The sequence below is a fragment of the Bufo gargarizans genome, chromosome 11 (genome assembly GCF_014858855.1).
Source record: "Bufo gargarizans isolate SCDJY-AF-19 chromosome 11, ASM1485885v1, whole genome shotgun sequence".
Lineage (NCBI taxonomy): Eukaryota > Metazoa > Chordata > Amphibia > Anura > Bufonidae > Bufo > Bufo gargarizans.
In genome coordinates, this window is record NC_058090.1 from 52057796 (window position 1) to 52129884 (window position 72089).

Consider the following 72089-nt stretch of genomic DNA (forward strand, 5'->3'; position numbering starts at 1 on the left):
GACAGAAAAAAGGGCTTTCCGGAAGAGAGGTCTAAGAAGACTCAGTCCTTTCGGAGGGATTCAGGTCAGGGTCAGTCACAGAATTTTCCAGGTAGAGGGAAAGGCAAATCGGGCAGGTGGAGCTACCCCAAAGGTGGGAAGGGGAGGGGGTTCCTTCTCAAACCCAACACTTCCTCTTACCAGAGTAAATGACGCCAGACCTGTGGGGGGGAGACTTCGGTTCTTCAGTCATCAGTGGCCTTTAGTAACTCAGAACCCCTGGGTACTGCAGACGGTTCGAGAGGGGTACAAGATAGAGTTCCGTCGTCCTCCCCCTCAAAGATTCTGTGTTACCACTCCCCAGTCTCCGTCTCTAAAGAACCAGATGGTTCAGGACTTGGAGAAACTTTGCGCAATGGAAGCAATAGTTCCCGTTCCAGGACCCCAACAGGGCAGAGGCCACTACTCCAAACTGTTCTGGGTAAAAAAACCAGACGGTACACTAAGAACTATCATAAACCTGAAGTTCCTGAACAATTGGATCCAATATTTCAGATTCAAGATGGAGTCAATACGTTCAACGGTTCCACTGATTCCAGCAGGGGCATTGATGTGCACCATCGATCTCAAAGATGCCTACTATCATGTCCCCATTCATCCAAGCCATCATCAGTTCCTCAGGTTCGCGGTGACGTTAGATGGCATAGTGCATCACTTCCAGTTCCAATGTCTTCCATTTGGGATTTCAAGTGCCCCACGCATCTTTACGAAACTAATAGTAGAGATAATGGCGTTCCTGAGACAACAGGGAATAACAATAGTCCCATACTTAGACGACTTCCTCCTGACAGCATCCTCAGAGGTCCTTCTGCGGAACCATCTGCAGACGACGTTACGGGTTCTACAGGACTTAGGCTGGATTATCAACCTAGAGAAATCAGATCTTTGCATGAGCGAAAGGAAGATCTTTCTTGGCACCCTTCTGGACTCCCAGAGACAGATGTCCTTCCTTCCAGGTTCAAAACGCGACGCTTTCATAGAAGAAATATCCTCCTTCCAAAGGAAAAACCTCTGCTCCATCAGGAAGGCTATGCGGATACTAGGCCTGATGACATCCTGTATACAGATGGTCCAGTGGGCCCAGATCCACTCAAGGCCACTTCAGGGTCTAGTCCTCACCAAGTGGGACAAAGACCAGAGGTCTCTAGACAAGAAGATCAGGATCCCAATGTCCATAAAGGAGTCCTTGAACTGGTGGATAACTCCCGACAACCTACAGAGAGGGGTTCACTGGTTGAGAAGACCTTGTTTGACGATGGTGACCGATGCCAGCATGACCGGCTGGGGTTCACACATAGATCATCTCTTTCAGGGTTCATGGTCCCTGGCAGAGAGTCAGCGCTCCTCAAACATAAGAGAATTAATGGCGGTACTAAGGTCTCTCCAAGCAGCAGAACTTCTCTTAAAGGGGAACCACGTTCAAGTTCTGTCAGACAATATAACTACAGTCTGCTATATAAGGCATCAAGGGGGAACTCAGAACCCAGGCCTTCAGGGGGTCGCAGAAAAAATCTTCCTTTGGGCACAGGAAAATATCCTATCTATCTCAGCCCTCCATATCAGAGGGAAGGACAATGTTACAGCAGACTACCTGAGCAGAAGAAGATTCCATCCGGGAGAATGGATGCTGAACAGGCAAGTCTTTCACCAGATCTGCAGGAAATGGGGGTACCCCCAGGTGGATCTCCTAGCTTCCAAGGAAAACGCCCAGGCGTCTCAGTTCTTTTCCCTAGATCCCAGCGGGGATCCTCTGGGGATAGATGCCATGTCAAAATCATGGGACATGGATCTAGCTTACGCCTTCCCGCCAATCCCGCTTATCCCGGCCACTTTGAGGAAGATCAGCGAGAGCTCGGGGAAGTTCATTTTCATAGGCCCAGCCTGGCCGAAGAGGAGCTGGTATCCCCTGTTAGACAGGCTAAAGGTAGAAGAACCAATATCCCTCCCTCTGCAGCCGGACCTTCTCACTCAGGGGTCCCTTCTCCACCCGGATCTGGAAAAGTGGAATCTGAAAGCCTGGATCCTGAAAGGAGAATGCTGAGCAGGCAGGGCTTGTCACATGCTGTAATCTCCACACTACAAAAAAGTAGGAAACCAGTTACAAACGCTATATATAGGAAAATCTGGAACAGATTTAATTCCTGGTTGGCTGATATACATCCATCCAGATCAACTCCTTCCATCGCGCAGATTCTTGACTTCCTACAGAGAGGCTTTGACCTAGGGCTACGCCCTAGCACGATCAAGGTGCAGATATCTGCCTTATCATCCTTCCTGGACTACCCACTAGCAGAACATCGTTGGATAAAGAGGTTCGTAAAGGCTATATCCAGACTAAAACCCACTCTGAGACAGACTGTTCCTCCTTGGGACTTATCTATAGTTCTAGATGCCCTCTGTAAGATGCCCTTTGAACCCTTGGACACCATTCCATTAAAATTGCTCTCCTGGAAGACGGCCTTCTTGGTAGCCATCACTTCAGCACGCAGAATTGGTGAACTTCAGGCCTTATCCATGAAGGAACCTTTCTTAAGAGTCTGCTCGGATCGAATAATTCTTCAGTTAGACCCAGCGTTCCTCCCTAAAGTCGTCTCTACTTTCCATAGGGAGCAAGAAATATTCTTACCTTCCTTTTACGCCTCTCCTAGAGATCCGGAAGAGGAGAAGTTCCATTGCCTGGACGTCCGTCGGGCAGTCCTTGAATACCTTCGCCGAACGGATCCTGATAGGAAGGACTCAAACCTCTTTGTACAATTTGGTAGAGCAGGAAGAGGGAAGAAAGTGACTAGAAGGACTCTGACACAGTGGATCAAGTCAACAATTGTGGAAGCATATCGTCTTCTGGATAGTCCCTGTCCTATCTCTATCAGAGCACATTCTACTAGGGCAGTCGCAGCTTCCTGGGCGGAGAAGGCGAACGCCTCTATAGATCAGATTTGTCAGGCAGCCACCTGGACAAGTTATAACACCTTTTGTAAACATTACAGGTTGAACCTACCGTCCAATCGCCAGCTTTCCTTTGGGCGTAAGGTTCTACAGGCTGTGGTCCCTCCCTGATGGCTAAGTTGGTAACTCTCCCATGTGCTGTCATGGGGGACGTCCTGGAAATCGGTAGTTAGTCTTACCGGTAACGTTCTTTCCAGGAGTCCAACATGACAGCACTACTAATTCCCTCCCTATTATGTGATTCAGCGTGATGTTAACATTGCTTATCATATTAGTAATAAAATTGTGTTGCATCCATCCGGTGTAGTAATTTAGAAGACACTGGAGATTGGAGGGATGGGGGGGGCTTTTAATCTGTTTCACTTCCTGTCCCAACAGTGATTGGATTGGACATCCTCCCATGTGCTGTCATGTTGGACTCCTGGAAAGAACGTTACCGGTAAGACTAACTACCGATTTTCCAGGCTGGAGGTCTGACTTTTCTATGTTTATTAGCCACCCCAGGTCTGTTAGGCTCTGCTTCACTATTTCTATCTGTTCTAATAGGAGACTTTCTGACGCAGCGGCTATACGGAAGTCGTCTAAGTACGGCACAACTAATATGCCCCTTAGATGAAGATCCGCTATCACCTCTGCCATCACTTTGGAGAAGACTCTTGGTGCTGACGTAATGCCGAAAGGGAGGACCTGGAATTGATAATGGAGAACCCCCGAACCCTGTTGTACTGAAAATCTTAGGAATTTCTGATGCTCTCTGCAGATTGGAATGTGGTAGTACGCGTCGGTAAGGTCTAGGGTTGCCATAAAGGTGTTTCTCTGTAACAGACTTATAGTGGATTTTATGCTCTCCATCTTGAACCGTTTGTAGAGTAGATGTTGGTTCAGTTCCTTTAAGTTTATAATGACTCTGTATGAGCCGTTCGTTTTTTTTTTAACTAAAAATAGGGGGGAATAATAACCTGTTCCCTGTTCTGCCAGGGGAACTGCCGCTATAGCTTCTTTTTGTAAAAGGATTTTTACCTGATCTAGTATTAGAGCTTGGACTGGACCGGCTTTTTTGGTGATGTGGAACACCTCCTGGGGAAGAGTGGAAAACTCCAACTTTAGGCCTGATGAGACTACGTCCAAAACCCATGGGGAATTGGAGATATTCTCCCAGGCTGGAAGGAAGTACTTCAGCCTTTCTCCTACCCTGCACCTGGCGTCATTGCTTTGATGACTTTTGGGAGGAGTCAGAGGGGTTGAATAAAAACCCTCGACCTCTTCCCGAACGCCACCGGGGGGGAAAAATCCTTTCTCTTTTGGTCCTGCCTGCCCCTAGATGTGGGAAAAACCCGTCTCTGACGAAAATTCTTTTGTTCCGTAGGAAACCCCTTCTTTCTGTCTGTGGCTTTCTCAAGGATGTCGTCCAGTACTGATCCAAACACCCTATCACCTTCGCAGGGGATGTCGCAGAGCTTGTTTGTGGATGCCGCATCACCTGACCAGGACCTAAGCCACACCGCCCTTCTGGTAGAGTTTGAGAGGGCCGCAGACCTGGCTGCTAACTTAATAGAGTCGACCGAAGCATCGGCCAAAAAATTTGCCGCCTGTTTAAGAACTGGAAGGGAAGCTAAAATATCCTCTCTAGGGGTTCCTGATACTAGGTGCTCCTCCAGCTGGTTTAACCAGATAGACATGGACCTGGCTGTATATGTTGCGGCTACGCTAGGTCTAAGGATGGACATGGAAGCCTCCCAAGATTTTTTTAGTAGGGCCTCGCTTCTTTTATCCATAGGGTCTTTTAAGAGACCTAAATCCTCAAAGGGTAAGGCTGACTTTTTCGTAATCTTTGCTAGGGGGCATCCACCTTAGGACATTTGTCCCAAGAGGACGTATCTTCCTCAGCAAAGGGATATTTTCTTTTTAGGACCCTAGATACGCTTGGCCTCTTTTCCACATCGGTCCACTCTTTATTAATTAACTTTATAATATTAGAGTGGAGAGGGAACACCCTCTTCCTTTTTTCTCCTAAGCCCTTAAACATTAAATCTTGTATAGTCTTGGACTGTTTAGACTCCTCTAGGTTTAGAGTTGCCCTAATGGTCTTTAATAATACTTCGGTCTCCTCAATGGAACAAAGAGGCTTCCCGGACTCATCTTCAGAGGAAAGAGGTTCAGACTCTGAGAGTTCCCCTTCATCAAAGTCCACCTCCTGATATTCCGCCTCTAAAGTCGCGGGCATCTCAGACATAGAAGTAGAAGGCTTCTGGGACGTAGCAGCTAGTCTTTGATCCACAGCGCTGCTTACTTCGTCCTTAATAATATTCCTAATATTATCCAATAAGGAAGGAGACTCTTCCACAATCTTCTCCAAACACTTGGTACAAAGTGCTTTTTTATATCCTGAAGGTAGGGCCTTTTTACAAATGGAACACTTCTTGACACGCTGGGCCTCTGATTTCTGAACTTCCCTGACCTATATCAGAGATAAGTCAGAAACTTTGTTTAATAAAAAAAGGGGGGCTGCCTAGTTTGTAGAAAGGGAGAGGAACGGTCCCTTATCCAGTGTAGAAGGTCAGAAAACCTAAGCCCCACAGTGAATCACAGGCAATATACATTTCTCATTTCCCTCCAGAGGAGGGTAGCTTACCGGGCTGCCGGTCTTGGAAAGATCCAAGGGTCTGCGCATTGCGTCCTCTCCTGATGCAGACATGCTGCAGGCTGTTCTCAGGACGCCGCCGATTCCCGCCGCTTTTTTGAAGTTGGTGCAGGGAAGTGACGTCCAACTCCGGAGCCTGTGAGCTCACGCTCACGTGATCTTGTGGCCTCCTTCTCGCGATATCAGCGAGGAAGCACTGCCCGGGGCTGCCTCCACCGGAGGACTTGTGCCTGGGAGACAGGGAGAACCGCACCGCAGTCCCGCGATCCTGCTCCCCCAACGACCTGCCGGCGATCCTGCTGATGGGCGAAAGAAGTCCCACCAGCGACAGAACTCCACGTCTTGCTCCCAGAGGGACAGGAAACAACTGGAGCAGGTAAGGGGAGGGGAGTATTTAAAGATCTCCACGTTGTTTCCTGTCCCTGGGGAGGCGGGGTATCCTCCCGTCGTGCCACTGTGGGGGTGTTTGGAAAAAAGGGATGATAATATGACGCACACCAAATGCTTTCGGAAATTATAAGAACTGAAGAACAGTGAAGACAGACAAATGAGACTTCTAGTCAGTATTCCTATGCAAGAACAGTTTATCAGCTGATAACGGAGAATTAGACCTTTTATTTCATTTAGGGCCAATGCACACGAGTGTATGACCGGTGCCTGTATTGCAGACTGCAATATACGGGCACTCCGTATCACAGATGCGCGCCTATTGACTTGAATGGGTCTGCAATCCTCAAGATTCAGAGTGGTGGGCATGGATCGGAAGCAGTACGGAGCGCTTCCATGGGATTTTGGCTCGTGCCTCCACACTGCAAAGAAAAGAAAAAAAACTGGGCATGCTCAAGGTCTTGGTCTCCAAGCCACACTTAGAAAAACTCTCACGTAAAAGTGCACTTATTTTGATATGATTTTTGATGAATGACATTTATATGCCCTAGCATTGGGTCCAACCACTGGAAGCTTTGCACCTATATTATAGTGCTACAACACAGTGCTATAGAATTTCCACCATGTCTGGTTCCTGATGGCACAGGAGTAAGGCCTCATTCTGAACTCTATAATGATTTATAATGCTGTGTGTCCCTGCCAGACCTCGGATCTATAAATTGTACAGACATAACGCCATCACAACAATTTCAGTAGATCCTAGGTCTGGCAGGGACACACAGCATTATAAATCATTCTATATTTCCTGGCAGTACTCTTCTGTGACCTTACCAGGTATTGCACCTCACCCTCCTTTTTGGCTGCTTGCAATGGGGGTCAGGAATAATAATGTGGTGAGGGTTGTTCTTGTGTCGATAAGATATTCTACAATATTGTGTTGTAGAACAGGGCAAGTACTCGTCTTTCCTCTGTGTTGAACACACTACGTTGTGCAGAAACGCAATGTCATTGATGACGTTCCATCCACGGGTACTGATCAGCCACCTACAGGACATGTGACAATGCCAAAATTGCTGTCAGATCACAACAGTGCTTTAAGTGGCAAGCAACCAGCGATGAAAGCACAGAAGTGGGCAGTTTTCACTTTTATGTAAGGGTCTGCCTAGATGGGTCAATATGACTTAATCAGACAATGAAAGTTTAATCACAAAAAACATTTGTATCAAGCTGTAATGAGGTGGAAAATGCGGCACCGCACCAATCATTATCATCACAAATGACACTCAACGATCAAACTACAACCATTAAGAAATTTATTTTACAGTGGACAATTTTCCAGGAAACTGCCAGTGATGAAGTATACAAAGAGGTTAACATTGGTTGTAAATATTGTCTTTTTAAACATCTTCTATTTCTTCAAAAACTTAAATTAATTTGCGATATAATTTAAAATCGGATTTCCTTGTCATTATTTTAAGTGGAAGTAAGAATCCAACAAAATGACAAGGATGACACCGAACAAGGATCGCATCTTAGCGTCCAGCTCCATTTTATTTCATGGCCTTCCAGAAGTGAAAAACGCTACCTTTCTAGCAGAGGTTTCAACGTCTCTGTGAGAAAGATGCTATTTGAGGGATCCTCTGATCAGAAAGGCAAAAGGTTTAGGCTACATGTTGTTAAATCCCATCATTCCTTTCATGTTCCCAGCTGCTCCCTGTTGAAACTGTCTCATCATAGACTGCAGACCAGCCATTCCACCTGAAAATCAAAATCAGAAATAGGTTAATAAATCAGTTTCATCACTCAGATGGCGGGTTCACATGTAGCAGCTGAAAACCTGCAGAGACATTAGACTTTTAAAACATTTTCTTCATTGTCTTTAACAATCAATATGAAAATCACAGCAACCTGCACTAAAACCACATTTTTCACCGCATAACAATCACTATGATTGGCCTTACGGAATACTAAATAGTTGTATAAAATACCTGTCGCCCTCGAAATAGCACAAATCAGCCTAATGGGGGATCCACCATCATGCAATGCAGCACAGAGCACTGCATTGTGGAAATGAATTATTCCTAACAAAACACATTCAAATTGGAAAAACCCTCCCAAAACTGGCAGTGAACCCAGCTGTAAGTGAAAGTAAAAGCAGGTTTCACTGCTTTCACTCCTCACTCAATTTCTAACAGCTATATCTCCTGATGTAGTGGAGATAATGCTGTGATTTGGACAAACGGTTAGGTGGTTAAACTGCTAGAGGTCTACAAATTTCATTAGTATCTATGTGGGCTATAAACAAATTTTTCATACTTCTTAATGCAGTTTAGCAAAAGAGCTAATCCAATAACAAATCCATGGCAGAAGTATGAGACATCCCATCGTAGGGGCTGTTCACATCACGTTTTTGTCCTATGTTCAACATATACGTTGGTGGGAAGGGGGAGATGCCAAAGCATAATACACTACACCTTTCCATCCTGCAGAGTCCAGCAAGAAAACTTTTTTTCTTTTAACAATTGAATTGTATGTTGACAGATGCCACTGTATGGCATCTATTTAACATATAGGTGATGTGCATACCTTAAGTGTGGGACAAAAATGTGATGTGAACACAGCCTTAGATTTGCGATACTATTTTGTTGTTGGATTTATTTTTTTATGTGTAAATCTATTGTCTGAACGTGCCCTAATACAGGGTGTAACTAGATCAGAAGAATCAACTTGTAAACTATTCTTCAAGGTGGGTCTACACTATCAAACACATTTCTGCCAGGAGATGAAAAAATGAATACAAGTCCTAAAAAATTTACACACATACAGCACCGATCCCAGAAGACAGTAGCAAATACTTTTCTTATTGGTTAGGGTTGTCCCATTTTGGCAACCCTTTCATAGAATAACCAACTGATCCCCCCCAAACTTGGTTTTTCTAACGCCCAGAGATCAGCAAATAAATATATATATATATATATATATATATATATATATATATAGTGTAAGTTAAGGGAGTCAAATACATATAGATGTGAATGGTAGAACTTACCCATGTGTTGTAAAACTCTGGGATCCATCATTTTTGCCATTTGCTGATTTAGTTTGGCCATTTGTGAAGAATTTACATTTTTCGACATGTCACCACCTAGAAAGTTAAACAGTAGAAGTTACAGGTAATGCTTACTGACTATGCAATACAGTTCAGAACACTGCACAATACTGAAGGGTTAAATCAGTGGACACAAGTACGTTGTGTGCTGTACACTTACCTTTGAAGAGTCCTTTGATGCCACCCATTTTCTTGACCATTTGTGCAAACTTTGTGTATTGTGCTAAGAGTTCCTGTACATCTCTCGCAGACACTCCCGATCCTCGGGCCACTCTCTGAATTCTCCCGGGTTGCTTACTGAAGAGTTTGGCACCATCCGTGTTATCGAGTTCTAGAGGAAACATGAATACAACCTTTATGGCTACTGCTGTGAAGTTCCCCAAAGAAGATGCTTCCTTTGGTCAATTACGAAAATAATTTAACCCCCAGAGTTGATTAATATAATATCACATCTAGAATTAGCAAGATTGTAGCACATACGACCTGGAGGAAATGTAACTTTAGGCCCTATATAATTCTATTATAATGTATTTAAAAGCTTATACAGTTAGGCCTCATGCACACGGCTGTTGTTTGGGTCAGCATCCGAGCCGCCGTTTTTTTGCGGCTCGGATGCGGACCCATTCACTTCAATGGGGCCGCAAAATATGCGGACAGCAATGCGTGTGCTGTCCACATCCGTTGCTCCGTTTTGTGGCCCGCTAAAAAAAATATAACATGTCCTATTCTTGTCCGCGCTTTGCGGACAAGAATAGGCATTTATATTGAAGGCTGTCTGTGCCGTTCCGCAAATTGCGGAACACGCACGGACGACATCCGTGATTTGCGGACCGCAAAACACACCTCGTGTGCATGAGGCCTTACACTGTGAAAAAAAAAAAAAAAAGAAGGATGCAGCCAGTGCATAAGACCTAAAATAGCAGCGTTTTTTCTAGAGAGTGCAATTCACTTTACTGGTACTGTGCAATGCTGCATGTATGTACATACCCATACACTTTATTGTCAGTGTGTTTTTTAAGAACTGAAATTAATTGAATAGGTTTATAAAAGCCAACCCCCGAATAAATGCCCTATAAAGTCATCGATATCAGTTGGGGGTCCGCCAACTATCAGTCAGAATGGTAACCACCCTGGCGGACTCTTGCAAAATGTCCTTCCAGCTAATAGATGAACTGGCACCATTGTACGGTACAGAAGTTCTGAATTATCACCCACATGCTGTGTAAAAAATAAAATAAAAAATGCAGCAGAAAAGCTGCGGTATTGCAGTTTTGAAATCCGCAGCATGTTTTTCCGCTAAATTCTCCATCACATGTGTCCCTGGCCTTAAAAAGGTCGTCTTGATGAGACAATCCCTTTAACAGAAGTCTAGCCTAGGCTCATGTGCATAGTTGTGCTCAACTCAAGGTACCCACTTTGCTAGAACATACTCTTACCCTGATCGTTCATGCTATCCATTATCGTCATGAGTTTCTTAAGTCGTGCCATAGATTCTTGCTCATTGCCCTTGCTCATAAAATCTTGTCCAAATCCCGGAATCATGCCCTTTAAACACATACAAATAATTAATTAGAAAAGTTACAAAACTCAAAGCAGCTATAAGTGTTTGGCTCTTTAGGAATGCAGTTCACAATTTACTTGTTTTTACTTTTCTTTAGCTTTGTTGGCCAAAAGCTAGGACAAGTATAAGTCAAAGACTTCTGTATTCATGCCTGGAGTAGGGTTGTTTCGGTTATTGAAAATTCGATACCCAAATCGATACTTTTACACCAGTTCATTTCTTCGATACTAGACTGCGCAGCCTAGTATCTCCTCTTATAATAGAACATGGCGTGTGCCGCGCAAGTTCTCTCCGGCCAGACAGTGGAGAAGGACGCATCCGCCGCTGAGCCCGATGAATGGACGGGTATTTGATGCAGGAGGAGGGACGTGGGCTTTTACTATGCAGTGGGCTGCCTGCCCCGTGTTCTACAGTCTGTAATACATATCGCAGGCTGCTGACCCTGCTGCGCTCTCATTATCATAACAAGAGCACAGCAGGGCTGTCGTTACCATACACAGTGTATGATAATGACAGCGCAGCACTTCAGGGCCGATAGCTTAACTGTGCAAAGCAGGTTACTAGAAGTTCCTGTGCTGCACTGAAAGAGTTAACAGGGACAGCTCTGATCTGCAATGGGGTTACCCAGGCGCTGCCACTCGCTGTATTTCTGTGATTCAGGGCAGCAGGCATGAAGGACAAGCAGCTCAGCCAATAAAAAGGAGAAGGCAAGTCAGGTCAGCCAATCAGATGATAGACCCTCCTTTATACCGGAGAGTAGAGACACGTGGGCTCTTAGGTTTCCTGGGAAGAGGAAGGTGGGGGACACTGCATTGCGTGTATGGGGGGGATAGGGGGTGACTACATAGTGTGTTTGTGACAGTGGGGGTGTGGGGCAGCGACTGCATAGTGTGTATATGTGAGCAGTGCAAGAGTATTAGGCTAGGGCTACACTGCGACTTTTTGTAGCGCGACTGATTTTTATTTTTTTTGTAATTTAAGTTTATTAGAAGATGTCAGTAAACCGCATCATAGATAACATTCATATGTTATTTTTACATAATATAATCCACACAGGGATATAGGTCATGAAAGTTCAGATTAAATCAACAATAACATCCGAGGACAATAGTGCGACTGATTGATTTTAACTATTGAATGACCGCTGCAGTCCATAAGATTGCAATCAACTAAACGCAATTATTTGGATTGCTGCGGTCATTCAATAGTTAAAATCAATCAGTCGCACTACAAAAAGTCGCAGTGTAGCCCTAGCCTAAGCCTGCCTCAAAATAAAGGCAGGAAAAAAAAAAAACATGTATCAGGCAGCCAGCAAGATTTGGGGTTAATGTGACTCATTAACCCCAATCCTGCCACTACCATGTTTTAAACATGATGGGGGTCACTTATTTTTAATGTCAGGCTAGGCACACGCTTTTGGACTGGACACCATGTGCCTCGCATAAATAGTAAGTGAGGTTTTTCTGTTTAATTCAATAAATGTTTTACGTTTAAATAATCAAAAGGTTTTTTTGTATTTTAATTTTTCGGCGTGGTATCGAATGGTACCGAGTATCGCAATACTTTTTTATGGTATTGAAACCGAATCAAAATTTTGGTATCGAAACAACCTGGAGTTCGGGGGACGGCACGGTGTCAACACAAGTCTTTGGCTTTTGATGATCGCAAATGTTCTACTGCTAGATTCACATATGCGATAAACTAATCCGGTAGTCTGTGTCCGTCATAGTCTGATAATGCCACACCACCAGATCCTTACTGACTATTATAGGATCCGACGGTTTTCCGGCATAAATGATGGCTTTAATCCAGATTAATTTACCGCATACGTGGCTGCAATTTTCATACTCGATAATAGTACTTACCAAAATCTGGCTAAATGGACCCATTTTCATGATATTTTGAAACTGTTCATACATGTCTCTAAGTGTGAACTGACCTTAGAACATAAAGACAAAGAAGGGATCATTAAAAATTTATTTCAGAGTTCAAAGGTAGAAATTATAGAGCGTGTTGTCTGACTAGGCTACAAAAAGGGTGAATAGCTTACCTTTCCACAAAACATGTTTTTAGACCACAGGTAAAAATGTTTTTACCTTAAAACATAGTTTTTGGTTATTTTGTATTCTCAAATACAGGACAATACACTGCTCACCGATATAGACACTCAAGCTTCATTTCCATTCTGCTTACCATGTTTTAATTTCTCTATCAGAGCTTCGTTGTCATCCAGTTTCAACTCATTCACCTTATCAATCAAACCTTCAATATCTCCCATTCCTACAGGAAACAAAAAAGTTAGAAAAGATTGTTAAAATAATTTTTTTTTTAAAAGCAACTAAAATACCTTTAAGTGGGAAAACGGTCCTTTAAAACATTGGCTGTTATTGGCAAGGATGTTGTGGCTAGCCATACATTTTCCATGCAGTGTACATGTCCTATTACATGAAAGTCCTAATAGGCAATACGGACAGGAGTTTAATGGTTTATTTACTGTGAACTGGAAGGGGCGTAGTATGTCCAGGGGGGACGACAATGCAACAACAAGACAAGGCTTTATGGGATTAGAATACAACCGTGTGTCACTGGGGGTGCATTCATATTTATTGGTTTAGTGACAGTGTTGCCCCCACAAAATCTCATGAAGCGATAAATTAACTTACCTAGGAGTTTGCTGATAAAAGGCTGTGTTTTAAATGGCTCAAAGTCATCAATATGTTCTCCAGTTCCAATGAAAATAATTGGGCTCTTTGTAGCAGCAACACTAAAAAATAAAAATAATAAATTTTTTATTTAAAACATGTGCATGTTTTATCGTTACAAAAATAAAGAATATTAAAAGTGTTGTCCAATTTCAAGCTACAGATGACACATCCGTAGGATAGATCATCAGTATCCAACGGTTGGGGTACAAGGCCCCACGGCGCTTGGCTGGTCGAGCATGCACAGTTCTGTTCCATTCGTTCTCTATAGGATTTCTGGAAATAGCCAAGCGACATACTTTGCGGTCTCGAGAGGTTATTTTGGATAAATAATAAAATAATATCAATCTGCTGCTGCAAGCAACTTAGGAAAGGAAAAAAGAAAAAAGAAAAAAAAAAAAAAGAAGGAGGAAAAAACTATACTTACGCACTAAGAGCTCCTCCGCCTTTCGCGTGACCATCCAGTTTGGTCACAATAACTGATGCTACATCTACTTTATCTTTGAAAGCTTTGGCCTGAGATTCACAAGCCTGTCCGATTGAGGCGTCCATAACATACACAATGTTATCTGGTTGCTATGCATTTGGAAAAAATAAATTAAGAAACAATGAAACATTTGTTAGAATGGATTAGGGTTCCTTATAGACTTTCACTTTCCAATATTGTATTCATACTAAGTTTCAAATATTTTCACTGTGCATCCAATTACTTTTATTACTATAATTTAATACTCATTAATACTCCTGCAGTATATATAGAGTACATACAGATGTGTCCTTCCTTACCATCCTGGTATGAGTGACGAGTTAACCAGCTTTTCAAAGGAACATTATTTTGTGATATTCTGTCCTGAGAGGTCTACATGTGGCCATCCAGCATATCAAGGCTTTTGCTTGCATGTCGCAATATTGTATTGAATTTGTTTCCTTAACCAAATTTTTACAAAGGTAAAGGGTGGACACATCTGTACATGAAAGGGCATATGGGCATATTTTCATCACCTCATTACGATTCTTTTCCACCCCCATTCACCTGCTGCTTGCCATCTTGTGTAATGAGGCATCACTGAGTGGGAATGAAGAAGTCACTTATAGTGTGATAGATACGTTTCTAATATTTTCCAGCACTAGATTACAATCTCACTTATACGATTCCTCACAAAGGCAGGTTGCCTTACTCGATTTGTACTGCATTTCCCTGCTTAACTTTCTGATATATACATGTTGTAGACACAATAGGTTACATCTAGAGCATTCTTAGCAAAGCATTCATACAGCTTATGCCCTTGGTTAAATGGGTTTTCAAGGACCTTCATGCTGATGATCTGTCCTCAGGATAGATCATCAATATCGGATTGGCACGGGTACGACTTAGGCCACTTTCACACTGGCGTTTCTGGGTCCGCTTGTGAGATCCGTTTCAGGGCTCTCACAAGCGGCCCAAAACATTCTGAATGCAGGCGCGTACATACAGGGGTCGCAGCGGTCGCAGTTGCGACCGGGCCCGGCACTCCAGGGGGCCCGGCCGCCTGTGGACCCCTGGCCCCTGCAGTAGTGCTGTACCCAAGGCAGCTGGGGCCGCAGATTTTAAAAGTTTTAATAGTATATGGCCGGTCGGGCCCCGGCCTCTGTGCCTGGCCGGTGGTGCAGCACTGCGCACTCGCAGTAAGTAACTTACGCGGCGGCCCCTCCTCCATCCAGGGCTGCTGCCAGTGCCTTGCTCCAGACCCGTGACCCTCGCACCAGGTCTCGCGGGATCACGCTGCTTGACGGGATGACGCGGCCGACGCACGACAGAAGACGGGATTATGAACAAGACGGCGGGAGCAGAGCAGGTTCAGAGTAGGTAAGTTTTTTTTTTTTTTTATAACACAGGGAGCATCTGGCAGAGTGGGAATCGCAGCAAATCCTTCATAGGGCCCCGACCCCGGGGGGCAAATGTAATTAAATATTTGGCAAAATGCAAAAAATTACAAAAAAATTAAATATATACAGAGGGGGTAAAAAATGGAATACATACACAGGGGACAAATGGAATATATACAGAGGGGGCAAAATGTGTATATATATATATATATATATATATATATATATATATATATATATATATATATATATATATATATATATACACATATACATATACATACACACACATACAGGGCCCCTGTATATATATCCATGTTGCCCCCTTTGTATATATTACATCCTGTGTATATATTCAATTTTTTGCCTCCGCTGTATATATATTCCATTTTGCCCCCTGTAACTGTGAGAGGGACACATATCTGGCCATAACTACAGTGAGGGGGACACATATCTGGCCATAACTACAGTGAGGGGGACACATATCTGGCCATAACTACAGTGAGGGGGACACATATCTGGCCATAACTACTGTAAGGGGGACACATATCTGGCCATAACTACTACTGTAAGGGGGACACATATCTGGCCATAACTACTACTGTAAGGGGGACACATATCTGGCCATAACTACTACTGTGAGGGGGACACATATCTGGCCATAACTACTACTGTGAGGGGGACACATATCTGGCCATAACTACTACTGTGAGGGGGACACATATCTGGCCATAACTACTACTGTGAGGGGGACACATATCTGGCCATAACTACTACTGTGAGGGGGACACATATCTGGCCATAACTACTACTGTGAGGGGGACACATATCTGGCCATAACTACTACTGTGAGGGGGACACATATCTGGCCATAACTACTACTGTGAGGGGGACACATATCTGGCCATAACTACTACTGTGAGGGGGACACATATCTGGCCATAACTACTACTGTGAGGGGGACACATATCTGGCCATAACTACTACTGTGAGGGGGACACATATCTGGCCATAACTACTACTGTGAGGGGGCACATATCTGGCCATAACACTACTGTGAGGGGGCACATATCTGGCCATAACACTACTGTGAGGGGGCACATATCTGGCCATAACTACTACTGTGAGGGGGCACATATCTGGACATAACTACTACTGTGAGGGGGCACATATCTGGACATAACTACTACTGTGAGGGGGACACATATCTGGGCATAACTACTGTGAGGGGGACACATATCTGGGCATAACTACTGTGAGGGGGACACATATCTGGGCATTACTACTGTGAAGGGGATACATCTGGCCATAACTACTATAAGGGGGGCATATATCTAGCCATAACTACTGTGAGGGGCCACAAGGAGGACATAACTATTTTGAAGGGACCACAAGGTGGGCCTAATTACTGTGAGGGGCCACAAGGTGGGCATTAGTACTGTGTAGTAGCACTTAGGGGAAATGTATGCTATACATTGGCATGGCTCAGTGTCACAGGCCAGCACAGCGCCCCCTGCTGGTGATTTGACAAGGGCAGTCACCATCCCTTCCTTATGCGATTACTCTTTTTTCTCTATCACCACAGGGACCTTGTTCTGGATCCAGTGGACATCACGCCGACGCCAGCGACACCCTGGATGAGGTAGGACCAGATTTTATTAGTTAGGACTGGGTGAGTGTAGCCATGCATTGGGCTTAGGGCTCTTTCACATGAGCGGATGCCGTGCAGGTAATCTGCTGCTTGGAAGAGAGCCAAGCCCCGCTCCGGACAGCAGAGACACGGAGCAGTAACATGATTAATAACGCTCCGTGCCTCTCTGTGATCTATTTCCCACAAAATCACAGTGACAACTTTAGCTCACTGTGATTTTGTAGTAAAAATGTCACAGAGAGGCACGGAGCATTATTAATCCCAATCCAGGGGGCCCAAGTAAATTCTTGCGGCAGGTTGGGGGGGGCGACAGGGAGGGGGCCCCATGGATCAGTTTTGCACCGGGGCCCCATGGAATTTGTGTACGCCACTGTCTGAATGGATAAGGATCCGTTCAGAATGCATCAGTTTGCCTCCGTTCAGCCTCCATTCCGCTCTGGAGGCGGACACCAAAACGCTGCTTGTAGCGTTTTGATGTCCACCTGACGATGCGGAGCCAAACGGATCCGTCCTGACTTACAATGTAAGTCAATGGGGACGGATCAGTTTTCACTGACAATATGGTGCAGTTGAAAACAGATCCGCCTCCCATTGACTTTCAGTGTAAGTCAAAACGGATCCGTTTGCATTATCATGAACAAAAAAAAAAAACGGCAACTGCAAACGGATCCGTTCTGAACGGATACAAGCGTTTGCATTATAGGTGCAGATCAGTCTGTGCAGATACCAGACGGATCCGCACCTAACGCAGGTGTGAAAGTAGCCTTACAGTACTCCTGCCGATCAGCTGTTTTAAGGGGCAGCAGAGGAAACGCTCAGCCCCTTCCAGCAGCTGATTGGAGGAGTCGAACCCCTGCTGATCAGATATTTATGACCTACCCTAAGGATCTTAAATATTTAAAGTCCCAGAAACCCCTCTTAACACACAATAAGTGCATAGCTACTAGAGAAATTGCCTTACTATGGCATTAGAAACTTGAAGCATTTCTTCAAAGAGAGAATCTTCTTGCTTGTGTCGACCACTTGTGTCCACAATAATAATTTCAAAGTTTTCATTTTTGAACTTCTCCACACCTTCGTAAGCAATGTTTACTGGGTCCATCTCTGTATAACTGCAAGATGGGAATAAAATAAAAATAAATAAATCAGATAGACGCATCATGAACAAGCACTGCTGTCCGTCTGCTTCGTTTCATAAAGATTATTCCATGAAAAAACAAATGCACATACCTGCCATAGAAAGGGATTCTGGCTTTTGTAGCGTTCTGTTTCAGCTGATCAAAGGCGCCTGTAAATAAAGATAATCAGATTTGTAGCATTTAGTAGTCCAGTATAATAGACAATGTAATGGCCAGTATACTGTTGGGATGGGTTTAAGTCAATTTCAGCTCTTAACCTATAGCAGACCACAAGTCCCAGGTAAAACTAGGTTGACAGTATATTTGAACATTACATGAAATAAGCAGAGACAAGAGTGTCCTCCTGACTTAGCATGGACAGGATACACCGGTGAACCTTCGATTCAACTGAGCTGAAAAGCATACCCGTCTATGGGAGGCAATGAGACTCAGTGGCAGACAGTTATATTTATTTAGGAAATACGGTTGGTTGTACTGTTCAAATGCATACTCCGAACAGAATTCCCAATTGTGTCGTGAACCCAATCTTAGAAACCCCGTGAGAGGTTTCAGAAAGTACAGTGCAGGGGCGGATTGGGGAAACTAAAGTGGCTCTGGATAAAACTACCTAAAAGTAGCCCCATATTATAGGAGGGTCTAAATTGACAGAAGGCGGGGCAGCAATACCACATGTCACAGTAAATATATTGCCCCAAAAGATGTCCCTCTGAGTTGGCCACCAATAGAGGCCATTTTCTCTCCTCCTATTCCAGTTCCTCTCTGATTAAGCTATGGAGCAGAGGGCTTAGGAGGTAAGATGTGAGACATAGTTGAATTGAGGAGGACAAGTCACTGGGCGGGTACACAAGTATCTGATTCTCACAGATTTAATTACCACTGATAGCTTCTTATGGACCCAACCAGCGGCAGAGATGGGAGCCTGGGCGGCCCCCTGGGCATCGGCATACCGGGAAATTTTCCTGTAAGGCCTATGGCCAATCCATCCCTGGTACAGTGGGACACCCTGATCTACTCTCATGCTTAACTAAATTGGGAGCAGCAGCACTCACCTGCTCTGAATGTATCTGCACATATCAAGCAAGTCTTCCACCCTTTTCTCTGATAGTAATATGCCAGCTAGAAAGTAATACAGTAATGATGTTACTACAGTAAACCAGATAATGGACCATTTACTGGGCAGAAGCCTAGAACGGAATTTCTTACCTTTGAACAAGTTGTCGTCTTTCCACTTCCTTGCAATCCTACAAACATGATAACATTTGGTTTTCCTTTGGTGGGTGTCCATGCTTTTACTCCAGGATCTACCAGCTGTGGAGCAAGAGCGACAAGCAAAAATGTTGTGTTATCATGTAGGTTCTAAGGCCATAGAATCACGTTACACTCATGCACGTTTTCTTTTTTGTGTGTGTAAGAAGGTACAAGGAATCATTGTGGATGATAGGTACGTGTCACCGAGGTTCCTGGCCTTGGTGGATTAAGAGCCGGTTTTTATGTGTCAGCAGCAGTTTGACACCTTGGTACTTAGCGTGTCTGTAATAGCTAATCTGGGACGGCTCTTACTGGGAGTAGTCAAAGTGCTGGGTGGGTGACTACTCCCCAAATTCCAGGCCGGGTTTTGCCAGGCATAAAACCAGCCAGCACTGCCAGGTGGAGAGGATTACATCCGTCGAACAGTAGAGCTCAGAAGGTCTGTGTGCTGGGATCTGGGGCCTGTGCTGGGCTGGAGAGCAGAGACCCGTGTGTCAGGGGAACAGGCCGCCTAAAGCCTGTATTTGAACTTTCTGAGGCAGAACTGCCACCAAGGTGACTTTTGTTTTATTAACTTGCCATTGGGTGTGAGGTAACACCAACACTGCAAAAGTCATATTTTGTTTTTGGCATCATTTGTGAATAAACACTGAAGTTTGAATTACGAACTTGTATTTTGCTTCTGTACTGCGCCCGCTTATCCTAACTAGCAGAGCTAATCCCCACACGTGAAAAAGCACAAAAATCATAAGATTGGGATTCATTCCCCATTTGCATGCAAAAAATAATGCTTGGGAGGACATACATCTATAACAGAGGTATAAAGGGTCCTGTGTAGGTTCTCACAGCCCCTGTACTGCCAAAAAATGAAGGGGATGTGGCAATCATTGAAGCTCTACAGCTACTTCAAATATATGATAGCTGGAGTGCCAAAGGTTGCCAATCCTTGCCTTAGATGTTAAGAATAATGGGCTAAGTCCTTCAATTAATGCTTTTTAGTTAAAAACAATAGAAAAATCCACAGAAGCCAATACCTTGACCAGTTCCTTAAAAACAGCGTGCTGTATCATCTTCCTCTTATTGAGGCCAGATGCCATTTCTTCCAAATCGATGGCAGACCTAGAGAGATGACAGTAATAAATTACCTACATATCCAGCAGACAATCCCCTATAGTGAATTAAAAAATTAGCAATATCATATTTTAATAAAACATCAGACCCCTAGAGTGAAATAATGGAGCCCTACTTGACATTTTCTCTTAGCTGCTTTACAAGCTTGATGTTGACATCTGCTTCCAGTAAGGCCGTGCATACTTCTTTCAGCATAGCACCTAGCACCTAAAACACAAAGACAACATATGTGTGAGAGGCGTCAAAATATTTTACCGTTTTGTACCAATTTTGATTTACATTTCTAGTCCTACAAAGTGAAATCCCTTTGAATTGGCATCTGACGGTAGGGGCACGAATGGGGATTTTCTGCTGTGGATTTCACCCTCTGCATTGCTGATGGCGAAAACTGCAGCATGAATTGACATACTGTGGATTTAAAACCTGCTTTTTCTGCGTGTATGAAATATGCTACGATCTCATCCACTTCACTGGTACTGTAAAACATGGCAGATCCTATGTGGATGTATCCTAATAGTACAGAAAAACTGAAACTAGCAGAATACTACAGTATAACAGAGTTTCTACAAAACTAGAAGGCAACCACTGCGCATGCATAAGGAACTAGGAAATAAATAAAAATTGAATATCAGCACTTGTTACTGGATTAAAAAGAGTTCTCCAAGTGGGGGAAAAAAATAAAGTGGCAGAATAAAAATACTCCCCTTTTAAAATATATTGCCGATTTCGTACTGCTTCTCCGATACCCGATAGGATTGTATTGGTCACGTGTCATTCATAGTTCATGTGACCTCTGCAGCCAGTCACCGGCACCAGTGATCATGAATGGTATATGACCGCTGAGGCCAGTGATTGGTTAAAGGTGTCACGTGAATGGTGATTGACGTGACCAATGCAAGCCTATCGGGTAGAGAGAGATGTGTTGTGGGATTGGTGGGACATTTAAAAAGCAAGTGATGTTTTTTCTTTATTTTAATATTATTTTTTTAATTTTTTATATTGCCCACTACCAAACATTTAAAAAAATCTTCATGAATAGGGTGAATTTTGTCCATGGATGAGAAGCTGAAAAAGGTTGTTTCCGCACAGATTTCCAGATTGCACCGAGAAGGGACATGTTCCTTCTTGGTGTGAACACCGTGGCATGTGGCTGCTTACAAAGCCACAGGCAGAACTGCCACATGACTGTGGTAGAAACTTGAGGGTCACCTGCCTGTGTGTTTCTACCTATGCTGAAAGTATCCCGGATTTCTGATTCATGTTTCATACTATACAAAGCAATGACATAATTTAACTGTGCCCCTGGTTAATGCGCCAAGCAGCGGTAGAACCAGAACTATTAGAATATCAAGCCTACAGCGGGAGGGTGCACACTACACAATCTCACAGGGTGGACACAACATCAATGGCTTTTCCTCCTCAGCTAAGCATACATGTGGATGGGCGAGTCAGAGATAGCCGTCAGCCGAATGAGTGTTCAGCCGACAGCTATCTAGTGCGTATGTAACCCTAGCTCTAGAATTGACATCTGAGCTTCCGCAATGCATTACTCATGTGATGGAAATTTAGTTTTAAAGGTGCCCATAGATTCCACCAGAATTAAACACTCCACCCAGCAGGCCTCACCTCTTCATTAATGATTGTGGCATTGCTCAAAGAGCGCAGAGCCGAGGTGATCTTCCGTCCGAGGTCTGCCAAAACCATTTTGGCGGTTGTCAGTTACACACCCTCACCTGCAAGAGAATTCGAGAGGTTACATTATTTCATTACCAAAAAGATTATAAAAAAGTATTAAAAGACCAACTAAACTTTTATTCAACTTTGTCCCAAATGCCCTAAAAATAGTTTTTCTAATATACTTTGTTAATTGATTTTGACTTTTTACTAAAGAAATTTGCACCTAAAGTCCTGATTTCAACCACGCTATTCACTATTCTCGCACATCGCTGACCTGTCAGCGGTGTACGGAGTACGAATGCCTTGCACTGTATCAATAGGGCCCGCAGAGAATTGTGTATGGGCAGGAGCAAACCTTGCTGCTCCTGCCTATGCCCACTGAGGTTAGCTAAATGCTGGCATAGCACATCAGTACCCTGTAACAGTGTGTCATGCCAGGATTAGCGGAGCAGAGCGGCTCCTGCCTGTGCCCACTTTGCTAAGCTAAAGGCTTACGTGCAGGACTTTTAGCCTAGAAAAGCGGTCACAGGCAGGAGCCGCTCTGCTCCGCTAATCCTGGCATAGCACATTGGTAGCCCACTCTCGAGGGCTAGAGACTCCAAGACTCTTTTCTTACTGGAATAAGTTAAAGGGAGTCTTTTACCTAAAATGACCATTATACACCACAAACATGATGATATCCATTACATTCCCCATATTATAATCTTACCTTTCATATTGCTGTCCGTCGCCTATTCGCTCTTAAAAACACTTTTATTCCATATGCTAATCAGGTTCTGAAGGTGCCCAGGGGCGGCGTTTATGCGGCCGGTGCCCAGGCTCCACGGCGCTGTTCAAATCAAACCCCTCCCCTTTCACCCCTCTGGCCCGCCCTCGGTTCTTCAGATACCATCCTCCAGTCAATGACAAATCCGGCACCTGCGCACTCCATTACTCACTAGGGCAGAGGATGGTATCTGAAGAACCGAGGGCGGGCCAGAGGGGTGAAAGGGGAGGGGTTTGATTTGAACAGCGCCGTGGAGCCTGGGCACCGGCCGCATAAACGCCGCCCCTGGGCACCTTCAGAACCTGATTAGCATATGGAATAAAAGTGTTTTTAAGAGAGAATAGGCGACGGAGAGCAATATGAAAGGTAAGATTATAATATGGGGAATGTAATGGATATCATGATGTTTGTGGTGTATAATGGTCATTTTAGGTGAAAGACTCCCTTTAAAGCCATTGAGGCAAGCTTTCTGCATACATCTACACTGACAATACACCGTGCAACAGAATCTCTGCGGATTTCTTATATTATGGAATAGCAGTCAAAATGTAAAGGGTAAAATCTCCATGCTCGTCGTGCAGTTTTTGCTGCAGATTTCGAAACCATTTCCTACTGCATGACTTTTGTGCAGCATGTGTGGTTTCTAATTATTATTATACAAAGTGTAACAGGGGTCTGTCAGCAGTTCTGACAACTTGTATTTTACACCAAAAAAGCTTTTTTTCAGAATCTGCGTATTTGAACGCACATTAGACATTAAGCCCAAATCGGTTAGTGGCACCAATACTGCATCATTCCCAAGGTAAATTGTCAACAGAAGTGTCTTCAATGCGTTTGTAGAAAGGGAAGGATATTTAATTGCACCTCTTTGTCTTTTATGTTCGAGAAAAGAGACTTGCAAACCCTTCTGGTTGTCACCATGTTGCACTCCATGGGCAGGTACAGTACATGTCTTTCACGGCCCAATGGGTCAATTCTTTTTGCGCCATTGGAGAGGCACCCCTGCAACAAGGCCAAATCCCTTTCATTCCTCCACAATTGTCACACTGGCTCCTACACCAGGCACTTATCCGCTTCCCCCATGGACATCCTCCCCATCTCCAATAGCAGCAGGGCACATAATCGATCCCACTACCCCTTTTTCCTATCACACGTGTCAAGTGTTGCCACGCGGTGTTGGAGCTGATCGGCTAGGAGAGAGTAGCTACACAGGCGAGCAGTTGCTAATGTGCATCAAGAGGCAAATATGCAGCTGGCCTTCACCCCACCAACTCCAACCGGGCAAGATGGTCAGTGACAAGGGCCGCGCCGAACCAGAAGGGAAAGAACACATGCTCCCTGAACACACCATTAACCTGATCGTGCAACGCTTTAAAAAAAAAGAAAAGAAAAAAAAAAGCCTCATGAGTGCTGAAGCCCTTCGAAGAGGCCACAAAGTTTATCAGCAGGGACAACTGCGGCATGAAAGATCTCATCCCCCTCATATTTATCTTAGAGAAGACACTGACGCTCATGCATCAAGGGACAATGGCGGAAGAAGAACAGCTAACATATCTTGTTGTCTGCCTTGTAGCTGTTGGGGACCAACAAGGAGAAACATCCATGGAGGAGGATGCTGATGACGGTGACACTGGTTACAACCCCCAATCGTCACAGTGGGGGACAGAGCCGGAAGGGACTCCTCGGGCACGCTGGCCAAAACGGTGAGCTGTATGCTTGCTGGTTTATGCAGTGACCTGTATCATTCCCATCAAGCAGTCTGATGATTACTGGATAGCCATATTTTTTGACTCTTGCTCACAAAGCAAAATGGGGGAATGTTTTCCTTCCACAGAAAGGGAGGCCAAATTACGTTGTTCCCAGGAAACACTCAATACGCATCTTGCCCCCGCTTCAGCAAGCAGACACCTGCCTCCAGCATGTCCCTTCCGCAGAGTCACCCACTTCCCGCTGCCTCAAGCAGCAGAGGCCGCAGCAGCCAGTTTAGGCTCAACATGATAGAAAAGTTTTTTCGCTCCAGGCACATTAGCAAGCCAAGATCTCCCATCTCAACACTCAGGTTAAGGGTCCATTCACACGTCCGTTGTTTCTTTCCTGATCTGTTCCATTTTTTGCGGAACAGATCTGGACCCATTCATTTTCAATGGGTCCTGAAAAAAATAAAAAAATAAAAATAATCGGACAGCACAATGTCTGATTTTTTTTTTCAGGACCCATTGAAAATGAATGGGTCCAGATTAGGGCTGCAGCTAACGATTATTTGAATAATCGATTAGTTGCCGATTAATTTCTACGATTAATCGATTAATCGGGAAAAACGACAAAATTACAAAACAGAGGTTTATATGTAGAGATGAGCGAACTTCTGTTTTAAGTTCGGCGTCTAAAGTTCGGGGGCGGGTTAGCGGAGAATCCCGATCTGGAACCGGATATGGATTCCGACTTCCGTTGTGGTCCGTGGTAGCGGAATCAATAATCGGCCATTATTGATTCCGCTACCACGGACCACAACGGAAGTCGGAATCCATATCCGGTTCCAGATCGGGATTCTCCGCTAACCCGCCCCCGAACTTTAGACGCCGAACTTAAAACAGAAGTTCGCTCATCTCTATTTATATGATCTTACTTGAAAAATTATGTTCAAAGGCCATATTAAAACAAATTGTGGACGACACTTATGGGGGATCTGTGGACGACACTTATGGGGGATCTGTGGACGACACTATTATGGGGGATCTGTGGACGACACTATTATGGGGGATCTGTGGACGACACTATTATGGGGGATCTGTGGACGACACTATTATGGGGGATCTGTGGACGACACTATTATGGGGGATCTGTGGACGACACTATTATGGGGGATCTGTGGACGACACTATTATGGGGGATCTGTGGACGACACTATTATGGGGGATCTGTGGACGACACTATTATGGGGGATCTGTGGACGACACTATTATGGGGGATCTGTGGACGACACTATTATGGGGGATCTGTGGACGACACTATTATGGGGGATCTGTGGACGACACTATTATGGGGGATCTGTGGACGACACTATTATGGGGGATCTGTGGACGACACTATTATGGGGGATCTGTGGACGACACTTATGGGGGATCTGTGGACGACACTATTATGGGGGATCTGTGGACGACACTATTATGGGGGATCTGTGGACGACACTATTATGGGGGATCTGTGGACGACACTATTATGGGGGATCTGTGGACGACACTATTATGGGGGATCTGTGGACGACACTATTATGGGGGATCTGTGGACGACACTATTATGGGGGATCTGTGGACGACACTATTATGGGGGATCTGTGGACGGCGTAGTTATGGAGAGGGGGGGATATGTGCACTGTTATGGGCATAACAGTGCACAGATCCCTTTCCTCATAACAGTGCACAGACCCCCCTTCCCATAGCAGTGCCATACACAGATCCTCCCCCCCTCCCCATAGCAGTGCTATACACAGACCCCCCTTCCCCCTAACAGCCCCGGCGCTTGCATCTTTATTTTACCTTTTGACAATGACGCTCCCGCTCCTGTAACAGCCAGGCAGAGCGGACGGCGGCGTAACGTCACTCAATCACGTGACGCGCCTGCTCCGCCCACTTCATGAATGAAGGAGGCGGAGCAGGCGTGTCACGTGAGTGAGTGAGTGACGTTACGCCGCCGTCCGCTCTGCCTGGCTGTTACAGGAGCGGGAGCGTCATTGTCAAAAGGTAAAATAAAGATGCAGCGACCGCCCGCCCGCCCGAATCGGCGATTATTCGATAACTGGATTCGTCGACAACGAATCCAGTTATCGAATATAATCGATTACATCGATTAATCGTTGCAGCCCTAGTCCAGATCTGTTCCGCAAAAGACGGAACAGATCAGGAAAGAAACAACGGACGTGTGAATGGACCCTAAGGCCTACCTACATTCTGGCCTGTCTCTGTCACATATCTTATTCCCTGACCCCATGGACTTCTGGGCAGGCAGACTAGAACAGTGGCTGGCACTGGCCCTGTATAACCTCCGTCTTCTTTCTTGCCCAGCCATCAGTGTCATCTCAGAGGATTTTCAGCGCCGCAGGGGGCATGATGGCACCCAAACAGACCAAGCTGTCCTTCGCCATTGTCCAGCACAACCCTTTTTTTTTTTTTTTTTTTTTAAATAAAAAAAATGAACTAAGCCTGAATTCAGAAGGATTTTCACATTCCTCCTGCTGAGGCTGATTAATAGATCTGGCCTTGCTGACTGTGCCCCATCCTGCCACTGTTGCCGTCTGCCATCATGTCACTACTGCTGTCTGCCATCATGTACCATATGACTGCTGCGGCTGCTACTCTGCACCGCTAATTCCCTACTGCCACCGCTATTAAGGCTATGCATCTGCCGCTACTACTTCTACCCATAGCCAATCTACTGCCTTTTATGTTCAATGCCATGCTGCTTCTGCTGCCACTACTATTGAAGCCATGTGCTTCCAATACCCTACCCTTTCCACACTGTACTGCTGCTGCTCCCAATTAAAAGGACATTTTTTTAAGGCTTATTCAGAATGAGACTTTACTTATGTACGTCAGTGTCCATCCAATAGGATTTACTATTGTGGTCATTGCATTTAAGAACTTTGGAAAGCTGAGGGGGGGGGGGGGGGGGGTTGTCCAAATCGAACTTCTGAAAAAACTTGGAAAACAAACATCTCTAGACGTAAACCACTGTTGAACAGCCAGGGGCAGATTGGCTATAGACCTTACAAGGAAATTTTCTGGAGGCCAGGGGCCGCCCGAGTCCTCCTCACTACCAGCCAATGGAAGTTTTGGGGATGTATTTTGTGATGGACTGTGGTATTTGGCTCTGTTGGGGTGGTATAATGTGACAATATGGTATTGCTGGACTCGCCTACTTGTGTTGGTCCTGCCTTCCATCAATTTGGACCCGACTACAAAACAGGGCCACTTTTAGTATTTTTTACAGGGCCAGTTTAAGTTCCCAGTCTGCCCCTGTGAACAGCTTATGGGGTCATAGAAAGTTGCGCCCAGTGATGTATCCCCTTGCAGCAGCCACTTCAGATACAATTTAGTATAATACATGGATAAGCAGAAGACACTAGAACAAAAGCATTTTTTTTTCTTCAGCAGCTCTCCACATTTAATAGATCGGGAATCACAAGCAGGATTCATGGCTCAATTCCTAACTATTTTCAAGATCTCTGCTTGCCATCAGTAAATGGAACCATTATTGTTTACATCCAGTGGTCGAAGTCACACATTGAGTACAAAAGTACACGATTAGGCCACACAGAAATGTGATCTAATTGGTCACCAATAAATCAACATATGATGGTTTGGTCACCAATAAATGCCATTATTGTACAGGGAAAGCATCTGTGGAGGACCTGATCATAAGGGGCTTTATGGATTGGGTACTTAATGCCATACACCCATTCATAAGCCCTCGACCACACTGCCATAAACTCTGAAGCTGTGGATACATTGTCTGTAAATCAACATATCATGCAGCATTATCAGATGGTGATACAGGCAAGTCTGAATTTGGTGGATGCCAAGACTATGTAGATTTTGGTGGAGAAAACATAATACTCTGGGCCATTATCTCAAATGGCCGAGCGCCTAACTAGTGAAGATCGCATACAATGCCACGATAGATAACCGAGTACTTCCACTGACACTGAGTAACTCCTTTACTGTTCCAGCATGACAGTGCTATTGTATATACCCCAGTGCCTGCTGAGTCTGAAGTTGGAGAACTTGACTTACCTACTTATAGACAACTTCACTGACACCATGTGTATACAGAGATAGCTGTCAGTCGCTGATAGCTGTACACGGGGAGGTGGTATGAGTGACTGATGGCATTCTCTGTGTAAGTGTGTATACAGAGAAAGCTGTCAGTCGCTGATAGCTGTACACGGGGAGGTGGTATGAGTGACTGATGGCATTCTCTGTGTAAGTGTGTATACAGAGAAAGCTGTCAGTCGCTGATAGCTGTACACGGGGAGGTGGTATGAGTGACTGATGGCATTCTCTGTGTAAGTGTGTATACAGAGATAGCTGTCAGTCGCTGATAGCTGTACACGGGGAGGTGGTATGAGTGACTGATGGCATTCTCTGTGTAAGTGTGTATACAGAGATAGCTGTCAGTCGCTGATAGCTGTACACGGGGAGGTGGTATGAGTGACTGATGGCATTCTCTGTGTAAGTGTGTATACAGAGATAGCTGTCAGTCGCTGATAGCTGTACACGGGGAGGTGGTATGAGTGACTGATGGCATTCTCTGTGTAAGTGTGTATACAGAGATAGCTGTCAGTCGCTGATAGCTGTACACGGGGAGGTGGTATGAGTGACTGATGGCATTCTCTGTGTAAGTGTGTATACAGAGATAGCTGTCAGTCGCTGATAGCTGTACACGGGGAGGTGGTATGAGTGACTGATGGCATTCTCTGTGTAAGTGTGTATACAGAGATAGCTGTCAGTCGCTGATAGCTGTACACGGGGAGGTGGTATGAGTGACTGATGGCATTCTCTGTGTATATGTGTATACAGAGATAGCTGTCAGTCACATAACACCTTCTCCGTGTACAACCAGACTCAGAAAGAGTAGAAAGTTAAATGTATAAATGACACGTTTTTCTTACAGACTGCGCTGCATTTTGTAGTGACCGGTTCTCTTTAAATATCGAAACCTTCCAAAATTGGAAGCATATTGTATTGAGCAAAGAGATTTGCCATACTCAGCATCTAGTAAAGATATGGTACAGATTGGCGATGCACTGCCCCTGATACTAGCCTATGAGCATTCACGGGTGGGGGCCAAGTGCAATGCAGCAGCACAGGCCCTAGCTTCTTCAGAGGAAACTGTGGTTGACGACGCTCTCCTCTCAAAATCAGCTTGGCATCATCATTATCTCAGAAATCAAACAGCGGTTGATGTCAGAGTCCAAATACAGAAGCCAAGGGCATCATGTCCCTACACAGCACAAGGAAGACCACATTGCTGTACAGCTCCGATCCTCACAAACGCAGAGAACGTTGTATCTGTCCATGATGCCGTAGATAGGTAGCCACACTGTATGTTACAGCGCAAGTGTCAATAGTGCGGTAAACCACACGCTTTTCTGTGACACAAGACTGCTGAATTGGGCAGAGACTTCCCCTTACGATGATGATGAGAACCGATCACTCCTCTAATAGTCGATTGACTCGTCCAAAAATATGCGTTGTAAAAATTTTCAGTGGGTTGTTATGGAAACCCGGCAGAATTCAGAGATTTCTGCCACGGATTTGCGGCTTGGCATGCTGCGCGTCCAACTACTTATCAGCCCCGCGCGTACCCTGAGGCAGTTTTTACATGACGTTTGCATCAGTGTTTTGCAATGGAAGTTCCCACTGGAAAGCAGTTTGACTCCGCTTTTGCTCCTAAAATCTGCGTGAACATTAGTCCGTGTGAACATACGCTTATGCTTTATCACGCCTCAAATCAGCTTTTATAGGGCGGTGACCATTGGGAAACATCTACATGGACTCAGATGTTTGAGCCAAGGCAGAGAAGTGTCCCCCCCCCCCATGGGTCCCCTCTCTGCACTAAACATACAGCTCCAGCACTGACTGCTATTACTGTGTGGAACAAACCTTCAGGAAAAAGTATCCGATCGTCTTAAAAACTCTCCAATATCCATTGGTATGATGAGGATGATCACAACCCCCATCCTCTCCCCCACTACCACACCAGACATCCTCTCCCATGATCACCTCTATGAAGCCTGACAACTCTCTGCAGGTCCAGCAGATAAAGGGCGATGAGAAGCCCCTGTAATCCGTAGCTGCTGGGAGCCTCCTGCCCACATATGCTTACCCTTCGTAGAACGAGCCCCTTCTCCGGGTATCCTGTCGGCCGATTAGAGCTGTATCTTGCGCCCCCTACGGGACGGCGCCTCCACTTCGCCTCCCCTGCTTTCAGTTCTTGGAAACCACGACCAGATTCTAAACAGAACCGCACGGAATCCGCAACCAGACGGTAGAACCCAGCAACTTCCGGTCTATAGGAAACGTCACCATATGCAGGCAACCTTTGCCCTTTGACCCAGCCTTCTACTTCCGGCTCAGAGACCGAGAAGAACTTCCGGTGTTACTTAAAATTCGATCCTCCTGCCGCAGGGGAAGCTAATAATCGTTCCTGCTTTCGGAGGGACGGCGGCTGCTGCGTACCTCGGTGGTTAATTTAAATAAAATCCTGCTGTAAAACACTTGGACTTAGGTTTTAATTAACGTCGTGAAAGACCCGAGTTCCTTTCCCGCTATAGTCTGTGTTATGTTATGTATGCCATTCCTGGCAGCCATCTTGGTACACCCATAAACATAATGAGGTAAATTACTCGGAGGCGCCTGTCAGATGGATTTAGCTGAAGCTCAGGGTGCTATCTTCAGTCTGCTGGGACAGGTGTCCCCCGGTGTCCTGCCCAAGGTTATCCAGTGGCTGAAAACCAGCAGTAAGCAGCACAGGGCTTCCTTCGTGTTGAATGCAGTCTATTGCTCTTTGTTGTCAGCCACTTCAGGCTTCTGTACATCAGGGGGATGGATCACTAATCGTGTCTGATATCTTTATAATCATCTTTGTTTTTGAGAATTTTCATAGAAACGTGCATATACGTGTGAATGATAGCAGCTTTTATAGGATCTTTTCACAAGGGATCTGATTTTTATAATATGTCTTTTTTTACAGCAGCATTCTCACACAAGGTAGTTGTGATATTTTGCAGTGTGTTTGTTTGATCTTCCCCCTTTATTATTTTTTTAGGTTTCTTGCCTTCATCTTATAAAAAAAAAAAGCCTACGTTTGTGTCCTGTAATTGTGTCAGGGTAGGTTCACACGTACGTATTCGGATTTTTTGAGGCAGGTTTTTCTGCCAAAGCCAGAAGTGGATCCAGCAGGCAGGAGAAATGTAATTTCTTCCTTTATATTTTCCATTCCTTTTTAAACCTGCAGGAAAATCTGCCTCAAAACCTTCTAAAAAAGCAACTCATTGGTGAACCTACCCTTACTCCCATTGTTTCTGGAAGAGCGCGTAGGTATCTACACCCAGAGTTTGAAGTCTGTAACTATGGAGACACATAGGACTGCATAGGAACTGTATGCATAAAAACTAAATATTTGTAATCAAGACTATTTGCAAAGTTGCTTCTTTATTGTCTTTACAAGGAAGAAAGTATGAACCGCCACCACCGCGCCCTCATAAAATCAGCAGCCACAATTTGGTGGAGTTGAACTAGATATTGGCTTCTGTCACACAAGCGTATTCAAATCCATCCATGTTTTGACTCCAGAATACAAACACAAACAGATTCCGGAGAATATACCATCAAGATTGTCATCAGTACTGCTTCAGTAATTCATCCAGATTTACATGCGTATTCCTTCCTGCATTTTTGATACACTCCTGTAGACTATAATAGGTGTATTTGTAAGACCACGCACAAAATGTGCCGCCTACTTTAAATACTAATGGAAAATACTGTATTTTTCAGACTATAAGACACACTTTTATTCCTGCAAAGGTGGGTGGCAGTGTGTCCTATAGTGCAAATGCTAATGACTGCTTCCATTATGGAAGCTGTCATCAGCATGCAGGAGGTGAGAGAACTGCTTTGATGGCTGTACTCACCGCTCTCTAGCCGTCTTTTGGGGTCTGGTCTGATAGGGCTTGGGGGTCCGATCTGAGGTCCGATAGAGCTTGGGGGTCTGGTCTGAGGAGGAATGGTGGCATCTGATCGGAGGAATGCTGAAAAATATTTTTTTCCAATTTTCTTCCTCTATATCCTAGATGCGTCTTATGGTATAGTGCGTCTTCTAGTCCGAAAATACAGTATATGTCCATGTCCCACACTGTATCACGCAGGGCAAGAGCTGTTTTGTTTATATTTTTATACTGCTAGGCGGAGGCTAGGGCGGCTCTAAAGCCCGCCCAATAGTTCAGGCTCACTGGTAGGCAGAAGCCTTTGCCTAGCATTCCCATGGCGAGACCCGGTACGTCACCGGATCTGCTGAAAAAGCCCTTGCCCTTTCCCTTTCGCGATTCAGTGCAGGGCAAGGGAGAGCATCGGAGCATGAAATGCTCTAATGCTCATCTCAGAGGGGCTGTCTGGGTGAAGAAGGGGATATGTCCAGGTTCAGCTCTGAAACCTGACAGCCCCTTTAACAGCACATTCTGGTACACCAAATACGGATCACTGCAAGTACACTTGTGTGAAAGAGGCCATTCTGAATATTTTGACTAGGCAAATGTTATAAGTATTAGGTATAGTTTTACCTTTTGGATTTTTTAGGATTAGAAACCATAGCGGATTTCTTACTAAAACAGCACTACAGCTGTCCACAGGTTGTGTGTTACATTGCAGTTCCATTCCAGTAACTTCTAAGGAGCTGAGCTGCAATACCAGACACAATCGCTAGCGCCATTTTTGGGAGAAAGCCATCTTTTTCTAATCATGGACAACCTCTGTTTCATGCTTGCGCAATTTAGGTACTACAGGGGAGATTTATCAAAAGTGTGTAAGGGATCGCTCTCTCTCAGGGGGTCGCAATCACAGACGTCTCGTCAGACAGTGGATTTAAAGTCCAAATGGTCATTTATTTTGGCACCAGCACACACAAAACAGCAAATAAACACCTGCCCGTCTGGGCTGTAACTAATACACAGTACTTTTCCCTGACTCACCTCTAAGCACAGCTTATTCACAGGGTCCCAAGGTCCAGGCCTCAGCAGGTCCGCTCACAAGTCCAGACGGAAGAGATCGGGCTACACGTGGCCCCTCAGCCCTCCTGGCTGAGACCACCCAGAGCCTTGGTTTCAAGACTTCTACCCCCAGACTGACACACAGAGGGTTGGTTTTATCCCTCCTTGGTTACAGCAGGCCTCACCTGCGATCACCTCAGGTAAACAACAACACCCGTACTGGAAGGGTGTGGACTGGCAGATCCCACTACCAAACATCCACCAGTCCAAATGAAATCCAGCCCAGAAAAAAATGTAAAAACAACAGTCTCAGCAAACTACGCTTTGCTGAAATCCCTGCAGCTTTCTGGATTTTATTTATCTCACCCAGCTGAGGTATCCGGGTGGGATATACACGCCTTCCAGCACTTATACTCTCCACATCACAACAAGTGGTACAAAGAAAAACTGGTTTAGTTGCCCATGGCATCACATTGATCCTTTCAGTTTCTAAAGGAGCTCTGAAAAATGAAAGGTGGAATCTTATTAATTTCTACGGGAAGCTAAGCCAGTTTTCCTTTGCACCACTTTTGGTAAATCTCCCCTACAATTTTAGAAAAGTAGCCCACCTGGTTAGAAAGCAATATTTGAATTAGCCATCATTCTATATAGCTGAAGGTCGAGTCCTCTTAACCCTTTCACTACCAGCGGCTGGAGTGATGTGTAAACATGGCGCCCGCTCGCACGTGCAGCGGGCATCATGGCCGGCAGGTCTCTGCTGTTTCAAACAGCAGAGACCTGTGGCTAATTACCGCAACCGTCTATAATGCCGATCGCGATAACTAAAGGCTTTCGATGCTGTGATCAAGTGAGATCACGGCGTCTTGAGTGTCAAATACTCGGAAGCTCGCGCTTCCAGGCATCCTACCGACATCCCCTGCGGCCAATGGGGATGTCGGTAGTTGCTTTGAATGCACTTGGTCTCGCGGAAGAGACCTCGAGCATTCATGCTGCAATTCTTATTTTGGCCACCAGTTGGCAGGCCAACATAAGAAATGAGCAATAGACAGTAATAAACTCATTTTAAAATACATGATTGTTCAAAATTATAAATTAAAAAAACAGATTTTGTAGGCTCATATATGAGCTTCAAAATCATTGCAAAAAAAGTTAAAAAATATATAAATAATATAAAAAGTTTAAATCACCCCCCTTTCCGTATAATAAAAAAATAAAAACCTAAATAACAAGAAATATAAACATCATGAGTATCACCGCGACCAAAATGCCCCTGCACTATTAAAACATAAAAATATTTTTCCAATATAGCGAATGGCATAACGGAAAAAAGGGTCAAAATGGCCAATTTGCCATTTTTTTTCATTACTTCTCTTACCCAAGAAAATGTAATAAAATGTGATCAAAAAGTCACACACACTCCAAAATGGTATTAATAAAAACTACAGATTATCCTGCAAAAAGGGAAGCCCCCTCACAGCTCAGTGGATATAACTATAAAAAAAAGAAAAAAAAAAGTCACGGTGATGTAAAAAACATATTTTATTTCAAAGTTCAAATTTATTTTTACACTCTTTAGACATAAAAAACCTATACATATGGGGTATCGCTGTAATCGTACTGACCCAGAGAATGAAGGACACGGGTCTGTTTTGCCGCAAACGAAACGCCGTGGGAACAAACCCTGTAAAACGGTAGAGGAATTGCTTCTTTTTTTCAATTCCACCCCATTTGAAATCTTGTACCGCTTCCTACTACATTGTATGCCATAATTAATGTCGGCATTAGAAAATACAACTTTTCCCGTAAAATATAAGCCCTCATACAGCTATGTGAACGGAAATATAAAAAAGTTATGGCTCAAGGACGATAGGGAAGAAAAATGAAAACGCAAAAATAAAAACAAACCTCCGATAGTGAAAGGGTTAAAGGTGGAATATTTCTTATTATTACTTTCCTAAAGTTAGGCACCAAAAAACTGCACCAAAGTTATCACCATGATGGCGGCTGTAGAGAAAATCTCCCCAATGTCTGCTCAGCAGAAACTTCCTTCAATACCTCAAATGGTAGCTAGAGGACAATATCAGCAGAGCCTCCATCATTGTTGCTTTGATGTCAATTTCTTTTCTATACTGAAGTATTTCTGTTTGTAGGTGAAATAGAAGAGCTAACAACAAGCAATGCAGATGTTCTCCTCCACAATATTGCTGACGATCTGCGAAACTGCTTGCCAGTGGAGGCGATGGTGATATCTGAGAAGCAAGCACAGGAAAATGTGAGATACGGTATTTAAGGTTTTAGAATGAAGATGATACATTTGTTTCTGGCACACTGCACAAGTCATTATTGCTTCTGTCGTTTTCAGGATTTTTGGGAATGGAAACCTTAGGCTACTTTCACACTTGCGTTGTTAATTCTGGTATTGAGATCCGGCAGAGGAATTATACCGGAATTAAACAGATCCGTTTTGATTTTGCACATCAGGATGTATCCGTTCCATTAGGATGTAGTCGTGTGAAATCAAAATGGAAAAAAAACGGATCGGATCTCAATACTGGAAAACAACAACGCAAGTGTGAACATAGCCTTAAAAGGGTTTTTCAAGATTTTTATACTGATGACCTATCAGTATCTGATCAGTGAGGGTGCAACACCTGGGACCCCCTGCTGATCAGCTGTTTGAGAAGACACCAGCGTTCCTGTGAGCACCACGGCTAACCAAGCACAGCGCCATACATAGTATAGCGGTTGTGCTTGGTATTGCAGCTCAGCCCCATTAAAGGGTTTCTACCACCAGAAATACTGTTATGTAGCTGACTGACATTAGCGATGTATAATTAGCGATTAGTTGTATAACGGCTGTTTCTGAGAACTGCTGTACATCTGTGTTGTACAGCTCCGTCTGTTGTACTGGACTGATTTTTTGTATGAGGCGTGTCCCTTACTGCAGCGCTGGCCAATCGTAGCGCACAGCTCATAGCCTGGCTATGAGCTGTGCTCTACGATTGGCCAGCGCTGCAGCAAGGGACACGCCTCATACAAAAAATCAGTCCAGTACAACAGACGGAGCTGAGACATCGGAGCCTATACCGGGCGAATGGAGCGGCGCCCAGGCATACTAGTAAGTGCAGGGGGACCCCTGGGCGCCGCTCTGCCAACAGATATAGTTAGTTTTTAGTTTGTATACTAGTGAAAGGTCTCCTTTAACATGTAATACAGGGGCATTTTTCTGCATTCCTCATCTTTTATAGTCTAATTGTCTGATCCAGTCAACACACACGTGTTAGTATTTTTCTTAATATGTATTTTCAGATTCAAAGGCTCCAGAAGCCGACCCTTCATGTAGATGCCTTTCTTTATAACGATGAGGCAATTGATTCATTATGTGAAGAAGGAAAGATGAGCCGTAATTACTGTACGTCATGTGGTTCTACAAAAACAGCTCCACTAGGTGAGTCGCTGACTACACAAAAAGAACTGCACTTGAAGGGGTTCTCCGCTTTTCCTATATTGATGGCCTGTCCTCAGGATAGGTCATTAAAATCAGATCGACGGGGCCCTACTGCCAACACCCTCGCCATTCAGCAGTTTGAAGAGAACACAGTGCTTGTACAAGGGCTGCATTCTCCTCTAACAACTAATCGGTGGGGTACCGGCACTCGTGCCCCTGCTGATCTGTTACTGATGACCTATCCTGAGGACAGGTCATCAATATAGCAAAAGTGGAGAACCCTTTTAACTGCATTTCCTTAAAGAGAACCTGTCACCCAAAAATGCAATGCAATCTGAAGGCACTATGTTCTAGAGCAGGAGAAGCCGAGCAGATTAATATTTATTTTTGTGGGAAAACATTCTGTAAAACTTGTAATTTTTACATTTACATCTGAAGCCCTGTTACTAACCATTGGTACAGGAGGAGGTTTTGCCAGTGACTGACAGCTTTCTCTTTATGCAAACTTATATATACAATGTTATCAATCACGATGTCTCTTCACAGGAGGCAGAAAAAGCAGTGGTATAAATGTATAAATATACAAAAATATAAATCAATCTGCTCAGCTTCTTCTGCTCTATAACATGGTGCTGTCAGATTGCATAGCATTTTGTGGTGACGGGTCCTCTTTAACCTTAATGTCATTTCTCCTTCACATCCCACTCAACAAGGTCTAGGAAGTTAAAATACGGGTCATTTAGTGGGGTCCTAACATTACAGAGCTGGTTTTACCTATCACTGTGTCTTCATGTGACTTTACTAATTTTAGTGTTTTGATGTTGCAATCTACTATTTCAGTAGTAAGCGAAATAAAATTATTGGTGACCACAGTGTTCGCTCCCTGTCAGCTCCAGTCGCTCCACAGTGTGGGGATCCAATCAAGCAACTTTTCTGGAAGTTTACCACTGTCAAAACAGAATTTTTACGTTTTAGCTGGAGGCAGACTTTAAGTACTAGTGTATCCCCATAAGAAAAATAATGTAATATTGTAGTCAAAGGGGTTGAATAGGGAAGAAGAGAAGATAATCCTTTAATAGTCCCACCATGGGGAAGTTCACAATGTTACAGAAGCACAGAGAATACAAAAACTCCAAAATAAAGGCATCACAGTGACAGATTACAGATAAAAAATTAGGGATATAGATATCACAGCGTAGAGGATTCAATCTCTGGGTGGAATGATATCCACAGGAACCTGTAGGAGATGAGTGCAGTCTGTCTCCGCTTGGGTCGGTGTTGGTTGTACAACCTAACAGGAGCAGAAAGCAATCACTCTGTCTCATTCTTCTGAAAAGTGCTTAATCGTAAGAACAGAGGTCCTGTGTTAAAGGGAACTGTGTATAGAGCTGAGGACATGTGCTGCTAGCACATCCGCAATACCCAGTCCCCATAGCTCTGTGTGCTTTTATTGTGTAAAAAAAACGATTTGATACATATGCAAATGAACCTGAGAGGAGTCCTGTACGTGAGATGAGTCAGGGACAGGACTCATCTCAGGGTAATTTGCATATGTATCAAATCATTTTTTCTACACAATAAAAGCACACAGAGCTATGGGGATTGGATATTGCGGATGTGCTAGCGGACATCTAGCAACCTATGTCCTCAGCTCTACACACAAAATCCCAGTGACGGGTTCCCTTTAACACAGGACCTCTGTTCTCACAAAGTTCATTTTCCATTTTGTCTGGTTTCAACAAAAACATAATATAAAATTGACTGAAGAAGTTTAATACAAGATACAAAGCCAAGGTTAAATTCCATTTATCTGCAGGTACAAGATTAGAGATAAAGGGGTCATTTACTAACTGATATCTGTTGCAGATTGCGGCACAGAGATTATTTGCGCCACAATCTGCAACTTTTCTCCACTCGCACAAGGTCTAAGAAAGGCGGTGTGGGGAAGGGGGCGGCCGGTCTCATTTATCATTTTCTATGCCTGTTTGAGGCGTAGAAAATGGTTTAAATTTAAGCCAGCAAGGAATCTGGCCTAGATTTAGACTGAAGGTGGATGCGCTGATGTTATGTAGAGGCCGGCACCTATTCATAACTTCAGCGGATCCACCGCCAGCGCACAGGGTTATTAAGACCAGTGTCTAAGACGGTGGCGGTCTTAATAATTGACCCCAAAGTGTTTCTAGACATGTTACATAAATGACTCCATTAATTCCATTAATTGTTGCCTTTCAAGGTCTGTATATTTGTGGCAGATAACCAAACTGTCCCCACTACATCTTCATAATCTATATATTTGGAATGTGTTTCTAAAGTAAGTTCCAGATGTCCACTTATGTATCCTTTTTTTATCTAAATGTTGTATTTTCCCATATTCTCTCCAAACATGCATTCGAGACAGCGATATAATTTGTTTATAATTAATGTATTAATTTGTATTACAGTGAAAATGATTGGTGTAACATCATATTACACTGTACTGTAACCGCCCAAATATTGTTTGCTATAAAGAAACTGAGTGGAGGAGATTGCCCCCAGAGCAATTGTTGTCCGGCTGTGATATACGTAACAAAGAGGTTATCCACATTTTTAAAACATTTTTCTTTAACAGTGATTATGTTGAAAATATTCCTACCGGCCCAGTATTGCGCCACCCTGGTGTAATTGGCTTGCACTTCCTGGATCACATGCCGTACATTCGGCACATGATCCTAGCCCAGTTACAACCTGCAATGTACATGGGGTGCGCCTGCACAGTCAGGCAGCCTCGGCCACTGTAAATATTGGTAGAATGCCTTTTAATGTTGCAACGAATGAACACCAGGAGCTCCAGTGCAGAAGCCAGTATTTCCAGCCGCTCCCTACTCTTTTCAACAGTAATGCCCAGTATGGCATATGGACAGAGTTTGTCCAGTTAGGGTCTATACCTGATAGATCTTTTATCATGCATTTTCCAAAATACACATATTATAACCGACTAATATACTTGCTGTTGGTTTTCTGCTGGGGTTCACTTAAGAAGTAAGGAATACAGTTTAATAAGTGTCCAGAGATTTGCTTCCTTCCTCCAGTGGACATACAAATTAACCATTGTTTTGAATAGATCATACTTGCACAAGTTTTTTTTTTTGGCAAATTATTATTGTACACTTTTTTTTTTTTAAATGTTAGACTACTTTCACACTGGCGTTTCTGGGTCTGCTTGTGAGATCCGTTCAGGGCTCTAACAAGCGGCCAAAAACGGATCAGTTCAGCCCCAATGCATTCTGAATGGATAAGAATCTGTTCAGAATGCATCAATTTGGTCTCCGTTGCGTTTTTTTAGACGGTCACTAAAACGCAGCTTGCAGCATTTTGGTGACCGCATGACTTGGCGGAGCCAAACGGATCCGTCCTGACTTACAATGTAAGTCAATGGGGACAGATCAGTTTTTCACTGACACAATACGGTGCAATTGAAAACGGATCCGTCGCCCATTGACTTTCAATGTAATACAAGACGGATCCGCACCAAACGCGAGTGTGAAAGTAGCCTTAAACGTGTGGTGAGCTCTGCTACATCTGTGCTTTCATATACACAATATTGTAATGAGCATATTGGTACCTTACCTGTGAACGTCTTCTTTATTTTTTCATTTGCAGACTTTCTTTCACATTCTTTCTCTATTTTGGAACTCAAGTTTCTTTTCCAGCATGCCTTACCTGATCTGAGTGGGAAGACTTTATTGGATGTGGGCTCAAGGCTTGGAGCAGTGCTATACGCGGTAGGACATGAGATTAGATGGGTATTCCAATCTAACAATGGTATGGCATATGATTACAATATGCCATACCATTATGATAGGTAGGGGCCTGGCGTCAAGGTCGCCTCATCTTATTTCTTGCTCAGTGGTGATCTTGCTGTGCAATGAAATGCAACACAGCTCCATTCAAGTGAATGGGGCTGTAATGTAGTTCCCCGCATAGTGAGTGGCTGAGACAATCTCGGTGCATGGGAAATGATATTTCAGAGTATCATGGGTGTCCTGGCAATCCAAGCAATATACCATCACTTTCTGTCCCTTTTGAAACATTACAGTTACAGTTATCCTTGCTTTGTGTTCTATAGGTTTTACAGGAATTTTCGGGGAGTTTTCTTCAGGATAGGTCATCAATATCCAGGGCCGGTGCAAGTATTTTTGCCAACACAAGCCAAGCTACATTTTGCCCCCCCCCCCCCCCTCGCAACTCACCTGCGAGGGAGGGGCGCCCACCTCAGGTCAGACCAGCAATCAGACCCCCAATGTTAATCAGACCTCAGCTCACAGCCCCAATCAGACCCCCAATGTTAATCGGACCTCAAATCAGCCCCCCATGTCAGCCATCAGCCCCCCATGTAAGCCATCATGCCGCCATGTCAGCCATTAGCCCCCCCATGTCAGCCATCAGCCCCCCATGTCAGCCATCAGCCCCCCCATGTCAGCCATCAGCCCCCCATGTAAGCCATCATGCCCCTATGTCAGCCATCATGCCTCCATGTCACATTTTTCCGCCCTCCCCCAGGGTGGGCCCTAAGGCAGCCGCTTGGTCTGCCTTATGGTAGCACCGGCCCTTTCAATATCTGATCGCTCACGCCAATTTTGAAGATGCTTTTTTTGAGAGCTACAGTCTCCTCACAGCTAACCAAGCACAGCGCCGGACATTGTATAGTGGTTGTGATTGGTATTGCAGTCGAGGCCCATTCACTTGAATGGGAATGAGCTGCGAATAGGCCATGTGACCAATGAACGTGGCATCACTGGCATAGAAAGAGGCCACGGCGCTCACTAGACACAGATATTGATTACGTATCCTTAAGATAGGCAATCAATATTAAACGCCCAGAAAATCTATGTTTTTAAAGTGACGCTCCGTCTTTCAACAACAATGGCTATATAGTCAGCAAATATAAAATGTAACTTCTGTGTTATATATCATTATGTAATAATTATATAAGGCCTCTTGCATATGACATGTGCATTGCAGACTACATTACACTGTGCTGTACAGATCTGAATTGCAGTCAGTATCGTTCATTACTATATGCAGAATATCATACTGTATTTCACCCTAGAAGAACATGGAAAATGTATATACTAAATGAAATATTCGCGACTTCACCCAGATAACAGAAAATGGACCGGTGCGTACCCCACGGCACCCCCAATGCCGTAAGAGAAGAAAAGGGTCTGTATTGATCTGAGATATAGTCCATTTTATTGTCTATAGGTTTCTAACTTTTTTGGGGAATAAAAGGGTTTATATTACTGATACATTTATAATAGTCCATGTATTACTAGTTATTGAGTGCCCTCCGTTCTTTTAGCTAAAATGTATACACTGCCTTATGAAAATACAGTATGGTTTTTTATTTACAAAAATACATTACACTAAAGTTACTCATGCTTTGTCATCATTTTATGTCTTTTTTAGGGTTATGTTTACAGTTCAGCCAGTAAATTGCAAGGAATAGAAATCAATGCTGAATTCTGTGAGCTGCAAGAGAAAATCATAACTAAGTATCATTTTTCTGACAGAATTCAGGTAAGTCAGTTATAGACACCTGAGGAAGGTGACAGTCCATCTCCAAAACGCGTTGTATCTTTTATCCTCTGATGTCTTTTTTTATATCATCTTTATTGATAAGTTGTTCCGCGCCCCGTAATTCCCTTTTTATTTTTTTCTCTATATTCATGGAGTATGGGGGCCAACATAAAGTGACATCCCATGTTCCATGTCTCAACCCACCAAATTACCAAATGCTAAATGCCACCTAAAGACACCTACTATACCAGCCATGCCCAGTTGTGTGGGCTTAAGTTTGTCTAATTTGGGCAAAAAATTGCCCAGGGGGGGAAATGTGATAAAACAATAAAAGATGCATTACGGTCCCATGCCGCTGCTCCATTTTTCTCTAACAGTCTCTGTTTACTTGGATGCAATGCTGACGTACCTTTTTACCCACATAACCACTGCGGTCAACTGGGTATACGGCTATGTCGCCACTGCAGCTAATTGGGAAGACTGGAGTAGTGTAGCTGGAATAAATAATTAAAAAGGACCTTTCACCTGACAAAAAATTGTGAACTAAGTGTCATGATCGGGGATCTCACTGCACTTACTATTATCCCTGGGCGCCGCTCCGTTCTCCCATTATGTTCTCTGGTATGTTCGGTCACTTGGTTATAGTAGGAGGAGACTGCCATTGAAGTGAATGGAGCTGAACTGCAATACCACACATAACCTGTGGACTAGTGTGGCACTGTTTTTGTTAGAAAGCAGACATATTTTTTTTTATTTTGAACAATCCCTTTTATGGGCATTCTGTCAGCAGATTTGTACCTATGGATCACTGATGTAATACTGCAATACTTCGGGGCGATAGGGTGGCAGAGAGACCCCCCTCCTTTTGTCTAATCACTTAGATGCCATATTAAACACTGACCATGGCGCGTGAGGGCTAGAATGGCCGGCATTGTCCTTTTACAGGCTGCTCTTTTATTCTTTATTTTCTCCATTGTCATCCATGTCCAGAGGACCGCTCACCACTCTCTAAGCGGAGTTTCTTTGGAAGGCTTCTTCTTGTTAGTGGCCATAGCTCAGCTGAATCCTGTATAGCAGCATGCATTGCTGGTACTTGCTCCTAAGTATTTTTGTCTTCTGTTTCTTCATGCAGGTTAACCATTCAGATATTTGCAGTCAGAAGACTCTTCTTCACCAAGCTGATGTGGTTGTACTAAATAATGTGTTTGAATACTTCCTGAGCAAAGAGGAACAAATAAAGTAAGCAGCTTACTAACTATACAATGTGTTATATATGTTTGTTTTAAAAAAAGGGAGTATTCATTACAGGGGACTGGAATAATGCGAGATCCTCTTTTTCTGGGTCAAGATGTTATATATTTCATTTGTAACATTCTTACCTGTTAATGCTCCAGAAGCCAAGCAATGAGGCAGAAGAGAGGATGTAGACTGAGCTTTGACAAGCTCACCTTTTCTGGCTCCTGAGATGGTGCAGGGAGGCAGGAGGGGCCTTGACCTGAGAGCTAGTCAGTGAGATCTGTGCTCTGCTTAAAGGGGTTGTCTGGGTGAATAAGATTGATGACCTATCATCAGGATAGGTCTTCAATATCTGATCGGTGGGGTCTGACTCCTGGCACCCTCTCTGAACCGCTGTATGAGGAGGCCACAGCTCCTATTCGCAGCTTACCAAACAGAGTACCATCCATTAGATAGCGGCTGTGCTTGGTATTGCAGCTCAAGAGGCACTGCAACTCTATGACTGCAAGTGTTATTCCTTTATATTATTATTTTTGTTTATTACAGTTATTACACTATTGTCAGTAGGGTTGTCACGATACCAAAATATTGATTCGATTTCGATACCATAAAAAAGTATTGCAATACTCATTATCATTCGATACCATGCGGAAAAAATAAAACACCAAAAAAGTTGCATGCATTCCACATTTTATGGAACGTCCGGTCCATAATAGAACAGCCCTATCCTATTTTTTGAAGGGACAAGGTGACTAAAAATGGCGAATTGTGCAGTTTAGATTTTACGGTGTTCACTGCATAGGAAATATTTTAATAGTTTGCACTTCTTTGGGCGTGGCGATATGTAATATGTTTTTTATTGTTTATAAATTTATTTGTCAAATTGGGAAAGGGGCGAATTAAACTTTTTGGTGTTTTTTTTTTTTTTTTTACTTACTAACTATTAGCCCCCTTAGGGGCTAGAACTCTTGTCCTATTCACCCTAATAGAGCTCTATGAGGGTGAATAGGATCTTACACTCTCGCTGCTGCCCTGTGCATATTACACACAGCAGCAGGGAGCTTACCATGGCAGCCAGGGCTTCAGTAGCGTCCTGGCTGCCATGGTAACCGATCGGAGCTCCGGGAATAATTTATAATACTGGGGGTGTAGGATGCGGGTGCCGGCGGTGGTATCACATACCCGGCCTCAATAACAGGGCATGCGATCCGTGGCAATCAATCCCTCAGGTGCCACACCTGCTGGCTACACTTAAATGAATGTGTTAATTACATTCATTGGTGGCGCACTGGCCACAGTCCCTCCCCTCCTCCGCAGTGCTAACTCCCCATTGGTGGCAGCGGCAGCCGAATCACAGTGGGGAGGGACTGAGAGACTCGCTCCTTCTCCACTGTGCTGCTGAGTAGAACATGGTGCGTGCTGAGAGCGGCGCGTGCCATGTTCTCTAACAGATACTAGGCTGCGCAGCAGTGCAGCCTAGTATCATTAAATAGTAAGACCCAGTGTCGTATCGATCTGGGTCCCAAAGTATCGATTGGGTATAATTCTCAGTGTACTATATGACTGTAATCAACCTTAGGGCTTGTTCACATCTGCATTGGAGGCTCTCCTTGGGGACTCCAGCACACTTTGCACACAAGAGCAAACAAAAAGATAATGTGTACAGAACTTTATTCCCATTAAAAAGGTGGACACACAAACGGACACTGAACAGATCCCATTATGGTCAGTGGGGTCTTTTTGGCTCTGTTCATGTTGGTTATATGCTGAATTCAACACTTTGGTTATTTTCCTTGTTCTGCTCCTATAATAGAGCAGAACAGTGGAAATTCCTGACACTGCTGTGAACATGGGCTTATTTGTGATAGACAATATTTACCATAATTAACTGTTTGCTTTCGGTGGTGAAAGCTCCCTGCGATTACTGCACATGCAGTGTCGGACTGAAAAGCTGATGTCTTGTTTAAGAAATTCTGAAAAACATATAGAGCTAAAAAAAATATAAGGCTCTATTATATCTGTACAGTTGTTGTTTCTTAACTTAAATTAATATTCCCACAAGTAATGTTGTGACAGATTGCTAGGACCTGTGGGACCCACACCGATCCAGAGAATGAAGGGGGAGCACTTGTTTAGTATTATGACCTCTTTACAATTTTCCCTGCACATCGGTGCTTGTGGCCGCTCTCTGTAAAGGGAAAAAATGAAAGAATTGTAGTTCTAAAGGCTCATTTATACTGCGTTGATGAGCAGACAATTTTTAAACGCTTCCTTCCCGACAATTGCCTGCTTGTTAGTGGAGATGAAGTGCTGCATTTAACTCCTTATTGACCGGGGTCATTTTCACCTTAAGGACCAGGCCATTTTTTGCAAATCTGACCAGTGTCACTTTATGTGTGAATAACTTTAAAACGCTTTGACTTATCCAGGCCATTCTTAGATAGTTTTTTCATCACATACTGTACTTCATGACACTGGTAAAATTGAGTAAAAAAATAATTTTTATTTATAAAATGATTCCAAATTTACCCAAATTTTTTAAAAATTAGCTCATTTCTAAATGTCTATTTCTCTACTTCTATAATACATAGTAATACCTCCAAAAATAGTTATTAATTTACATTCCCCATATCTCTACTTTTATGTTTGGATCATTTTGGGAATGTCATTTTATTTTTTGGGGACGTTACAAGGCTTAGAAGTTTAGAAGCAAATCTTGAAATTTTTCAGAAGATTTCTAAAACCCACTTTTTCAGGACCAGTTTAGGTCTGAAGTCACTTTGTGAGGCTTACATAATAGAAACCACCCAAAAATGACCCCATTCTAGAAATTACACCTCTCAAGGTATTCAAAACTGATTTTACAAACTTTGTTAACCCTTTAGGTGTTCCACAAGAATTAATGGAAAATAGAGATAAAATTTCACTTTTTGGGCAGATTTTCCATTTGAATCCATTTTTTCCAGTTGCAAAGCAAGGGTTAACAGACAAACAAAACTCAATATTTATGGCCCTGATTCTGTAGTTTACAGAAACACCCCATATGTGGTCGTAAATTGCTGTACGGGCACACGGCAGGGCGCAGAAGGAAAGGAATGACATACAGTTTTTGGAAGGCAGATTTTGCTAGACTGTTTTTTTTTACACCATGTCCCATTTGAAGCCCCCCTGATGCACCCCTAGAGTAGAAACTCCCAAAAAAAGTGACCCCATTTTGGAAACTATGGGATAGGGTGGCAGTTTTGTTGGTACTATCAAATAGTACATATGATTTTTAGTTGCTCTATATTACACTTTTTGTGATGCAAGGTAACAAGAAATAGCGGTTTTGGCACCGTTTTAATTTTTTGTTATTTACAACATTCATCTGACAGGTTAGATCATGTGGTATTTTTATAGAGCAGGTAATTACGGACCCGGCAATACCTAATATGTCAACTTTTTTTATTTATGTACGTTTTACGCAATTATTTCCTTTTTGAAAAAAAAATAATCTTGTTTTAGTGTCTCCATAGTCCGAGAGCCATATATTTTTAAGTTTTTGGGCGATTATCTTGGGTAGGGTATGATTTTTGCGGGATGAGATGACGGTTTGATTGGCACTATTTTGGGGTGCGTATGACTTTTTGAACGATTGCTATTACACTTTTTGTGATGTAAGGTGACCAAAAAAAGACTTTTTTGACACCGTTTTTTATTTTTTACGGTATTCACCTGAGGGGTTAGATCATGTGATATTTTTATAGAGCAGGTTATTGCGGACGTGGCGATACCTAATATGTCAACTTTTTTTTTATTTATGTAAGTTTTACACAATTATTTCATTTTTGAAACAAAAAATAATAATATATGTTTTAGTGTCTCCATAGTCTTTTCAGTTTTTGGGCGATTATCTTGGGTAGGGTATGATTTTTGCGGGCCGAGATGACTGTTTGATTGGCACTATTTTGGGGTGCTTATGACTCTTTGATCGCTTGCTATTACACTTTTTGTGATGTAAGGTGACAAAAAAATTGCTTTTTTTGCACAGTTTTTCTTTATATATATATATATATATATATATATATAGTGTACTGTACTGTATTTTCACTTTGCACTTAGTCTGATCAGACTTCTGCCTTTAGCAGAAGTCTTATTAGCCCCATGGAAAGCCGGAAGCCTGTGAAGGCGTCCGGTTGCCATGGTAACCATAACCCGCTGCCACAAAGAGCAGCGGGTGATGGGGAGGGGGGCCCCCTCCCTCTGTGATCCCGTCAAGAATCGGGGGCTGAAATGGCACAGCAGCCCCCGATGGGAGAAGGAGGGAGCTCCCTCCTTGTTAACCCCTTCCATACAGTGGTCCAAAGGACCGCGACATGAAAGGGGTTAAATGGCTGACATCACAGCACAGATGTCAGCCGTTTCAAGCAGAGTGTCAGCAATGTGCTGACACTCTGCTTCCTAACCGCTCGGCCATGCTGGAAATGATGATCTTACTGGTAAGACTGTGGCTTAAATAAGTGTTTATGACCTTTTTAGTAGTTTAGAGATAAGGGTTATTAGATGACTGGCACAAAGTGAAAGTACCAGTCGCACAGTTAGAAAAACAGTTAACCACACAGAATGGCTCAATATTTTTAATAAAAGCCAATTGAAAAGATGATTTCTAGCCCAAAATGAGTACAATGCAATCTTAAACAAAATTTGCCTCCACTGGTGTACATAGCCTTTAAGTGCAGTATGAGGATGAGCGATGGATACTGTGATCACTGATCATCCTCCTACACCTGCATTGTTAGTGGGCAGCAGAGCGCCCTTTACACAGCAGGATCCGCTTCCTAGAAACAATAATTTAGGTGTCCGCATGAACAATTGTTTCACCTGATGAACGAGCATTCATAGGAACGTTCATTCCCAATAATTGAAAATTGGGAAGTGTAAATCCAGCAATATGGCCCCCTCATTTTCAGGATCATTAGTTGTTCTAGAAGTTGGAACTCCGCCATTTTGAAAGTGATGGCATATCCTGGCAATATGACAACCATTTGCATTGTGAGAAAACTTTTTTAAAAGCAAGTGTCATCTTTAATCATCTTCTGACATAAGATGTCAGTGGTTGGGGATGTATCCTATGACCTCCTCAATCTCTAGAACATGCCCTTGGTCTTTTGACTGAAGATTTTCAGAGGTCCCTGGCAGTCACATTGCTGTGAATGGTAATCCTGGTTCAGTGTCATCATCCATTCTAATTATCATGTTGTATTAATTGTGCCATGAAACTTGGCAGATTTGCACACTGAAGAGCTTGTTGTTTTCATCACTGTCATGATAAGATTTGATTTTGTCTATGTTAACAGTTTTTTAAAATCATCCTTTCTAGGGCCTGGATATTTATGTATGAAAACTTAAGGAAGAAAGGATGCCTTGTAGTCACAGTACCTAGCTTAAAGGAATCCTTCAGCAAACTCCAGGTTGGTTGTTAGTTTTGTAATTCTGGAAAAAAATAACACATCCACTGATTATCTTTGTGTGGGCCAAAGACTTGAAGTCACATAAACATCAATCTTACATTACCACTAGAGGAGAGAAGGGACGAACGACGCTTACTATGAAACTTTAAGCTTAGATGATACATAGGCTTCACCCAAAAGCCAATGCCTCTTACAGGTTCTCGGATTTATTTTTTGTATAAAACTATGAATATTGAATATTGAAGTAAGGATAAAGGCATTGTGAATGTCCTCTCAAGTCTCCTTGTCTCTTCTTTGCCTTTTGTTCAATGGCAATCCTTGTCTTCTTGGAAGAAACACTTTGTTAATAATTTATCCTTGATCCGTGTCACCAAAAATGTCAGACCTAAGATATAAGGCTAGGTCAACATCTACTCCAGGGTTCTCTTAGGGGCCTCAGTCACAGATTCCATTGAAAAATCAATACTAAATAAATAGCACAGGATTTTGTCCTGATTTTAATAGAATTCCGATGGATTCCATTATAGTGGGATCTGTCTGGTGCCGTTCACTCCTTTCACATGACAAATATGGCTCTGCCTTTTTTTTCTGTCCTAGAAGAGCAGAAAATAGGGCATAGATGTGAACATAGCCCCACTTTAACCACTTAACTCATGGCTCATATCTCCGGATTGGTAGCAGCTAGAGATTATATGAGATTTGTCTTGTTTGAGGGCTGGCATTCCAACCTTTCAAACAATACCAGAATCACAGCATTATCTTCACTATATAAGAAGATACTGCTGTTAGAAATCAGGATGGCAGTGAATGCAGCTGAAAGTGAAAGTAAATGCAGATTTTACTGTGTTTATTCCCGACTCGATTTGTAACTGTGATATCTCCTGCTGATGTTGTGGAAATGCTGTCATTCTGGACCGCCAGCTTTCAAACAAGACCAGGCTCATATCTCTAGCTGCTACCAATCCAGATATATGAGCAGCTAAAGCAGCTACCCATAGCTCAGGAATGGTATAACAATTGCATCCAGCTATCTAGACTGTGATAGGAGAGATTGACTCTGCTTATAGAACTGCCTATAGGGGACCGGGGCCTCTCTAAATTGCGCTCTGGCAATGCATTCACTTTACACTGCTGAGCTTTGCTGTCAGGCGGCTCAGCCTGATAGCATATCTCATGCATGATCGCTCAATTGCTATCTATTGTAGAGCGGAAATTCTGTTCTTGTCACGATGGGGAGTGGGGGAAAACTCTCCACCGTATACCGTTGTAAAAAAGGGAAGAAGCTAGGCCTGGAAACCAGGAAAAAGGGAGCAGGTCACCTCCTAAGCCACCCTAATCCTGGCCCTGACTCCTAACCGTATGAACAGACCCAGATTGTAGGTGGGCTCATACACAGGAACCTCGGACCTTGAGGTTAGGTTGAATAAAGGTTAGGAGCTAGAGACTACTTATTCTTCCAGAAGGCGGACGAACAGGAGTCTCACAGGCCAAGCAGGAAAGGTAAGGGAAGACTAGCATCAAGACTACCTGGACCCCCATGTGGACAGAATACATGGCGGCCCCAGGTAGAGATGCTCACTGACAAGTGGTTCCCCCTCCGGGGAACCCAGGGGCCCTCTCAGCAAAGGCACAGACAGGCAGGGGAATGACTAGCAACCTTGCTGGACAACACACCAAACAGATCAGACATGGAACACAACACTAAACATAACAACACACCCTGTACATAAACCCTCACCAAACATATAAAAGGGAAGGAAGGGGAAAATACAGAAGGATGACCTTGGTGTCTAACTAGGTGGCCCTCACACTGGAAGGATGGAATATCCAGGGCAGGAGCATATCCCCAGCACACACCAAGGCTGGAGAACATCTGACCTCAGGCTCACAGCACCAGATTAAGAAGAGCCATGAGGCCACACCCAGAACACACCTAGCCAGGAAGTTAACCCCTCCAGCACCAGACAGGGAAAGAACCAGAAGAAGGAGGAAAGCACAAACATGCTGCACCACAACGCTTTGCCCCTGGCAACCAGCATGCACGGCTAGCGTGTCACGGCGCACAACAACAAGACCATGACACAGCCATGACAGTTCTTCAGTAGATGGTAATGATGATCCTGTGTGTGATATGCTGTCATGGCTGATCATCCTGGCAGGAACTGGAAGGAGGGATGTTATCCTTCTCCCCGTTCCTGTCAGACTGCTCCGCCATGATAGCATATCACACACAGGATCACATCATTACCATCTATTGTAGAACAGAGTTTACGCTCTACTATGGAGCGATTGTGCATGAGATATGCTGTCAGCCAATATTATGTGACTTTCAATGCTTGGGGCTACACAACGACATGTGCCACACGACACTGGATCTAATGACTGTAAGGCCCCCAGCACACGATCAGGATTGCGTGCGGATTTTCCGCGCGGATTTGCGTGCAGAAAATCCGCACCGTAGGTCATGTACATTGTATTCTATGAGAATTTGAAATTCTCAATGCACACGATGCAGATTTTTTCCGCGCGGAATTTGACCTGTGGTGCGGATTTTTAAATCCGCGACATGTTAATTAATTTTTTTTTTCCTGACCGGATTTTCTTCATTCACTAAGTGAAATCTGCATGCGGAAAATCTGCACCAAATCCGCATGCAAATCCGCATCAATTAATGCGGATTGACCGCACAGATTTGCCTGCGAACACCTGCGGATTTCAGTGCAGATTCTCCGCACATGAATCCTGAACGTGTGCATGTAGCCTAAGGTTCACACGGGCGAGATTTCCGCGCTGGTGCAATGCAGTAGGTGAACGCATTGCACCTGCACTGAATCCTGACCCATTCATTTCAATGGGGCTGTGTACATGAGCATTTTTTTTCATGCATCACTTCTGCAATGCTTTAAAATCGCAGCATGTTCTATATTCTGCGTTTTTCACGCAGCCCTGGCCCCATAGAAGTGAATGGGGCTGCGTTAATAACGCATTGCATCTGCAAGCAAGTGCGGATGCAATGCGTTTTTCACTGATGGTTGCTAGGAGATGTTGTTTGTAAACCTTCCGTTTTTTATCACGCGCGATAAAAAAGCGTCAAAACGCATTGCACCCGCGCGGAAAAAACTGAACAACTAAACGCAATTGCAGCCAAAACTGACTGAACTTGCTTGCAAAATGGTGCGAGTTTAACTCAACGCACCCTGAACGCATCCGGACCAAATCTGTCACGCTCGTGTGAACTCAGCCTAAGTGGTGCAACATGCCACAACTACAATGCGACAGTCACAAATAAAAGCCAGACCTGATGAATTTTGTGCTGCAGGTAGCACGTGACTTTTACTCCATTGACTTTAATGGAAGTTGTGTTCAACAAGTGATTTGCCTGCAACCTTTCTGTGACTTGGCTGCCTTTTTAGTCTGGGGTTACATACGACATGTGTAGCATAAGCCACAGAAAAGTTGCATGACAAAAAAAAAATATGTGTGACTTCTTTGCAACTTGGTGTTCTATGACCATTTCAGAGCTGTAATTTGGCTGTAAAAACACAACTCACAGAAAAGCTGAGTTACATGTCGCACTTGACTTACATTAAGTACCGCACCCTTTTGTTAATTCGGAATTATTCATTACATTCAACACTTTTCCAGCATTTTCAAGCTCATGAGATTTCTGTGTTTAATTTTACAGATAAATATGCAGCTAAGTCAGTGGTTAGAAGAAATTGAACTGGATACAGATATCTTCTTAGGACCAGAGACGGACCAAGAGGCTCTTAGTGACATTCATTTGTATCGAGTCCTATAGAAGAAGAAGCTAACGTTTTTGTTTCTTTCACCAAACAGCAGTAAATATATTAAATCCGTACGTGTGGATATCTGCAGACTGACTTTTATGTATCAGCCAGGCACCTTGAAAACCTGTTTAAAATAAACATACTGTATTTTTTTCAGACTACAACATGAATTTATTCTTGCTAAAAAGTCTCTACATCGTCCGTGTGATTTTCTGCTTCCTCATGTCCGTTGCACAAAAGATAAAACATGTCCTATTCTTGGCCGCAAAATGCAGACCACGGACACTTTGAACTCAATGGGTCCACACAAAAAAAAAATGGATGCAACACAGACGTCATCTGTATTTTGTGGATCAACTGTGCTGGTGTTCATAGCTGCAATGTTCTGACAGGAAGCAGGAGAAGCTGAACGTGATGTGCACATCGCATTCATCTTTCTGACATGAAGAGAACTGTGTAGCAATTCATAGCTGCACATTTCTCTCTATACCTTCCTGGCCGTTATCGGTATAATCAGTGCTGGGCAGGAGTAGAAGGTGAACGTGATGTGCACATTGCATTCAGCTTCCTGACAAAATACTGCTGGAGCCTGGGAGGTAAGTAACACCTAAGGCCTCCTGCACACGACCGTTTCTCCCCCCCCCCCCCGCGTTTACTGACCGTTTTTTGCGTTCCGTATACGGTCCATATACGGAACCATTCATTTCAATGGTTCGGCAAAAAAAACTGAATGTACTCCGTATGCATTCCGTTTACGTTTTTCCATTCCGTTTAAAGATAGAACCTGTCCTATTATTGCACGCAAATCACGTTCCGTGGCTCCATTCAAGTCAATGGGTCCGCAAAAAAGCGGAACACATACGGAAATGCATCCGTATGTCTTCCGTTTCAGTTCTGTTTTTTGCAGAACCATCTATTGAAAATGTTATGCCCAGCCCAATTGTATCTATGTAATTACTGTATATGCCATATGGAAAAACGGAACAGAAACAAAAAACGGAACAACGGATCCGTGAAAAATGGACCGCAAAACACTGAAAAAGCCATACGGTCGTATGCAGGAGGCCTAATGCCAATGCAGAGTAAGTATTTAATTTGCAGGAGCAGCTCCATAACCCTGGGTTCACACCTGAGCGTTGCGCAAACGCGCGTTTTTGTCGCGCGTTTTTATGCACGTTTTTGTAATAGTAAACGCGCGTTTGACGCGCGTTTGTGTCATTGACTGCAGTGTCCTATGGCCACAAACGCGCGTCAAAACGCCCCAAAGAAGCTCAAGTACTTGTTTGAGCGTCGGGCGTTTTACAGCGCGTTCGTACGCGCTGTAAAACGCCCAGGTGTGAACCATTCCCATAGGGAAGCATTGGATTTCATGTCTTGAGCGTTTTACAGCGCGTTTGAACGCGCTGTAAAACGCTCAGGTGTGAACCCAGGGTAATGCTGGTCCCATTATGCCTTTTTTCCAAGATCGCCAGTAGTGAATGGATCTTACTACACAGGGAAGCAAGGCCAGATCTACTATATCTATCTTTCATAACCCCTTCTACTGCTTTAGACCAGGAAGGTTTTAATTAATCTGTTGTCTAAACGTGTGTGCATCCTATAGTCGGAGAAATACTGTAGCTATTTCAGATACTTTGACATTACATTTTTTGCAAGGAGCGTCTGGCAGTAATATGTTATCACACTTAACACCCATAAATACATTTTATTTCTGTGTTTGCAGCGGTCAGTTGACTGATATATCTCTACACCAACACAAACAAAAAAGTTAGACTCAATGTAGCAACATTAGAAATATATTGAAAACATTGATCAATGGAGAAAGCGAGAATGCATTGTACGATACGTTATAGCTGGAAATTATTAATACAAAAAGAAATTAGATAACTTTCAGCCTAATATTTTAATCACATAAATTGGCATATTCTCCACAGACAGCACACATATCAGTATTTTTTTAACTGACCATGGGTAAGTGGAAAATCATGGATACATGCACTACTTTGGTCCGTGATGCAGACTAATCACGCCCATTATATAATCTATGGGTCTGTGAAAAATCATAGACATGACTGGCATTCGCGTTGTGTCTGTGTTTGGTCCGTTTTTCACTGACTGATAGACATGCTTTTTAAATTAATTTACAGCTGAGCAGTTTCTGTGGAATACGGATGACACTCCGAGCTTTAATAAATGACCCCCAGTGACTTATTGCCCTTTGTGTCCTACACTTTTGTAGAAGCGGGTATGGTTCCCATATAAAAACTGGTGCAAAGAGCATGTCCTCCATGTAACAAACTGTATAGTGAATGTCCTCCATGTAATAACCTGTGTATAGTGCACGTCCTCCATGTAACAAACTGTATAGTGAATGTCCTCCATGTAATAACCTGTGTATAGTGCACGTCCTCCATGTAACAAACTGTGTATAGTGCATGTCCTCCATGTAATAACCTGTGTATAGTGCATGTCCTCCATGTAATAACCTGTGTATAGTGCACGTCCTCCATGTAATAACCTGTGTATAGTGCACATCCTCCATGTAACAAACTGTGTATAGTGCACGTCCTCCATGTAATAACCTGTGTATAGTGCACGTCCTCCATGTAATAACCTGTGTATAGTGCACGTCCTCCATGTAATAACCTGTGTATAGTGCATGTCCTCCATGTAATAACCTGTGTATAGTGCATGTCCTCCATGTAATAACCTGTGTATAGTGCATGTCCTCCATGTAATAACCTGTGTATAGTGCACGTCCTCCATGTAATAACCTGTGTATAGTGCACATCCTCCATGTAACAAACTGTGTATAGTGCATGTCCTCCATGTAATAACCTGTGTATAGTGCATGTCCTCCATGTAACAAACTGTGTATAGTGCACGTCCTCCATGTAATAACCTGTGTGTAGTGCACGTCGTCCATGTAATAACCTGTGCATAGTGCACGTCGTGCATGTAATAACCTGTGTATAATGCACATCCTCCATGTAACAAACTGTGTATAGTGCATGTCCTGCATGTAATAACCTGTGTATAGTGCACGTCCTGCATGTAATAACCTATGTATAGTGCACGTTCTCCATGTAATAACCTGTGTATAGTGCACGTCCTCCATGTAACAAACTGTGTATAGTGCATGTCCTCCATGTAATAACCTGTGTATAGTGCACGTCCTGCATGTAATAACCTGTGTATAGTGCACGTCCTCCATGTAATAACCTGTGCATAGTGCACGTCCTCCATGTAATAACCTGTGTATAGTGCACGTCCTCCATGTAATAACCTGTGCATAGTGCATGTCCTCCATGTAATAACCTGTGTATAGTGCACGTCCTCCATGTAATAACCTGTGTATAGTGCACGTCCTCCATGTAATAACCTGTGTATAGTGCACGTCCTCCATGTAATAACCTGTGTATAGTGCACGTCCTCCATGTAATAACCTGTGTATAGTGCACGTCCTCCATGTAATAACCTGTGTATAGTGCACGTCCTCCATGTAATAACCTGTGTATAGTGCACGTCCTCCGTGTAATAACTGGTGTATAGTGTAGGGCCTCAGTGTAATAACCGGTGTATAGTCTCCATTTAATAGATGTGTATGGTGTCTGTGTTATAACCGATGTATAGTTTACGGTCTCTGTATAATAACTGGTGTATCTTGTATGCTCTCTGTATAGTAACTGGCGCATTGTGCTTATACTCCATGTCAAAATGAGTGTATAGTCTCCTTGTAATAACTCGTATATAGTGTGTGTTCTCGGCATAAAAGAAATATAAAAATGAAAAAGTTGAGCAAAAAGATACAGAAAGAGTAGGGAGAAGGGAGAGGAGGTAAAAGGGTACGAGGCGCCAAAGGATACCACAGGAAGATAGGTGGATAGAGATAATGGCTGGAAAAATATATATAAATGAGAAGGCAGCTCCCCAAACCAAGAAGTCAGTACGCAACATTGAACTGCTAGAATACGAGACGAGAAAGAAAAGGTGTACGGTACCTTTCAGTTTATCTAATTGAATATTTATTCATTTAATTATCTATCTACATGATTTGGTCATTTGCCTTATTCATGTATTTATCATTATTTAGCATTCATTTTTTTTGTATTATTATCATTACTATCGTTTATTACTTTTTTTTATCACTTTTTATTATATTTATTATCGCTGGTATTGATTTATTTATTAATATTGATCATCTCTAATTTATATATTAGTCAGTCACTGTATTCCAACATTTTTAGACTTAGAAATTAATTAACCATTTTATGTGCCAATTGATTATCTATTACTATTGTCATTTATGTATTTATTTGCTTATATTGCACCCATACAGATATATAGACCTATATATAGTGTACATAGCGTAACTAATACTAAAATTACTAAATCCCCATTCATCTGAACCCTGCGCTCCATTCTGGAACACAGGGCCGATACTACTTTTTCACCTGTGAGTGTTCCACACTGGAGCACACCAGTCCACTTCCTTTCCCCGCTCTCATCACTGCTGTTGCGTTCCACTGTGGAATGCACACAGTGAGCGTACATCCCTGGGCTCCTCTTCTGCATTTCAGAATGGAGCGCATCAACTAATCAAGATCTTTTTATTTAAACATGTTTCTTTTCATGCGTTTCACCCTGGAACGCATGAACGGACACTTCCGCTTCCGGTACTTGTATTTTCAGAATGAGATTTATGTCTAATCGATTTATTTATTGATACATATATATAAAGAGAGAGAGAGATGATTCAAAGCATGTGCACGGCACTGCAGCTCAATTGACGGTTGGTTGCCAGCAGCTGTTGGAGCGATCTAATCTCCAAAAAATATCAAAAAGTACTCCACGGCACTTCAAAAAGTAAAAATAAATGTGACTTTTATTCACCAACAGTGATGGTCAGTTCGCAGTGTTCGCCAGCGAACACATGCAGGCTACCATCTTTAGTAAGGTAGACTCACCCGTCCGGCGATGCACAGGTAAGCCCTTACCTGTGCCGGGATTCGGTCTGAAATCAAATGCAGACACCGGGAGCAGGCAGTTCCGAGAACAGCCGCCACTGCGAACTGACTTGATTTGATCATCTTTTTGATGTGATAATGGAGATGGACAGACAATAGGGAGTTCGGTGTTTGGAAACAGACATTGAGCAACCATGACTCATTGTTTAATGTGAACGGACGCTAATGACTCCGTAGTCACCTAGAATAGTCCAAACTGCTCCCTACATGTGAACTGCCTAATAATAGTGATTCATTTTTTTTCTCTCAGATTTAGACCTCATAGGGGTAGGAAATTAGTAGGAAAACACTAGGAAATACATTAAAGAGGTTAAATCCATAATATAATTAGACCCAGATGAAGTCACGTGATCGTAGCTCAGGAATCAGGTGACCGTTCCATTGATATGGCTTATGGGGAGGACGCATGCGCAGTTAGGCAACAGAAGTCATGTGTGTGCTTCAAGGACGCGCTTCATTCAGAGCAAGACTGGATAGGCGCATATTGCGCAAATTTAGTAACACACAGCCCACGCCGAGATCCTCATGTGAACCAAGGTATCCATTTAGGTCCCTTTCTGTATACTATTCGTTTTTAATTATGGTTTTATTTATCCCCTGTGCACTAATCATGGAATTGGCATTTCACCTGATCATGAATTATATGCATATACACTCACCTAAAGAATTATTAGGAACACCTGTTCTATTTCTCATTAATGCGATTATCTAGTCAACCAATACATGGCAGTTGCTTCAATGCATGTAGGGTTGTGGTCCTGGTCAAGACAATCTCCTAAACTCCAAACTGAATGTCAGAATGGGAAAGAAAGGTGGGCTACAACAGCAGAAGACCCCACCGGGTACCACTCATCTCCACTACAAATAGAAAAAAGAGGCTACAATTTGCACGAGCTCACCAAAATTGGACTGTTGAAGACTAGAAAAATGTTGCCTGGTCTGATGAGTCTCGATTTGTGTTGAGACATTCAAATGGTAGAGTCCGAATTTGGTGTAAACAGAATGAGAACATGTATCCATCATGCCTTGTTACCACTGTGCAGGCTGGTGGTGGTGGTGTAATGGTGTGGGGGATGTTTTCTGGGCACACTTTAGGCCCCTTAGTGCCAATTGGCCATCGTTTAAATGCCACGGGCTACCTGAGCATTGTTTTTGACCATGTCCATCCCTTCATGGCCACCATGTACCCATCCTCTGATGGCTACTTCGAGCAGGATAATGCACCATGTCACAAAGCTCGAATCATTTCAAATTGGTTTCTTGAACATGACAATGAGTTCACTGTACTAAAATGGCCCCCACTGTCACCAGATCTCAACCCAATAGAGCATCTTTGGGATGTGGTGGAACGGGAGCTTTGTGCCCTGGACGTGCATCCCTCAAATCTCCATCGACTGCAAGATGCTATCCTATCAATATGGGCCAACATTTCTAAAGAATGCTATCAGCACCTTGTTGAATCAATGCCACGTAGAATTAAAGCAGTTCTGAAGGCAAAAGGGGGTCCAACACCGTATTAGTATGGTGTTCCTAATAATTCTTTAGGTGAGTGTATGTTACAATATATGTAACACGGCAATTAATGATTTGTTATCGATTAAATCACTAGTATTATGTATTTCACAGTTATAATTGTGATAGTGGCAACTTTTAACTTTTTAAATGTAATCATGTTAATTTATTTATATTGTTGACCCTATTTATATACTTCCTAACCCACTGTGTGTGTATGTGTGTGTGTGTATATATATATTAGCCAGTAGTTCCCTCTCGTTTTATATTTATTCACATATAATCACTTTAGGACAACTATATGCATTTACCCATGCACAATTGAACTAATTATCTAATGTTATTCAGATCCGGACAGAAACCGGAAGTGATGTCATCCCACTTCCGGTTTTCTGATTAGCTGATTACCTGCCATTGATTGCATACCATGTGTTATTTCCCTATATACAGTATATGCTGTCATATATGTATTTTATCCATGCTTATCCTATACTTTACTCCCCGGTAAAGTAAGTCCTTTACCTTTGTAGTAACAACTATTATAACAGTCACATTATGTGGTCTTTTTAACTAAATGTAAAAAAAAAATATATATATATATATATATATATATATATATATATAGTACAGACCAAAAGTTTGGACACACCTTCTCATTCAAAGAGTTTTCTTTATTTTCGTGACTATGAAAATTGTAGATTCACACTGAAGGCATCAAAACTAAGAATTAACACATGTGGAATTATATACATAACAAAAAAGTGTGAAACAACTGAAACTCCATGTAATAACCGATGTATGGTGAGCATGTCCTCCAAGTAATAACTGGTGTATATAAAGCATGTTCTCCATGTAATAACCTGTGTATATAGAGCATGTCCTCCATGTAATAACCGATGTATGTAGAGCATGTCCTCCAAGTAATAACCGGTGTATATAAAGCATGTCCTCTATGTAATAACCGGTGTATATAAAGCATGTTCTCCATGTAATAACCGGTGTATATAAAGCATATTCTCCATGTAATAACCGGTGTATATAGAGCATGTCCTCCATGTAATAACCGGTGTATATAGAGCATGTCCTGTATGTAATAACCGGTGTATATAGTGCATGTCCTGCATGTAATACCTGGTGTATATAGTGCATGTCCTGCATGTAATACCCGGTGTATATAGTGCACGTCCTCCATGTAATACCCGGTGTATATAGTGCATGTCCTCCATGTAATAACTGGTGTATATAGAGCATGTCCTCCATGTAATAACTGGTGTATATAGAGCATGTCCTGCATGTAATAACCGGTGTATATAGTGCATGTCCTCTATGTAATAACCGGTGTATATAGTGCATGTCCTCCATGTAATACCCGGTGTATATAGTGCATGTCCTCTATGTAATAACCGGTGTATATAGAGCATGTCCTCCATGTAATAACCGGTGTATATAGAGCATGTCCTGCATGTAATAACCGGTGTATACAGTGCATGTCCTCTATGTAATAACCGGTGTATATAGAGCATGTCCTCCATGTAATAACCGGTGTATATAGAGCATGTCCTCCATGTAATAACCGGTGTATATAGAGCATGTCCTGTATGTAATAACCGGTGTATATAGTGCATGTCCTGCATGTAATACCCGGTATATATAGTGCATGTCCTGCATGTAATACCCGGTGTATATAGTGCACGTCCTCCATGTAATACCCGGTGTATATAGTGCATGTCCTCCATGTAATAACTGGTGTATATAGAGCATGTCCTCCATGTAATAACTGGTGTATATAGAGCATGTCCTGCATGTAATAACCGGTGTATATAGTGCATGTCCTCTATGTAATAACCGGTGTATATAGTGCATGTCCTCCATGTAATACCCGGTGTATATAGTGCATGTCCTCTATGTAATAACCGGTGTATATAGAGCATGTCCTCCATGTAATAACCGGTGTATATAGAGCATGTCCTGCATGTAATAACCGGTGTATACAGTGCATGTCCTCTATGTAATAACCAGTGTATATAGAGCATGTCCTCTATGTAATAACCGGTGTATATAGAGCATGTCCTCCATGTAATAACCGGTGTATATAGAGCATGTCCTGCATGTAATATGTGTCCTCCATGTGACAAACAGTAATTACACTTCCAGGAAATACAATTACTGGTAAGTCTCCACAACGGCACCCTTTGAGTTGGCCCAGCCTCTATCAAGGACAGGAAAAACATGTAGCGAGATTAAATTGCTCCTCCCTACCTCTCCCCTCAGTGGATTTCTCAGAACCTATTTTGGAGGAGGAAAACTACATTTAGCTGTAAATATTCTACTCATATCCACAACTTTATATATTTTATCTCTCTCTCTATATAGATATATATAAGCAAAAAACGGAACAGCACCTCCTGAGACAAATCGCAGGTGCAAGCTACCCGGCAATAATACAGCAAACAAATAAAGTAGCAGCACACCACTAAATGCACTAAGACTGCGTGAACAGGTGAATGTGTGAACAGGGTCAAATATATGACGACAATACTTACTGCAAAGCAGTGAAGAAGCTCTTAGCGCATATTATTGATCAAAAATATGTCGGGCCCACCTACCAGACGACAAGGTAGCTTCTTATCAGGTGGGACCTACTCTAACATGGAGGGTCCAGCTCCATTTTCACTCTGATTAAAAACACCAAGGGGTGGGGGATGGGCGGGGAGTGCTAAGTTCCAAAGAGGATGCCTGGTCCTCTATAATATACATATAAGCAAAAAACGGAACAGCACCTCCAGAGACAAATCGCAGGTGCAAGCTACCCGGCAATAATACAGTGGTGTGCTGCTACTTTATTTGTTTGCTGTATTATTGCTGGGTAGCTTGTAACTGCGATTTGTCTCTGGAGGTGCTGTTCCGTTTTTTGCTTATATAGCAGGTCCCACCTGATAAGAAGCTACCTTGTCGTCTGGTAGGTGGGCCCAACATATTTTTGATCAATAATATGCGCTAAGAGCTTCTTCACTGCTTTGCAGTAAGTATTGTCGTAATGTATTTGACCCTGTTCACACATTCACCTGTTCACTCAGTCTTAGTGCATTTAGTGGTGTGCTGCTACTTTATTTGTTTGCTATATATATATATATATATATATATATATATGTATATACAGTTGCAAGAAAAAGTATGTGAACCCTTTGGAATGATATGGATTTCTGCAGAAATTGGTCATAAAATGTGATCTGATCTTCATCTAAGTCACAACAATAGACAATCACAGTCTGCTTAAACTAATAACACACAAATAATTAAATGTTACTATGTTTTTACTGAACACACCATGTAAACATTCACAGTGCAGGTGGAAAAAGTATGTGAACCCTTGGATTTAATAACTGGTTGAACCTCATTTGGCAGCAATAACTTCAACCAAACTTTTCCTGTATTTGCAGATCAGACGTGCACAACGGTCAGGAGTAATTCTGTCATGGTCTTACCTTCTCACTGTTCTCCTTCGTTTGACATGTGCTGGCGGCCATCTTGGTTTCTGGGTTTCTTGTAGCCTCCCACCCTGCGGCTTCTCCTTCCCACTGGGAGGAGCTGGATGCCTAGCTCATATATATAGGAGGTCTGTGGCTTCAGTTCCTTGCTTGGTCCTCCTGTGTTCACATGCTTCTAAGACTGCTGCTGCTTCTGGTTCCTGATCCTGGCCTCGTCTGACTACCCTGTTGGTTCCTGATCCTGGCTTCGTCTGACTACCCCGTTGGTTCCTGATCCTGGCTTCGTCTGACTACCCTGCTGGTTCCTGATCCAGGCTTTGTCTGACTACCCTTCTAGTTCCTGACCCCTGTCTACGCAAGACCCTGCTTCGGTTTAGCCATCCGCTTGGACTTTTGCTTACAGCTTGATTTGCAATAAAGCCTTCTTATTTCCACTTATCTCTTGTTGTACGTCTGGTTCATGGTTCCATGACATTAGGACCAAGCCATGAATTTTGACGGTACAGGGCCATCCTCGCTACCTACGCTGGTTGCCAGACTTGATCAGCAGGATCACCTGTTGGGTCGGTTCGCTGTGGCGTTGCAAACCCTGCTTGAACGCACGGCTCATTTCGCTTCCATTGCCGATGGGTCGGTTGTCGCTCCTGGGCCCGCTCCTACTGCCGCTCCGGTTGTTGCGCAAGAGTCTACCCCGATACCTGTTGCTGCGCCTGCGGTGTCTCGGGGTATGACCGGTTCTGCCCCCCTTCCACAGCGCTTTGGGGGAGAGCCAACTCAGTGCCGAGGTTTCCTTAACCAGGTGGGCATTTATTTCGAGTTGCTGCCACATGCCTTTCCTACTGAGAGATCAAAGGTGGGCTTCTTGATCTCGCTGCTCTCGGACAAGGCCTTGGCCTGGGCCAGCCCTTTATGGGAGAACAATAATCCGGTGGTTGCCGAGTTTTCCGGTTTTGTTGCTTCTCTTCGGAAGGTATTCGATGTGCCGGCTCGTGCTGCCTCTGCTGCGAAGCTCCTTATGTCCATCAGACAGGGTTCACGATCCGTAGCTGAATACGCCATTGAGTTTCGTACCCTGGCAGCAGAGGTGGGCTGGAATAATGAGGCTCTGGTCGCTGCTTTCTCTCATGGTCTCTCGGATGCCTTGAAGGATGAGGTTGCAGCTAAGGACCTACCAGTGGAGCTCGAGTCTCTTATTTCTTTCCTGATTTTGATTGACACCAGACTCAGGGAGAGGCCTTCCTTTAAGGAGAGCCTGCGGAGGTCTTCTAACAGATTGGCGCCTACGTTTGCTGTCCCACCCGTGCCTCCCTCTCCTCCCACGCCTCCTGGGGATGACTTGTCTGGGGGTGAACCCATGCAGCTGGGGTTTGCTCGCCTGTCCGAGGGGGAGAGGGTACTCCGGAGACGCGAGGGCCGATGCATGTACTGTGGTCTCGGTGGGCATTTTCGGTTGGCATGTCCGAACCGTCCGGGAAACGCTCGCACCTGAGATCCTGTCGGGGGCAGATCTTGGGTGGAGTCTCCTCGTCCGCGGTTTCCCGTGTTGACAAACCACTGATCACTGTTGTCCTCTCCTGGGTCGGGGGCTCGGTGACGACCCAGGCGTTGGTGGACTCTGGTGCTGGTGGTTTGTTCATTGATAGTGTGTTCGCTGCCGCCAATTCCATTCCTCTGCAGTCTCGAGGTTCCCCACTGGCTCTTGAGGCGATAGACGGCAGACCCCTTCTGCCGCCACACGTGACTCATGAGACCCTTCCAGTGGGGATAGCCATTGGTGCCGTTCACAGAGAGTCGGTCTGTCTCCAGGTGATTTCGTCTCCACACTACTCGGTGGTCTTGGGGTACCCCTGGCTCCAGAAGCATAATCCGACTTTCGATTGGAGATCGGCCGAGATCCTCTCGTGGTCACCGCAGTGTGGGGCTAGTTGCATCCATGGGCCTGTCAAGTTGCTGTGTACTTCCTCGGACTCTCTGTTGCCTCCTGAATACGAAGAGTACCGGGATGTATTCGATAAGGTGCGTGCGGTTGCCCTACCTCCGCACCGCCCATACGATTGTGCCATAGAGTTACAATCTGGTGCCGTTCCTCCTCGTGGCAAAGTCTATCCACTGACGGTAGCGGAGAATGAGGCCATGGAGGAGTACGTGAGGGAGGCGCTTTCACGCGGACACATTCGCAAATCCTCGTCCCCGGCAGGGGCTGGATTTTTCTTTGTGAAAAAGAAGGGCGGTGAGTTGAGGCCTTGCATCGATTACAGGGGTCTCAATCGCATCACGATCAAGAACGCTTACCCGATACCCTTGATTTCCGAGCTGTTCGATCGCCTCAAAGGGGCCACGGTCTTTACCAAACTCGACCTGAGGGCGGCATATAACCTGGTAAGGATCAAGGCGGGCGATGAGTGGAAGACCGCGTTTAACACCAGGACCGGTCATTATGAATCCTTGGTTATGCCCTTTGGGTTGTGCAATGCGCCCGCAGTCTTCCAGGAATTCATCAACGATGTTTTCCGTGACCTGTTGCAGCAGTGTGTGGTGGTCTATTTGGATGACATCTTGGTATATTCTGAATCCATGGAGGCCCACATTATGGATGTCAGACGAGTGTTGCAACGGTTACGAGAGAACAGGCTGTTCGGTAAGCTTGAGAAATGCGAATTTCACCGATCCCAGGTAACCTTCTTAGGTTACATCATTTCTGCTGAGGGGTTCTCCATGGATCCTGAGAAGGTTTCGGCTGTCTTACAGTGGCCCCAGCCCAGTGGTCTCCGTGCCCTGCACCGCTTTTTGGGCTTCGCCAATTATTATCGGAAGTTCATCAGGGACTTTTCCATGCTAGCCAAGCCTCTCACGGATCTGACCAGGAAGGGCAGTAATTTCCAGGTCTGGCCGCTCGAGGCCATCCGAGCTTTTGAGGCTCTAAAGTCCGCCTTTGTGTCGGCTCCGATTCTGTCGCATCCCAACCCTGGGTTGCCCTTTGTCCTCGAGGTGGACGCGTCTGAGACGGGAGTAGGCGCCCTTCTGTCTCAGCGTAGAACACCAGAGGGTCCTCTGCTTCCTTGTGGGTTTTACTCCCGGAAACTGTCTTCCGCGGAGTGCAACTATCAGATTGGTGACAGGGAGTTATTGGCCATCGTGCAGGCCCTTAAAGAATGGAGGCACTTGCTCGAGGGTTCGGTGGTTCCGGTTCTCATCCTGACGGACCACAAGAATCTGACCTACCTTTCTGAGGCCAAGAGATTGACACCACGTCAGGCCAGATGGGCTCTGTTCTTGTCACGTTTTAATTACGTGGTCTCCTACCTACCCGGTTCCAAGAACATCAGAGCGGATGCCTTATCACGGCAGTACTCCGAGCTGTCCGGGGAGGAGTCGATTCCGACTTCGGTCATACCTCCGAATCAGATCCTGGCCGCCATTCGCACCAGCCTGACCTCTCCCCTGGGTGAGCAGATTTTGGCGGCTCAATCTGGTGCTCCCTCTGGGAGACCCAACGGCAGGTGTTTTGTGCCTGAGGAGTTGCGCACTCGGTTGTTGCGAACCTACCATAACTCCAAGGCCGCGGGGCATCCTGGTAAGAATCAGCTGTCCTGGGCTGTTTCACGTCTGTTCTGGTGGCCTTCTCTACGTTCCGACATCGCCGCATATGTAGCGGCATGCTCCGTTTGTGCCCAGAGTAAGTCCCCTCGGCACCTTCCGTTGGGCCTTTTGCAACCCATAGCCACCGGGGAGCGCCCATGGTCACACCTGGGGATGGATTTCATTGTGGACCTCCCTGCATCCCGAGGCCATACGGTCATTCTCATGATTGTGGATCGGTTTTCCAAAATGTGCCACTGTGTTCCTCTCAAGAAGTTACCCTCTGCACAAGAGTTGGCCACGATTTTCGCCAGGGAGGTCTTCCGGTTGCACGGTTTGCCCAAGGAGATTGTGTCGGATCGGGGGAGTCAGTTTGTGTCCAGGTTCTGGCGCGCCTTTTGCTCCCAGTTGGGGATTCATCTCTCTTTCTCCTCGGCCTACCACCCTCAGTCCAATGGGGCCGCAGAACGATTCAATCAGGCCTTGGAGCAATTCCTTCGTTGCTATGTCTCCGATCACCAAGACAATTGGGTTGACCTCCTGCCTTGGGCTGAGTTTGCCAGGAACACGGCGGTGAACCCTTCCTCTGGGACGTCTCCCCAGGATATTCTCCCCAGGATATTCCCAGGATATTCCGGCTGTGGAGGATCACCTTTCCGTCCTACGTGCTTCTTGGGTACAGATCCAGAGGTCCCTTGAGGTCTCTGCGCAGCGCCAGAGACTCCAGGCTGATCGCAGACGAGCGCCCGCTCCTTCCTACCAGGTCGGAGACCGTGTATGGTTGTCCACCCGCAACCTCAACCTTCGAGTGCCCACTCCCAAGCTGGCGCCTCGCTTTGTTGGTCCCTTCCGAGTGCTTCGCAGGGTAAACCCGGTAGCCTATGCCCTTGCGCTTCCTCCTGGCATGCGGATCTCCAACGTGTTTCATGTCTCCCTGTTGAAGCCATTGGTGTGTAATCGTTTCACTTCCTCGGTTCCTCGGCCCCGTCCGGTCCAAGTGGGCAATCGTGAGGAATATGAGGTGAGCAATATCCTGGACTCACGCCTGGTCCGCGGTCGGTTGCAGTTTTTGGTCCATTGGCGTGGTTATGGTCCAGAGGAGCGTTCCTGGGTTCCCTCCGCAGATGTCCATGCTCCTGCTTTGCTCCGAGCCTTCCACGCACGCTTCCCTCAGAAACCGTTCCTTACTCCGCGGAGGAGGGGCCCTTGAGGGGGAGGTACTGTCATGGTCTTACCGTCTCACTGTTCTCCTTCGTTTGACATGTGCTGGCGGCCATCTTGGTTTCTGGGTTTCTTGTAGCCTCCCACCCTGCGGCTTCTCCTTCCCACTGGGAGGAGCTGGATGCCTAGCTCATATATATAGGAGGTCTGTGGCTTCAGTTCCTTGCTTGGTCCTCCTGTGTTCACATGCTTCTAAGACTGCTGCTGCTTCTGGTTCCTGATCCTGGCCTCGTCTGACTACCCCGTTGGTTCCTGATCCTGGCTTCGTCTGACTACCCCGTTGGTTCCTGATCCTGGCTTCGTCTGACTACCCTGCTGGTTCCTGATCCAGGCTTCGTCTGACTACCCTTCTAGTTCCTGACCCCTGTCTACGCAAGACCCTGCTTAGGTTTAGCTATCCGCTTGGACTTTTGCTTACAGCTTGATTTGCAATAAAGCCTTCTTATTTCCACTTATCTCTTGTTGTACGTCTGGTTCATGGTTCCATGACAAATTCTTGACCATTCCTCTTTACAGAACTGTTTCAGTTGAGCAGTATTCTTGGGATGTCTGGTGTGAATCGCTTTCTTGAGGTCATTCAACAGCATCTCAATCGGGTTGAGGTCAGGACTCTGACTGGGCCACTCCAGAAGGCGTATTTTCTTCTGTTTAAGCCATTCTGTTGTTGATTTACTTCTATGCTTTGGGTCGTTGTCCTGTTGCAACACCCATCTTCTGTTGAGCTTCAGCTGGTGGACAGATGGCCTTAAGTTCTCCTGCAAAATGTCTTGATAAACTTGGGAATTCATTTTTCCTTCGATGATAGCAATCCGTCCAGGCCCTGATGCAGCAAAGCAGCCCCAAACCATGATGCCCCCACCACCATACTTCACAGTTGGGATGAGGTTTTGATGTTGGTGTGCTGTGCTGCTTTTTCTCCACACATAGTGTTGTGTGTTTCTTCCAAACTACTCAACTTTAGTTTCATCTGTCCACAGAATATTTTGCCAGTACTGCTGTGGAACATCCAGGTGCTCTTGTGCAAACTGTAAATGTACAGCAATGTTTTTTTTGGACAGCAGTGGCTTCCTCTGTGGTATCCTCCCATGAAATCCATTCTTGTTTAGTGTTTTACGTATCGTAGATTCGCTAACAAGGATGTTAGCATAGGCCAGAGACTTTTGTAAGTCTTTAGCTGACACTCTAGGATTCTTCTTCACCTCATTAAGCAGTCTGCCCTGTGCTCATGCAGTCATCTTTACAGGACGGCCACTCCTAGGGAGAGTAGCAGCAGTGCTGAACTTTCTTCATTTATAGACAATTTGTCTTACCGTGGACTGATGAACAGCAAGGCTTTTGGAGATACTTTTAGAACCCTTTCCAGCTTTATGCAAGTCAACAGTTCTTAATCGTAGGTCTTCTGAGAGCTATTTTGTGCGAGGCATCATTCACATCAGACAATGCTTCTTGCAAACAGCAAACCCAGAACTGGTGTGTGTTTTTTTAAAAGCCAGGGCAGCTGTAACCAACACCTCCAATCTCATCTCATTGATTGGACTCCAGTTGGCTGACACCTCACTCCAATTAGCTCTTGGAGATGTCATTAGTCTAGGGGTTCACATACTTTTTCTAGCTGCACTGTGAATGTTTACATGGTGTGTTCAATAAAAACATAGTGACATTTAATTCTTTGTGTGTTATTAGTTTAAGCAGACTGTGATTGTCTATTGTTGTGACTTAGATGAAGATCAGATCACATTTTATGACCAATTTGTGCAGAAATCCATAAAATTCCAAAGCGTTCACATACTTTTTCTTGCAACTGTATATTATATATATACAGTACAGACCAAAAGTTTGGACACAACTTCTCTTTCAAAGAGTTTTCTTTATTTTCATGACTATGAAAAATGTAGATTCACACTGAAGGCATCAAAACTATGAATTAACACATGTGGAATTACATACAAAAAAGTGTGAAACAACTGAAAATGTCATATTCTAGGTTCTTCAAAGTAGCCACCTTTTGCTTTGATTACTGCTTTGCACACTCTTGGCATTCTCTTGATGAGAATAGTCACCTGAAATGGTCTTCCAACAGTCTTGAAAGAGTTCCCAGAGATGCTTAGCACTTGTTGGCCCTTTTGCCACTCTGCGGTCCAGCTCACCCCAAACCATCTCAATTTGGTTCAGGTCCGGTGACTGTGGAGGCCAGGTCATCTGGCGCAGCGCCCCATCACTCTCCTTCATGGTCAAATAGCCCTTACACAGCCTGGAGGTGTGTTTGGGGTCATTGTCCTGTTGAAAAATAAATGATGGTCCAACTAAACGCAAACCGGATGGAATAGCATGCCGCTGCAAGATGCTGTGGTAGCCATGCTGGTTCAGTATGCCTTCAATTTTAAATAAATCCCCAACAGTGTCACCAGCAAAGCACCCCCACACTATCACACCTCCTCCTCCATGCTTCACGGTGGAAACCAGGCATGTAGAGTCCATCCGTTCACCTTTTCTGCGTCGCACAAAGACACGGTGGTTGGAACCAAAGATCTCAAATTTGGACTCATCAGACTGGTCTAATGGACTCATTTCAACTGGTCTAATGTCCATTCCTTGTGTTCTTTAGCCCAAACAAGTCTCTTCTGCTTGTTGCCTGTCCTTAGCAGTGGTTTCCTAGCAGATATTCTACCATGAACGCCTGATTCACACAGTCTCCTCTTAACAGTTGTTCTAGAGATGTGTCTGCTGCTAGAACTCTGTGTGGCATTGACCTGGTCTCTAATCTGAGCTGCTGTTAACCTGCGATTTCTGAGGCTGGTGACTCGGATGAACTTATCCACCGCAGCAGAAGTGACTCTTGGTCTTCCTTTCCTGGGGTGGTCCGCATGTGAGTCAGTTTCTTTGTAGCGCTTGATGGTTTTTGTGACTGCACTTGGGGACACTCTCAATGTTTTCCCAATTTTTCGGACTGAATGACCTTCATTTCTTAAAGTAATGATGGCCACTCATTTTTCTTTACTTAGCTGCTTTTTTTCTTGCCATAATACAACTTCTAACAGTCTATTCAGTAGGACTATCAGCTGTGTATCCACCTGACTTCTCCACAACGCAACTGATGGTCCCAACCCCATTTATAAGGCAAGAAATCCCACTTATTAAACCTGACAGGGCACACCTGTGAAGTGAAAACCATTTCAGGTGACTACCTCTTGAAGCTCATCAAGAGAATGCCAAGAGTGTGCAAAGCAGTAATCAAGGCAAAAGGTGGCTACTTTGAAGAACCTAGAATATGACATATTTTCAGTTGTTTCACACTTTTTTGTTATGTATATAATTCCACATGTGTTAATTCATAGTTTTGATGCCTTCAGTGTGAATCTACAATTTTCATAGTCATGAAAATAAAGAAAACTCTTTGAATGAGAAGGTGTGTCCAAACTTTTGGTCTGTACTGTATATAAATACAATTACCGGTAAGTGTAATTACTGTTTCCCCTAGTCGTCTCCACAACAGCACCCTTTGAGACATAACAAAGATATGTAAAATTAGGGGGGGGGGGGGAAACAATGCCTGTAGCACTTTTTGTCCAAAAGCAAGGTAGAAAAAACATCCGCCTTAGGGCTCATGCACACGGATGCATTCCGTATTTTGCAGAACAGAACAGCTAGCCCTTCATAGAACAGTACTATCCTTGTCCGTAATGCGGACAATAATAGGACATATATTTTTTTTTTTGCGGAACAGAAATATGGACATATGGAAATGCACACGGAGTAGCTTCAGTTTTTTTTGCGGACCCATTGAAGTGAATGGTTCCACATATGGTCAGCAAAAAATATGGAACGGACACAGTATTTTAGTATTAGGCGCAGTGATTGAAGGATGGCAGCAGGCGAGCATCCTTCACTCACTGCGCCTGCGCCTAATACTAAATTGGACGGTGCAGGCGTGGGATTTGCGGGGCACGGAGGAGACCGAGGATGTCAATTATCTTTACAAGGGCGTGCCAAACGGTGATAGGACGGAGCCTCTAGGTGCTGCAGCAACGCCCCACTAGCACCTGGAGGCTCATTTGCATATTATAAAAGTCATTATTTAGAGTGAACGGCGGCAAGGAGATATGTCATACAGTTATGTTCTGCTGACATTAGCAGATCGCTAACGTCAGCCAGC

At 44.0% G+C, this 72089-nt stretch overlaps 2 protein-coding genes across 2 annotated transcripts; one reads left to right on the forward strand and one right to left on the reverse strand.

Annotated features, from left to right (window-relative positions):
* Nucleotides 1-7303: 7303 nt before the first annotated feature.
* Nucleotides 7304-30956, reverse strand: SRP54 (signal recognition particle 54). The gene is made up of 16 exons (XM_044272180.1): nucleotides 30748-30956; nucleotides 22047-22153; nucleotides 20536-20627; nucleotides 20324-20408; nucleotides 19245-19349; nucleotides 19091-19157; nucleotides 18133-18190; nucleotides 17864-18014; nucleotides 13813-13961; nucleotides 13347-13447; nucleotides 12877-12963; nucleotides 12549-12622; nucleotides 10559-10667; nucleotides 9283-9453; nucleotides 9063-9158; nucleotides 7304-7771 (listed from the first exon to the last, which is right to left on the reverse strand). The coding sequence occupies exons 2-16, from the start codon at nucleotides 22122-22124 to the stop codon at nucleotides 7680-7682; spliced, it is 1515 nt and encodes a 504-aa protein (XP_044128115.1). The 5' UTR covers nucleotides 22125-22153; nucleotides 30748-30956; the 3' UTR covers nucleotides 7304-7679.
* Nucleotides 30957-31246: 290 nt separating this feature from the next.
* LOC122921872 lies at nucleotides 31247-53264 on the forward strand. The gene is made up of 8 exons (XM_044272164.1): nucleotides 31247-31381; nucleotides 35776-35897; nucleotides 36935-37073; nucleotides 40713-40834; nucleotides 42522-42632; nucleotides 43765-43871; nucleotides 49228-49318; nucleotides 53004-53264. Exons 1-8 carry the CDS (start codon nucleotides 31285-31287, stop codon nucleotides 53118-53120), a joined length of 906 nt encoding a protein of 301 aa, XP_044128099.1. The 5' UTR covers nucleotides 31247-31284; the 3' UTR covers nucleotides 53121-53264.
* The last annotated feature ends 18825 nt before the right edge of the window (nucleotides 53265-72089 follow it).

Coding starts and splice junctions, on each gene's coding strand:
- LOC122921872 (XM_044272164.1), top strand. CDS start 31,285: ATGGATTTAGCTGAAGCTCAGGGTGCTATCTTCAGTCTGCTGGGACAG. Junction 31,382..35,775: donor CCAGTGGCTGAAAACCAGCA/GTAAGCAGCACA, acceptor TTCTGTTTGTAG/GTGAAATAGAAGAGCTAACA. Junction 42,633..43,764: donor ATTTTTCTGACAGAATTCAG/GTAAGTCAGTTA, acceptor TTCTTCATGCAG/GTTAACCATTCAGATATTTG.
- SRP54 (XM_044272180.1), bottom strand. CDS start 22,124: ATGGTTTTGGCAGACCTCGGACGGAAGATCACCTCGGCTCTGCGCTCT. Junction 12,964..13,346: donor TTTTATCAGCAAACTCCTAG/GTAAGTTAATTT, acceptor TGTTTCCTGTAG/GAATGGGAGATATTGAAGGT. Junction 7,772..9,062: donor CAGAGTTTTACAACACATGG/GTAAGTTCTACC, acceptor TTTGATTTTCAG/GTGGAATGGCTGGTCTGCAG.